General features: G+C 53.9%; 1 protein-coding gene and 1 long non-coding RNA gene across 4 annotated transcripts; one reads left to right on the top strand and one right to left on the bottom strand.

The window, feature by feature from the left end:
* The first annotated feature begins 5,179 nt into the window (after positions 1 to 5,179).
* On the top strand, positions 5,180 to 53,440 carry EPHA8 (EPH receptor A8). 2 transcript variants are annotated; one of them, XM_048067657.2, is made up of 17 exons: positions 5,180 to 5,786; positions 18,834 to 18,898; positions 26,817 to 27,480; positions 38,571 to 38,726; positions 39,794 to 40,129; positions 40,882 to 41,006; positions 41,184 to 41,346; positions 41,677 to 41,773; positions 42,575 to 42,642; positions 43,147 to 43,272; positions 43,982 to 44,167; positions 45,257 to 45,318; positions 45,705 to 45,914; positions 48,291 to 48,392; positions 49,581 to 49,771; positions 50,131 to 50,286; positions 51,896 to 53,440. In XM_048067657.2, exons 1-17 carry the CDS (start codon positions 5,702 to 5,704, stop codon positions 52,008 to 52,010), a joined length of 2,907 nt encoding a protein of 968 aa, XP_047923614.2. In that variant the 5' UTR covers positions 5,180 to 5,701; the 3' UTR covers positions 52,011 to 53,440. The 2 variants fall into 2 exon arrangements, with proteins under 2 accessions (XP_047923614.2, XP_013043317.3); XM_013187863.3 differs by having other exon boundaries at positions 48,291 to 48,440; positions 51,896 to 53,438.
* On the bottom strand, positions 36,131 to 44,941 carry LOC106040168 (uncharacterized). 2 transcript variants are annotated; one of them, XR_010826352.1, is made up of 3 exons: positions 44,856 to 44,941; positions 41,663 to 41,761; positions 36,131 to 36,321 (listed from the first exon to the last, which is right to left on the bottom strand). It is a non-coding gene; the product is annotated as an uncharacterized lncRNA (long non-coding RNA). The 2 variants fall into 2 exon arrangements; XR_001209739.3 differs by lacking the exon at positions 36,131 to 36,321 and adding an exon at positions 41,175 to 41,547.
* Positions 53,441 to 60,467: the final 7,027 nt, after the last annotated feature.

Below are 60,467 nucleotides of genomic sequence, written 5' to 3'. Positions count from 1 at the left end.
AGAGTTGTAACACAGAATGCAACACGCTTCCAAGGGAGGCTGCAGGACCCTGGAGATGGCTGGCTTGGGTTGTTCTGCTTTGTTTTCCATCTTGTCTCCATTGTCCAGAGTCAGGCTTGACTTTTGGTCTGGAAGCCTCGAGGAGAAATAACCATGGAAGTGTCCCCTCTTGATGTTATGGGGGATTTGTGTCCCATAGCACAACTATTTTTGTTTTGTTTTGTTTTGTTTTTTTGGATGCCTTAGACAGCACTTGTGTAGTTGCTACTGGAGAAGCCTGATAGTGCAGACAGAGAAAAGATGAGGCAGATATCAGAGAGCAAAGCAGTGACCTCCTGTGCAAATAGAGGAGGTGGCAATGGGTGGCAGGGGATGGGGACTGAGGTGCCACCACCATCTGGCAGAAATAAGGTGGTTCATCTGTCTGGGACAAAGCCCCAGGGACAAGTGAGAACAAGCCATGCACAAGAAAGGAAAGACCAAGGACAGAGGGGAAAGGAGAAAAAGTTGTGCAACAGCCTAGGAGGAAAGAAGCATGAGCTGACTTCAGGAAATGCAAGGGATGCCCCAGAGCAGGAAGATGCAGGGGTCTGGTGCACTTACCCAAAGTCTACATATTTCAAACCACCTGCTTATCCCACAAAGCCTTTCCCTTTGGCAAAATCAGAGCCACTGCGCTCTGGAGACTGGGATTAAAATACACGCCGTGCTGCTTGGGCTTTTTGCAGCCCTTGTTTTTTTAGCTCCGGTTAATTTTTGTTTGTTTGTAGCAGCGTTTCCCAAGAGAGCACAGGGGCCGTCCCAGTGTCCCTTCATTTTCCAAATGCATGTGCACTGGGTAGCTTTAGCTACCCAGATGCTTTAGCTGCTGCCCCCCTGCTTGGTACAGCTTTCTGCTGTGCTTGCTGACTCTCACAGTGCCACGAACATCCCTGTGATATTTTTGGCTGCTTTCGAGCCCCGGCTCCTGGAGACATGGTTATAACAGCGAAGCCTCTACGACCATGCAGAATGGAGCCACATGCTAAAAACTGCAAAGCAAAAGGGAGATATTAAGAACAATGAGGTATATTTGGGTGCAGAGAGAGGATTTAGGAGGGGGCAGAGATGTTCCCCAGCTGTGCCTTCAGACAGGACACAGATTCGTGCCTTTTCTGCATGCCTGGAAATGACTGGGGCAGACCAGGCCTTACTGACTTAAGGATCAGGCTGCCCCATCAAGGCACGAGCACGTATATCTGTTCGGGCAGCGTGGACATGGCAAGGCTTGGAGATGTTGGTACCAAGAAATGGTCCCTGGGAGGCTGTTGCTTTGCTAATGTATACAGCCCCAGCCTCTAACAGCTTCGTAGCAACTGCGCACCCACCTTAGGGAGCAGGGACTTTGTTCTACTTCAGCAAGAGAGAAAATAGGCAAGAAGGCAAGCAGAACGCCAGTGCTCTGGGATAAAAGAGCATTAATGCCATTAATATCCAGCAATCAGAATTTCTTAGAGAGAGAACAGTAACTGCATCCCCTTCTCTCCTGCTCATCCCTTGCTTGTTTAATGAAAATCAGAGACAGCCATTAAAGAGCTGCTTAGCATTTCAATACGTTTAATATCCTCACTGATAAGAGAACGATGGATATTACCAAAAGGCCGTTCTTAAACTCTCCCCTTCTGCAGCCACTGCTCCTGGCTTGTGTTTGTCTCAATTCCAATTCCAAACCATTCTCCTTCAATGAGTAAAAATTATGATAAGATTTTTTTTTTTTCTCATATAAAGGATATTAATACACAACACGACAAGGAAGAAAGGCAAGCCAGGCCTGCCCAGCCCTGACCTTAATTAATCGGGTGCCGATTGCTCAGCTGGCCAAGGGCCTCCCACAGTCGTGCCCCGTCACAGCTCTGAGCACGGCGGCAGTGGGCAGGCGCCTCGTGAGAAATACCGGCTTCGCTTCACTCGTGGCACCGTGGCTGCTCCACAGCAGCGGCAGGGAGAGGCCCAGAGGTGGCAGGGGTGGCAGCGGTGGCAGAGGTGGCTCGGTGCCACGCTGCCTGCTCCCCAGCACAGGCACCTTGCAGAAGAAGGGACCTGCATGTGAGGATGCCACCAGGGAGGGAAAACCCCAGGGCATTGGGTAGGGAAAAGCGTGGGCTGCCCCAGTAGGGGGTGAGACACGGTCCCTGTGGTGTTCAGCTTCACCACCAGAGAACCTGTCCCAGCCCTGGTAACAGCACATCTCGCTGCCACCGGGATGCTGGCGTTGCGTGGGGATTGCTGCGGATAAAGTATTGTATAAAGGCAGTGTAAATGTAGATAGCGTGTTAAATGCAGATAACTGCCTCTGTTGGAGGGGGCGTTGTGCACAGCCGGGTGTGTGGGACACCCCCGCGGGACTCCTGTCCTGCTGCCGGCAGGGGTGACCAGCCCCAAGGCGCCCCGTCCCGGGGCTATGGGGGCGAGCATCCCGGCCCGAGCATCCCCTGCCGTGGGGCTGGGGGCTGTCCTGGCTCTGCCGGCGGCCCGGCTCCTGAAGGTGGTGCTGTTCCCCCGACGGCTCCGCCACCGGCCCCGAGGGGGCTGCGGGAAGCGGGGGGGGCGAGCAGCAGGGACCCGGCTTCCCCCGGCAGGGGCACGGGGCTGGGACGGGCCGGCATCGGGCGAAAAGCTGGCAGAAACGGGCAACAGCCACCCAGGTGCGAACTGAGGGATTAACGGGGAAACCCCCGAGGGGGGGCTCACCCTAACCCGGGTGGTGGTAAAAGAGGCATCGCTGGGCTCGGCTCCCCCTTTTGCTGATCTTCCGTTGGAGCTGTGCTTTCCTCTCCGCCCGCAGCATCCGTAAATATCCTTCCCTGCCTGTGTGACAGCCAGGTGTGGGGTCTGGGGGATGTGGCGATGAAAAGGGACTCCAGGAGGAGCGGGGTGGCAGCATGCAGGGAGGTGGGGGAGGCAGCTGGGGGTGCAGCCGTGCCCTAACCCTAACCCTAACCCTAAATCCTAACCCTAACCCTAAATCCTAACCCTAACCCTGTCCTGCTCAGAACCAGGGAGCAGTGAGTGGGAGCAAGGGGGAAGGATGTGGGCAGGGATCCTGGCATGATGCCTTCAGCATGCCTGGTTCCTAGGGTGTTTGGTGCTCCTGGGCTGCCTTGTGACGATGCCATGGCTGCACATAGAGCTCCTTTTTTGCCTTGTGTGGAAAGGATCTGCGTTTCCAGATAGGAGCATCACTGGCATTTTGCACACGTTTGCATCCTGCATCAGCTCATACACTCCTGACAGTGCCCAGCCTCCAGGCTCATGCACTGATTAGGTGCAGGTAGCACATCCTGAAGGCAAATCCAAGAGCCCAGTGGAAATGGGATGCCTGCCCCTACCTCCACAGCCCTTCAGTCCCAGTGTGCATGCATCCCCATTCACAAAACGCACGCGTGCCGTGGCTCTCGGGACACACTGAGACGAGTGCAGCCCTCTGCCAGGGCTCAGCACCCTGCTGCACCCAACGCTGCTCACACGCACACCAGGCTCCTGCAAAGCCCCCTCATGCTCTGTGATGGGGCCCAGCCTCAGAAGCTTGTCTGGGATCCTGGGTCACAGAAAGTGAAAAACAATGGGCAGAGGTGGAGGGCAATGCCTAGTAGCCCTGGGCACCCCCACAAGATCTAGATGGCACACGTACCTGGGCTGGGATGACACCAGGGACCGGAGAGCCTGTGCTGTGGGTTGTGCCTGGGCCTGTGTTGTGCTGAAAGTCTACGGCATTAAGTCCCTGCATTAAGACGTCATGCTGGGAGTGGATAGCATGCAGCTCTGCAAGGCCAAAGCTGGCTTCTGCCTCCCCAGAGGTTAATTCCAGAGGTTGGGACTGAGGTGGTGGCGGTGTGGATGGTGTAAGATGTCAATGTCTGCCTGCCACAGGGCCACCGTGTCCTCCCCACGGCCCCGCATCAGGGCCCTGAGCCGTGCTGCGATACCGCTGATGACAGGATCTCTCCAGTGCTGTCTGCAGACGGAGAGCTTCCCAGGCAGCCAGTGCAAAAAAAAACCTGGAGGGACCTCATGCCCCAGGCCGTTCCCAGGTCCTGGTGATGAGTGCTGCAGACATACCCCTGCAGGCACGATCCCGGGCGACTGAATGGGGAATTGTTGCAACCGTGTGCTGTGAGCTGGGCAGGTACAGCCCGGCAGGGAGCCCCTCTCGCTCCAGCACGGAGGAGGCTGCTGGCAGCCCTGGGCTCTGTCATCACGGGATGCCCCACATGCATCTGCAGGGACCACGCTGGGCTCCAGGGTGGGATGAGTTTAGCCCAGGGGGAAGAAGATGGGTAGATGCAGGGCTTATGACCACACCGAATCCTCCCTGAAGCCCTTAAGCAAGTCTGGAGACATGGGGGGAGATTTTGTTCAAGAGATGGGTCAGGCCTGGGCCAACGCTTGAGAGAAAGGGAAGTCCATCCTCCCTCACGTGCCTTTTCCTGAGCTCCTGCAGGCAGGGGATGGCTGCTATCACACAGTGCTCTACCTGGCCACGAGCACGCTGAAGCGTGAATAACACCTCAGGTGGCATAGGTGGGGGTCAGCACCCGTGGGCATCGCGGGCAGGTGTGGGCCATCACCCAGCACTCAGGTGGGGAAGCAGTCATGGCAGCTGTAGGGGATTTGCTGACAGATGCTGAGTGTTAAATGCTGGGCAGGGTACTCACCTGTCTTGGCAGCTCCAAATGGGAAGGATGCAGAGGCTTCTTCTGCAGGGTAGCAGGGAGGATGCTCAGTGCTTGAGGTGGCCCAGACCCCCATGCAGGGCCCCTTTACCCACAGCCTGGCCTGGCCCACCTTGGTGAGAGAGTTGTGGGGGTCTGTGTCCTCCCAGGATCTGCTTTTGAAGAGGACGACCCTGTCTCATGTGGCTAATTGGCTGTAATCAGGCTGGGTGCTGTCAGCCCTGGCTGTGCTGTCCCCTGCTCCCACTGCCCCAGCTCAGGGATGAGCAGGGGTCCCCGGCCCAGGACAATGTGGCCTGAAAGGCACCAAGGCAGGGATTCTGCCCGTCTCTCTGGCCCAAAAATGTGAGAGGAACACTTGCCAGGTGGTTTCATCCTCCAGGTGCACCAGGACTGAAGGGCCACCCCATCTCCCTCTGCATCTGACTATAACCGAGCACACGCACCCCATTTTGCCAGCCGGGGGGGAGAAACCTCAGAGCTTCTCCTCTCTGTCCCCACGGCCTGGGAGAGGAGGCTGGAGCCACCATCCTCCAGGCTGGGCCAGGACAGGGAGCAGCTGCAGCGCTGGGCCACGGTGCAGGCAGACGGTTCGGCCCTCACAGCAGCTGGACAGCAGCAGCACAGAGGGACGGGGAGCAGGAGCAGCGCAGGGGCTGCTCAGCAGCAGCAGGGCATCACGAGGGAGGGAGGAAAAGAGGATGGCCGGCAGCCGGAGCCTGCAGTCGGGATGCTCCGGCTGGGTACAGCGTGTGCGTGTGGAGCGGGAAGGGGGGCTCGCTGCAGAGCCCACCCACCCCATTGGCTTGCGAGCAGTGACAGGCAGGCTGCGCCCTCCCCGCCGAGCCGCTCGCCTGTGTGGATGCGAGCAATGTGCGCAAAGTGCCTTTGCATGAGCCGCCGTGTGCTCTAGCTCCGGGCGCTCGCTCGCAAAAGGTGCCAGGACAACCCCAGCAGCCCCATCCCGCAGCCGGTGGCCCTGCCGGACCATGGCATGGGCACAGGGGGATCTGACGTCCTCGTTCTCCATCATCGTCGCCTTGGCTGCCTGCCTGTCTGCCACCACCAGCGAAGGTAGGGAGCGGGGTGGCCTTGGCGCAACGGGGCAGCGTTGGGAGGGACACCGAGGATCGATCCGGCTGGGGTGCTCGGATGTGTCGTCATGGGCTTTGCTGGCAGGAGAAGCTCACTTTGCTGGTGTTAGTTCTCCCTGCTCTCAGGGGAGCAGAGCTCCGGGCTCCTGCCTGCCTGAGTTTGCTAATCCCAGAGCTTTTGCACAGAGGCTAAACTTCGAAGCCTGGACAAGAGGACTTGATCTCTGCAGCAGCACCTGCCCGCTCTGCCTGTCCTCCCCTGGAAGGGCTCTGCTGCAACGCGCGGGGGTGGCTGTGCAGGGGACCAGGCCACAGGAACCAGCTCAGCCATGGTCACCTCCATGGAGGCAGCTTGGCTGGCGGGGCGGTGCAGCTGCGGCACCGTGAGCGGGTGGGCAAGGCAGGGCCGTACGGAGGGTGCGGGAGCTGGGAGGGCACTCGGGTGGGGAACTGTCCTAAGGGAAAGGGCTGTAAACTTCTCAAGTGGGAAGCAGGGAGGCAAGGATCCTCTCCCAGCATCTGTGTCAGCACTGACAGGCCCGCGCCCAGCTCCCGGCCGTGCTCGGGGCCAGCCCGTGCTGGTTGTTCAGCCCTGCTCCTGGGCCCCCTCAGCTCTGGCAGCGCTGCTCCCGTGGCCTGTCATCCCTTCGCTTGTCTCCTTCCGTGCTGGCAGCGGTATGACTGCTTCCCGGGGCTGCTGATCTTCATCACCCGGAGATCTGCTGTTCCCACTCCCGAGCGTGTCCTTGGCACCGGCAGCAGCATCCTTCCTCCCTTCTGCTACGCCTGAGAGCCAGGGCCAGCATGGCGCAGCCCTCCGCAGCGAGCCCCTACCCGCGATGGTGGCGGCATCCCTCCCTCCTGCCCCCTGCGGCCCTGCCGTCCCCCCGGCACGCCGAGGCCCACGGGCTGCCTCGTGCCCTTTGTGGCACCCGGCAGGGCTGTGCTCCTGCTCCTGCTGCCATCTCCCCACGCGCATTCCTACCTCCCCTCCCACCCATCTTGCCTTCCTTACCTGTACTGCTTGTTTCTAGCTATCTGCTGGTCCCAACCCCGTTTTCTGCCAGCTGCCCGCTTCCCGGCACTCCTGCTCCTTTCCTGCCCTTGTGCGGTCTGCACGGGGCTCTCACGGCTGGGGATAGCTTTGTGGGGGTAGGAGGGGATCCCGGCTCCCCTGAGCCCCTACTCCACACCGCGGCAGCTGCCCCGTGCCCCCGGCCAGGGCTGACGGCGGTGCAGGACGCTCCTGCTGGGCTGGATCCTGTGCTCCCTCAGCCTCCTGGCACTGGCACGAGGAGCTGCGGTGCTCCAAGGGGAGCAGCAGCCAGCCTGAGCTCAGCCAGCCCCAGGCATGGGCAGAATACAGCAGGCCAATGGCTTCTTGTTTTCCTCCGTTCCTTCGGTGGTGAAGGGAGCAGAGAGAGGAGCTGGAAATTCGGCTCTCTGTAGGATGCAGTAGCCAGGAGGCAGGTATGCAGAGGAGAAGAGCAAGTTGCCAGCATCCTTCTGGTGTCATGGTCAACCTCCTGGGCTGTTCTGGCTGGCCCTGCTCTTGCTCCTGTCCCTGTGCCTGCCCCAAAACAGAATAGCAGAATAGCAGAGCGCAGGCCTGTGCTGGGGCTGCATGGCTCAGCTCGGCCCGCGGCTGTGCCCTGAGAGGGGACAGTGCCTCCTCTAACACCCACGGGCTGCCCCTCCTGCCTGTAAGGGAGACCACGGGCTGCTGGCGTGGGTCTTACAGCACCTATGGGGCAGCTGGGCCCCGGGCTGCTGTCTGTGCAGCCCTGGCTGGGAAAGACCTGGGCTTTCCACAAGACATTTGGAAAGGAAAGTTAGTCTCTAGCCTTGAGAAGAGGAAGGGGGATGTGTGGGGCATGGGGTGAGCCCGGCGATGTGGAAGATGCAGCAGGATGGTGTCAGGACGAGGCGTGGGGCCCGGCAGAAAGCCAGTGGTGCTCCCTCCACCGCCCCAAGGATGCCCGAGCCTCTGCAGCCCCGTGGCGGCGTGGTGCAGTTTGGCATCCGCTGGGCTCGGCCATAGGGGCAGAGAAGAGCCGGGGACGTGGCCTCAGGATCCCCAGCACCCTGCGGATGGGTGGACAAAGGCACCAGCACCAGGGCCACCGCCGGGCTGGCACGGGGCTGGCACTGGGGATGCGGGGAGGTCACAGCACGGCGCCGAGGCTGCCCACCGTTTTTTGCTGGACTTCGCTGCCCAGCTCCGCAGCACGTCGTGCTGCCCTGGGCACGGATGTGCTGGCTTCAATGCCTGCCGCGGCCGCGGTGGGCAGGGGCTGCTTCCTCCTGTGCACCCCTGGCCGTGCCACCCCAGCACACCCAGTGCTCGAGTACAAGCTGCAGGGTGCAAAATTTTACAGCTGCAAAGGGAAGGCCGGCATGTGCTGCGCTCTGCGTGCGCGTGTTGGGAGGCAATTGGTACGTCAAGATGTGCGCTAACTTAAAGAAATTGCTTTGATTTTCTTTCCCTTCCAAGAGTTCCTAATGCCCTTCTCTTTCCTGAAAGATTTTTTTTTTTCCAAAAAGTTTTGAGCTTATATTTGTCTTTTTTTTTTTTTTTTTTTGCAGTGGGTACCCTGGAAATGGGAGCTGGCATTAAAAGGGGATCGCCATTCTGTTGGAAATCCCCGCATTTTGGTGCGGCAGCCATTGCAAAATGCATTGAAAGCCAAAACTCAGATATTTCCTAGAGAGGGGAAAATCCGCAGGATATGGAATATTTTCACTGGGAGCATTGAAAAAAAAAAAGGTGTTTAAAATTGTTAAATCGCATCGGAGCACAGAGATTAAAAAAAAAAAGTTCTTTTCAATATTATGGAAATAGTGTGATAGACTAAAATATTGGCAGTATATACAGTGAGTTGCATAGGCACAAATATTCACATGGGTATTTTATATGACATCCTGAACTGAAGTTAAATAATAAAATATGAAATATCTTTGCAGTATTGAAACAAAATCAAATCAGCAGAATTTACCGCATTTTGGGCTCGGCGCGTGTGTGACAAGAGGGTATTTTCTGCTGGAAAATGGCACTTTGCATCCTGCTGCGGGGCTGGGGTCTGCTCCAAGCTGCTGTGCCTGGCTTGGCCTGGCTCGGCTCGGCTCGGCTCTCCCTCCACGATGTGCCGACCCTCCTTCCCCTCACAGCTGGTGCAGGCACTGCAGAGGAGATGCTGCAGCACCCGGCGGGGGGACCTGCAGGCATCACTCCTGGATTTTTGGAGCACTGAGGCAGATGAGAAACAAGGGGAAAGGGGTAGATGGGGAGGAAAGGGAGGGAACAGCATCACCTCTGAAATGGCTGAGGTACCTGAAATGTGGCCTTTGGGCAGGGCAAGAAAAAAAGGGGGACAATTAGAAAAAAAAAAAAAAAAAGTGGGATTTGGGGTTTGTGAAAATAGCCAAAGAGGCCGTGCTTAACTGAGAACCTTACCGGCGGTGGTGGAGCAGGTGAGAGGGGACACCTCGCTGCTGCAAGGTCTGGGGCAGCAGTGGGAGATGTGCAGGGGAAGGTGCCGAGACACCGACACGGGGATGTCCGTCTTTTCACCAGGCCACGGGGCTGGTGCTGGAGTGTTTTTGTTCCTCCCCACAACAGGGATGGGATGCGCGAGAGCACCGGGGTCCTCGGGAAAACCCAGCGCCTTCCCTCGCTGCCGACGCAGGGGCTGGCGCGCAGCACAGAGCGGGGCTGGTGCCAATCTCCCCTGCTAATCTCTCGATTGTAATCTCATTAATTGCCCCTCTGCTCAAACAGAAAAAGAGGTAAAACTCATCCGCGCATTTATTCAACGCTACTTTGCTAGCCCGGCAGCAGCAATGCCGGAGCTGGGGCTGTGGGCTCAGCACCGCTCCCAAAGGCAGAGGAAATGGCTTTTTTCGGTGGTGGAAAGACTTTCTCCGTCGTGAGAGCAAACAAAAGGGTTTTGGTACAGGAACTTTCGGTGGTGGAGGCTATGGAGAAGCACTGGTTTGAATTGGGGAATTGATTTCAGTTATGTTTAGAAATAATAATATCTTTGGGTGTGTGATTTTTTGTTTGCTCACAAAACACTGGTACGAAGCAAATACTTGCACGAGTGTAGGTGGGTTCGTGGGGAATATGTTTCTGGTCTCACCTTCATTTATGTTCTTCTCATAATAATAGCTTATCAAACTTCGGGAAACCAAATCACCAAATTTTCAGGAAAATAATGCAATGCACACAGAACGCATCTACTTTGTGAGCTTTTTTTTCCCCATCCTAGAATTCTTGTTTCCTGAATTTCTAGGGGTTTATTTACAGTGAAAAATAAATGGGAGCCCATTTTGGCAAAGGCGGAAATAGATCTGATGAATCCAAATGTAAGGGCAACAGAAAAGCTGATTGATTACTTGGAGGGACAAAGGAGCTTTCTATTTTGTTTTGTTTTATTTTATTTTATTTTATTTTGTTTTACTTTATTTGATTTTGTTTTATTTTATTTTATGTTTTATTTTATTTTTGATTACTGAAAAAGTATTAGAAAATGAGATTTTACCTAAAAGGAAAAAAAATCAAAACAAACAAACAAAAAAAAGAATGCCCGGAGCCCCTCAGTCAGGGAAGAGGGAGACCTGCTGCGACTGGTGTGTGCTGGGCACACAGGGCTCCTGGTTTTATCCCGACACCTCTGCTCTTTGTTAGGTCAGGTTCTGTGTTTCACATGTCCCTGCTCGCCTCCACTTGCCTCGCTGGCAGCTTTCAGCGCTCCCTTTATCTCCAGAGCAAATCCATTCATATGATAACTCTATTCATACCCTGACAGTTTTTGATAGTCCGTGCTCCTAACCCGGGCTGTGAGCATGACCAGCGCTCAAAACTGCTCTTCTGCCCCCGAGAAAAAATTAACCCCTTCAGCCCTGGTTGTTCGAAAGTGAGCGGCGGGATCGCGCAGGTGTGTTTCCTTCAAAACACAAACAAACAAAAATCCCATGTACTGCTTACGTCGATGTGTGGTACTCGAGGTCATAAATAACCACCTAAAGGACGTAATCCCTTATGGGCCAGGTACAGTCACACCAATAAAGCCTAATGAATTGTGTTTGGCCCAGGAAGGTGTCTGACATTTATCTAAAGACATCAGCGAAGGCAGAACCATTGCTTCCCTTAATAATTTGTTCCAATGGCTTATCAGCCTCCACGTTAAAAAATTGGGCCCCTTTTTTCCCTAATACAAATTTGTCTGGCTTCACCTTCTAGCTATTTATTCTTGTTAGGATTTTCCTGTGAGATTAAAAAGCCCGTTGCAGCCCGTGCTTTCTCCTTGAAAGCACACGGTGTAACCAGGGTGCCTCGCACCCCTCGTTGCAACAAGCCAAGGAGATCGGGCTCTGCAAGTTCCTCTCTCGGAGGTTTTTCCTCCAGTATTAGGGTTTTGCCTGTATTCTCTGCTGCAAATCTAGACTCTCACATTTAAAATGCTGGGAGTCTTAACAGTGTCCACCTTGTGCTGCGCAGGCAGCAATTGCTGGACATAGGCAACCACAAATTTCAAGCCCGGTGATTAATTCACCTCTATAATGAAGCCTGATAGTGATGTCTTTCCTCAGATGTGGTATCTGTTGCGTTCCGAAATTTTCCTCTACGATTTTTAGACTCTCACAATATTTCATGGCGGGTGGCATGAGATATACAGACCGTCCGCTCAAACATTTTTAGTATTCTTATTTTTGTCCTTGAAAATGGTTAAATTTAGAAAGGTATTTTTAAAAGAGCAAAGTAATTGCCATCAAAGAAGTTAACTAGCTTAAATAAACTCATCAGTTTACAAACAGCTAAGCGTGGTTTAGGGTAGCCAAGGGGTGTGAAAGTAAATTTCCTCAGAGAAATTAGAGAAAAGCATCTGACAGCCTGAAATACTGCCATCCGAAAACTGTTCAAATAATTCAGGTAAGTGAGCACGTTTGCAAAAATTCACATTTTCTTAGTGAATCCTCCAGGGAAGATAAACCTCACATCTTTGTCAGAACTGCTGGGATGTAGGAGTCAGCGGGACGAGCAGGGTGTCTGCTTCAGGGTGCTGCGGGATTTGTTCCGCCGATGGACTCAGGCTGAGTGTGCGGGGCCAAGTCCACCTGACTAAGGGCATTCCCATTTACTTCTTATTTTCCCTTTATTTATTTATTTATTTATTTATTTATTTATTATATATTTTTCAAAGTGCTGGAGCAGGGTTCCGGAGAGGCTGTGGCCAAAAAACTCCACCCGGGAGACTTTGAATGCTTGACTGGACAAGACCCCGAGAAACCTGATCTGACTTTCAATGTGGCTCTGTCTGTCAGAGGGGGTGTAACACAGACCCCCACAGGGCTGAAAATCAAAACCCACAGCCCTTCCGCTGTTCTGTGATTTCCAGTTCGAAATCGCCCAGTTTCAAAAGCCCGGCCTTCCTGCCGAAAGGAGAGAGCAGGCAGTGTGTAAGGTCGGCCACTGGGCAGCACGAGAAGCGGCTGCGTGACGCTGCGGGAGCCCCCGTTTGGGGTAAGAAACGGGGACAGCGCAAAATCCCAAACAGGCAGGAGATGGCTTATGGTGTACAGACAGAGTGCTGAGCTGCTCTGGGACAAGGAGCTGTTTTGTCATACCCAGCACGGGTGAGAGAAGAGAAGGGCCAGTCAGGGCTGATGTGGGGACCTCAAAGGATCCAGTGGCACAACCCCCCCTGGAAAAGCTCCTGTTTCCGTGAGCACCGCACAGATTTTGATTACAGGAGGCTGAAAAGGTGTATAATTTTTGAATAATTTTTAAAGGTGCTCACGATACTTTATTACTGGTGGTTCGAGATACACAGCCTGTCCCTGAACTGCTATCTCAGACCGCAGCCAGGTGAAAAGCCAGTGCAGATCCGTCACCCGTTCTTCTAGCTCCTGGATTTCGGGACGCCGGTCAGGCTGGGATGCAAGATGCTCTCTTTGGAGGCCATTGGGTGTTTTTTTGGGGAGGGAGAGCTCCGTGGGTGTGACTATAGGGCAAGGTCTTTTGCTTTACCAGGCGGTGGGGTGCCCAGTGGGGCTGGACGGATTGATTTAGCAGCATGCAGGGTGCGGGCTTCCTTCTGCCGGCCGAGGGCTGCGCTCTCTGCTGTGCACTGAGCTGGGGACACTGCGGTGGAGGTGGCTCGCAGGAATCCCCCATGGCTAAGTCCAGATCTGGGGACATGGGGCTTGCAGAGCTGTCCCCGGCTTGTCTGCAGAGGATGCTGTGGGGACCCTCGAGCCGCAGCCGCTCTCCCAGCGCCTGCCCTCTCCCAGCCTTGCCACGGTCCGGCTCCTTCCCCTTGCTCACGTCGGGTGTTTCCATGGAGTCCTTTGCCTCCCTGACCTTTCTCACCCCCATCCCCAGAGCCTTCCCACTTCCTCCTCAGTCTTCTGCCCTGAATTACAACAAGTCCAGCCGCCCCTCAGGCCTGCAGCAGCTCCTTCCCCACCGGCACAGCTCCTGGGAGCGGGGAGGCACAAGCAGACGTGTGCCCCCCGCCTTGCGCTGAGCCTCGGTGCTGGATCTGCCCCCCTGCAGCCGGTCCTCGGGCCCCACACCAGCCTGCATTTTCTAACATTTTCTAACATTTCTGGGTTATTTCTGCCCGGCTCTGGCTGTGCACCGTGTACGCTGCTGCTGCACGGTGTGTGCCGTGAGGCTGGGACGCACGCTGCTGCCGGAGCGCCGGCGGTGCTTTAATTTGGGTTGCCTAAGCCAGCATGCCCAATTAGCCCCGGTGTCCCACGGCACACAAGCACTAGGAGTCTCAAGCCGAGTAAGAAACGCAATCATTTTATGTCTATATTTTCTCACCTATATTTTTGAGAGAGAACTTTTTTTGTTGTTGTTGTTTTTTGGCATTTGATGTTTCTTTTTTTTTTTTCTGGGAAAAAAAAACTTCCCTTGAATTTCAAGATTTTTAGCCTTGGAAATACTTTATTTTCAGTGTTTTATTTCAATTCTTTTATTTTTTCTTTTTTATATTATTTCACAACATCTCAGTCCTACCACAGGTTATGCTCTTGCACTGTACATTATCTTACGTGATATCACGCAGGGTCTGGAAGGATCAGGTTGATCATTTTATTTTTAAAACCTGAACTGTGGCTTTTTGTTAGCACTGATTGAACAAACAAGCTTTCTTCCTACATGAAAGTATTTCCTGCTCCCGGTATATTGAAAATGGGTGACCCTCTGGGCAGTCCTTACGGGCATTACTGCTCCTGATGCAGTAAAAAAATATATAAAATTAAATACAGGAAGTCCACAGCAATAATCCATAGGTCTGACAAGAAATCCTGAGATGGGAACTAGGGCAAATCCAAACCCAGCACTGCTTTTTTATAACAATAGTTCGAACATTTTTCTTTTTAATATATATATATATTTTTTTCAGCCTGGTGCTGGAATTTCCAGAAATATGGAAATCCTGTGTTCTTGATGGACTTGGTGACATCTTTCATATTTACCTGCAATGTTTTCCTAAATTTCCTCTCTGGGCAGCGGAGCCAGTGGGCTCCTGGTGTGAGCGCCCTCGCTGCTGTGCCCTCCGTGCATGCAGCCTCGTGGACAAGCGGCTGCTTCACAAAACCCACGCGGGTCTGGCACAAAGCACTGCCCGGATGCTACCTCCTGTGCCAGCCAGTGACTGCTGCGTTGGGAAGGGGGAGCCTGAAAGCGAAGCATCCCGTCCCGTCTCCCCCCGATGCACTGAGGAAGTAAGACACGGTTTTGTCGTGCGGTTTTCCACCCCCCCCCCAATTTTGGAAAGGTCACAGCTGGCTATTCAGCAGGCTGGTGGATTAATTGGTGGGATACAAATAACTGACCCATCCCGGCCCCACCTGCCCCTTCAAAGTCCTGCGCGAGATTATGGGAAATGAATGCCGCTGGCCCTTGTTCCCCTCCTGCCAGGGAGCCTCTCCCTGCCCCTTCCCCATAGCCCCATGGCTCTCCCCGCTGAGGTTACTCTCCCTGCTGAGGTTATCCCTTCCTGCCTTGTGCCCCCACTGAGCAGGCTGTGGCTGTGGGGTGGCGTGGGGCAGGCGGACCCGTGTGGGGCTGTGCAGGCTGAGCCCACCGGTCATCGGGTGGCAGAGAGCAGGAGCAACTCACCGTGCTGCTCAGAGTTTAATTATCGATGCAAAAGGCGTTGTTGCGGGGGGTGGGAAGAGCCTTGCTGTGAATCTTGGGAGGCCTTTGAAGTTGTGATGGAGAGGAACTGAAGCCCAAGGGAACAGGGCTGCTCCCACTGACCCTTCCTCCCCATGCCTGCGCTACAAAGCCTGCCGCCTGGGAGGGAAAAGGTGGAGTAATTAGAGTGAGGACTGGAGCGGGTTAACTATTAGCGAGGGAGCTCAGAGCCCTCTTTGGTCCCCCACTGATTTGTGGAGGCTGAGCCCCCAGCGTGCCACCCCCGCCTCGTGCCCCCATCACTCTGCGCACCCCCAGGCAGGCTGCAGGTCTCAGCCTCCGCACATCAGCAGCTCCCCCAGCGCAGCTCTTGCACTGGGACTGCTGGGTGTACTGGGACATAACGCGTCCCTGCAGGAACTGTGGTCACCAGCCCAAACGTTGAGAAGGATTTCTGAGTGCTCCCTCTTTAAGCAGTGCAAGAGATGCAAAATGACTGAGGCAAAATGCATGTTCCCTGGGTGCTGGTCCCTGCCTCAGCTCCCTCGCTCATCTCAAGTGGTGGTTAGAATTTGGGAGATATGAATATGGATACAAATACGGATGCAGATATATATGTAAATGAAGATGATGGTGTAAATAAATATATATACACATATACATACATATACATGTATCTACTCTTTGACTCCTGCATAATTTGCATGTGTGGGGTTGTAACGTGCACTAATCACATAACGTTACATCGCACAACTTTTCAAAGGAGCAAGTAGGTCTCCCCTGCATGAGACTCCAGCTCCGGAGTCCAGTTTGCACTGGGGAAGCAACCTGCTTGCTCCTTAGGTGCTTCCATTTGAACGGGCAATCAGTCTTGACAGCTATTCCATCAGTGCAAGAATTCCCCCTGACACCTCCTGGTGTTTTGGCTCAATACGGCGAGTCAAAGCCAAGGCACAGAATAGTGAAAATCAAAATGGTGCTGAGGAAAAAAAAATGGAGCTTGCAGTTTGAGACTGATAGGTGCAGACAGTCCATAACATCAAACAGAATTACCCAGCTGTAGGAGAGAGGTCTCCCAAACCAGCACATTTTCTGAGAAATATTTAGTCTGAAAGGAGTCCTTTGTGGCGATCTTGCTTGTGCTCCTGCACCAAGGGAGAGCTGCTTCTGCACGCTGGCCCCCAGGGAAGCGACAAGCTGGGACGTCACCTGCTGGGTGCTGGTTGGGGCTCTTGTTGCTTGCAGGGCAGCGGGTTCCCTTTACAGGTCAGCCTCCTGGGGAAACCCGGAGTGCGTGCCGTCCGGGCTCCTATGGGAAGGCAAAAGTGCCACGTTTATTTTGGTCCGGGTCCTTTCCCTGAATGGCCGGTTGGGATTTGGGAAGGAGCCCGCCTGGGGAGCTGCTAAAGGCTTTGCTTCTCTGCCGAGAATGCCTCTGCCAACTGAGCAAGCCATTCCCCTGGCACAAGCTCTGTAGTTAGGGCTGGAGCTCAGCGCCAGGAGGACCATGGCACAGCTCCCTGTGGCGCTCTGGGCAGGGACCACGCTTCAAGTGTCAAAAGCAGTGTGTGGCATTCCTGCTGTCATTATGTGTGAGCTGTGGCATGTGGCAGCGACATGCTTGTCTAAGAGTTCACTTGCTCTTGTACCAGTGGAGTATTGACTTCCCCATATCTGAGCACGGCGTGCGACAGTGATGCTAGGTGGTTCTTCATGTGCACAGATACGTGTTTGCTTTATGGTAACTTAATGCAAGAGCTCCAGGACAGGGAATGCCTTTATATTTGTGCAATGCCCACTGCAGTGGGCTTAATGTGTAGGACTCCTGTGCACTTGGCCGAACCACTTACCAAGGAATAAAAGCAATATTTTATCCCTCTTCCTGCAAAGAGGCACGAGTAATCCACTCCACAGGAGCATGGCGGGGATTGCACGTCTGTGTAGCTGTTTTTGCATTGAAGCACCTGAAAGGAGGCAGCTCCTTCCTGTGCGTGAGGCTGGGTGACAGCCAAACGACCCACGCTATGGGATGGGGTGCTGCTAACCAGCTCCAGAAACAGCAGCAGGCGAGCCGGGTCTGTGTGGCTCCGTCCCAGAGCCCCAGGGCTCGCTAGCACCCACGCAGCACCGCACCGAGGAGCCTGGCGAGCATCCCTCCACGGCGGTGTGCTCTCCTGCTTGTGCAGGCTCCTGGCGCTGCCTGGAGATCCCATTCTGCAGCGAGGCTCAGCCGTGCCCACCTCCGTGTGTCACGGCGTGGGAAAGGGGGTGCGGAGACCCCGGCGGGGAGCGGGGCTGCAAACGCGGCCAGCCTGCTGAGGGTCGCCGGCACCGTGCTCCGGCGCTGCGAGCGGGGAAACTCCGCAGCCCAGGCTCCCGCTGGGCGAATTACCCAGGGAAAATAGGCAGAAAATCTTCAGATTAACAATAACAAATAAAAATGGATTTGAGATCTCCGAGGTAATTACGCCGTGCTGAGGGCAAGGGGCCTCTCCAGCAGTTGGAGCAGCGCCTTGCAGCGAGCGGAGGGGCTCGGCCTGCTGTTGGGCCAATGAAGTCACACAAGAAACCCTGGAAATTCTTTCAAATTGTTCTGCTAACATTAATAAATGCCTCAAAAGCTCCTAATCTGCTCTGTCAGGAGCATGACGTCCGGGTGTTTCACAGCCAGCTCACGTCCCTGCTTCTTTCTCCCCCCTTTCCTTCCCTGCCTGGTAATAGTAAATGAAAGTGGCACCCGTTCCTCCAGCTGCTGGGGCCCGCTTCACACGGAGCTGGGGCTGGAGTTGCTGCCCCGACGTCTCCTGTCCCCCCCACGACAGGCTGCCGAGACCACATTCCTTCCAGAGCCTGGGGTGCAGCTGAACCACGGCCTGCCAGCCCCACAGGAGAGGTGCTCCAGCCCTCTGGTCATCCTTGTGGCCCTCCTCTGGACCGGGTCTGACCAGCTGTATGAAGGAGCTGGAGCAGGCTCAGGGTTTTACAAGGCAGTGATGAAGTTTTCCTTTGCCTGATACTGGAGAACCTGGGTGTGGGGCTCACGGGTGGCAGACAGAGCAGATGGCATTCAGGGGCAGCACACCCCATGCACGCAGCCAAGCCATGATGCCCCACTGTCCTCCCCCTGCTGACACCACATGGGTCTCAGTGGGAAGCTCCTGAACATGCTCAAAGTCATCCCCGAGTGTTCCCCTGCTGAAACCATTTCCCTCGCCTTGTGCCTCCTCGTTACGCTGGGCTCCTGGTGGCAGCACGGCTTTTGAAGGGGTGGCTTTGATGGGCCTCCTCACGCAGTCCTTCCCCCGTGGTCTCCAGTGCAGTGTCAGCCAGGATTGTGGGGGGGGTCCCTTTGTGCCGGAGGCAGGCACTGCGGTGTGCGATTACAGCGGCTGCTGGAGCACAAACTTCAAACCAGTTCTGCCAGGAGGGAAATGAGCCAAAAATGCTCAGCAGAGCCACCAGTGGAGCAGTGTCCCAATGAGAAAGGACGGCCCAGTTGTGTGGGCACTGTCTGAGGGTGGACCTGGTGGACAACCCGACTCTTGTCTTTCGTTACTCCAGTTCCCCACTGTTCTTTAACCTGTTGTTTGCAGCCCCCTCTTCTCCAAAAGGGCACGCCACTTAGTCGTACTGCGGGTACGGATACAGCTCCAGCCCAGCTCTACCCCATCCCAGCAGCTCTGGGGAACAGCATCTGTTGATGAGCTGCAGCCAAGCAGGTCTCTGCCAGTAACGAGAAGGTGTCTCAGCCTCACAGTGTGTGCAAGGGACAACCGGGGTGCGAGGACTGGCACGTTGTGGTGGTTTGGCCCCTTGCTTTAGGGGATGGAGTGCAAGCTGTCTAATGCAGTGTTTTGTTCCTGTGTTTTCCAGTGAACTTGCTAGACACGTCAACGATCGCAGGGGACTGGGGCTGGCTGACTTATCCCTCACATGGGGTAAGTATGAAGCGGCTGTTGGCATGTGGGGGACAACAGGAGGGTGGGTGACCACTGGCAGGGTGGATGGACCAGGTTGCCACCTGACCCTGAGCTCTGAGGTATTTGCTGCCCCCAGGGAACTGCAGAGTTGGGCTGCCCAGGGAGCACTCACACTGAGAAGCCTCCTGTTCCTTGCTGTACTGGGGAAGCAACAGGAGGAACAGCCCAAAATGACTGGGAAGCTCTGAACTGTCTGTAATTGGAAGAGTTCGCTGGGGGAACTGGGCCAACAGGGCAGGAGAGCATCCATGTAGCTGATTTCTTATTGGGAATGGGGATGTAAACTCACAGCCCCACAGCATGGCCAGGAGGAATGCTAAGCCAGTCACCTCATCCTAGGTGAAGCCAGCCTGCCACCTATGCTGGCTGGATCCTCCCCACATGTTCCCTTCACTTGCATTTCCATGGCCAGGTTTTCTACAGCAGCTTTCTTCAAATTGTAAATGTGAGTTTCAGATGGAAGTGACCTGGCTGTAAGGATTTTTTTTTTTTCTCGTTGATTTAGTGAACAGAAGAAATTCCATAAATACACACAGGACCAACTGCAAGGCATAGTGTGGCTTATGCATACACAAAATGTGCGAAGTCGGGGTGCCTTCCTAGCTTTTGCTGTTGCGTTGATTTTTCACATCCACTCTTTTTCATCCGCTCTCTGAACTAAACGGTGCTAATCTTTTCAATTCCGCCTCCTACAGAAATCTTCCCAGGCCTCTAATCATTTTCATTGATCTGTTGCTTGAGACTTTCAGTCCTTGTGCTGTCTGCTTGAGGAGGAGTGATCAGAACTGTGAGTTCATAATAATAACAATGATGAGATTTATATCAGACATTATCATATATGTAAATATATTAAATCATTAGCTCAGCTCTAATTTTAGCAGTTAGCTGTTGCAATTATGACTGTCTTGGAAATATAATAGATTCAGAGATCTAAGGTCAGAGGGGACCACGGAGCTAACGTGATGTAATCTCCTGCATAAATACAGGCCTTCACACGTCAATTAGCTCACATTTGAGAAAAGCCTAGCTTTTAGAAAATTTGTCCTTGATTCCAAATTGCCAGTGGTGGTAAATCCTCCACATCCCATGGTGAGTCCTTCCAACACGTTAAAAGGTCGCTTTTAAAAACCCAACCGCTGTGTGGATTTGCTCAGGTTTGGTTTCCAGCCACCGAATCCTGTTCTGCCTTCGCTTGGGTGGTGGAGCTGTTGTCCTCTGGGCGGTCACGCACAGGCTGGCATTGGCCAGGAATCTGCCTGAGCTGCCTGGCCTAGGCCTCCTGGGGACATGTGGGTACGTTACTCCACTCTTCACTTACCCTGTGCTTTTGCCCAATTCATGACCTTTTTGTGGAGACGATGAGCACACAGCTATCTGAAAACTGACCTGAACACCTTCTCGGAGGGTGCCTGGGTTTTGATGTGACATTCTTGCACAGAGAACTTTGCATATATTTTTCCAACTGGCTGTTTTAATGGCTTCTCTGAACATTTGTCTGGCCCGGTTCTTTCTCCATGGGCCATTGCACTGCATCATCTTGAAAGAGCATCTCATTCTTTTACCCTCCTGCTGGTCCTTCAGCTCCAGATGCTTTTTGGGTAGTAAATTTGCACTTGGAACCAGCTGCCGTCACCACAAAAGGAGGCAGGATGGTTTATTGCTGTGGGGTACCCGCTACCGGTGCCAATGATTTGTCTGCATCCTGAGGTGCCCTTGCAGCAGAGTTTGGATTCAGGGGACAGAGGCTGGGTGATTCAGGCTTGGTAGCTTGGTACCACCTGGGTCCAAGCCTGGCCTGATCTCTGCTCTGGGAAAGGGCCTGAGTTTGCTTGTCAGCACCTCAAGAGCAGTCCAGACAAACCTCTGGTGTCCCTGGGACTGCCCACTGCGGTGTGCTGCAACTCTGGCAGCCCTGGGCCGTGACAGCTGGGTTGAGCCCAGTTGCTGGTCTGGTTATGGAGATGGTGAACTGCGAAGCCACATTTTACTTGGGGTTCCTTCTTCTTGCTGTCATGTCCTTAATTCAGTTACTCCTGCTGCAAAAGAGGTGGCAGTTCTCCCCCAGTGTTACCCTTCCTTCCTGGCTGTCCTGCTTGAGCTGGGTGCTTGGGTTTTGGGATTTCCCTTCAGTGTCTGTGCTCTGTCCAGGGACAGAAAGACACCTGTCACAGCAACCTCCCACCAAGGGGTGGCATTGCTGGCTCTGGCTCCCTGGCTGAAAGCAAACTTGTGTTTGCTTTACCCACTTCTCCTTTCTCCTGCTCTGTGTGAGCCCTGTCACCACAGGGGTGACAGTGGGGAGGTGGGTAACTCTGCCTGGGGCTTTGCTTGGCACTGAACAGCACAGATCCCCATTCCCACTCCTGAGGGGCTTAAGAAGGGGCCCTGTGACAGCTAGCTCTATCCTGAACGTTTTACAGCTTGCTTTCCTGGCACCTGCAGGTCCTGCCATGCCTCTCTGGGCTTCCTGGACATGTCAGGAGAGGTTTCCTCTTCTGGATGCAGAGATCCTGGTGCACAGCCAGGGCATGATCCAAAGTATCAGAAGTGCATAACTGGAAGCACGCTGCAGTTACACTTTACAATGGCAGCTTGTGAAGTCCTGATGTTTTCATCACATGTTTGGACAAGGTGAACCTGCCTTACAGGAAAGATTTTCCTTTCTGGGTTAGCTGTGGCCGGCAGGGGCAGAGGAGCAGGGGGCTGGTAGCACTGGGCACAGCTGAGGGTCAGCAGTGCTGCTGGCCCCGGGGAGCGTCAAGCCATCAGGGAGGCATGCACGGCCTGTTTTGACATTTCCTCTTGCCAGTTAATTGACTGAGGGGTAATTGGCTGTAATAGCTGCTCAGAGGTTTAATTGCATCCCCCCTCACCTCTACGCCAAGACACGTGCAGTGAGCGGAAGGGTCATGGGGAGCATCCCCATCCTGCAGGCTGCGGCTCCTCTCAATTATGACTTCAAAGGGCTCCCAGGAGCTTTGCAGCCCACTCCGTCCCCAGAACAATTCCCTTCGCATTGAAAATCAGACTCTTATCGCTGCTGTCAAAGAGGCTGCCTCTGCCCCTTCTGTGCCTCCGCTTTGCCAGCTCTCTCCAGCAAAATGCCCCAGTGCCCCAGTGCCCTTCTTTCCCCTCTCCTTGCTTGGCACGTGACCCGCTGGATCAGAGGGAGCCTGATCGGCCCCTTTGCAAATTGCTTTTCTACAGACTAATTAAAATGCTGATGAGATAAGTCAACATATTACTAATAATTATTGTATCGTCTACTTTGATTTACAAAGTCAAACAGGAAATGATTTTGCTCAGACACAGGATAACTATGGAGCTTGAATGATGCCTTGCAAAAGCTAATTATAGTGGAAGCACCTTGAGTGCTGGAGAAAGTCCCCCCATACAGCCCTGACTTCCCTGCCGCCCCTTCCAGCACCCCCACAGCCTTTACTTAAATAACCATCTGGGAGCACAGACAGCACATTTCTGCCTGTAGGATGGTCTCTCAGCAGTGTTTGCACATCATGGATGGGGATTTCATGCTGATGTAAGGCACTGCTCTGAACTCCCTGGGACTGAACTGTTTGCAGAGCAAACTGTATGCAGAAGGGGATGTTTCTGAAGGTGAGGCCTTGGTCTGTCTGCTAAAATGTCCAGGAAGAGAGCCTGACTCTGGTCCTGCAGCCAATAGCTAGTGCGTGGCTTGGACAGACAAGGTCTGACTGCCAGCTCTGTCACAGTGCTTGGAGCAGGGCGTCCCTTTGCTCTGAGCTCCCCTTGCTCACCAGGGCTCCAGTCCGAGCTGTGCTGTGTACATGCCATTGAGATCCCCATCCAGTGTCCTGGCTGCCTCCTAGGAGCACCGAAAGGTGTTGGGGCTCTCCCATCTGCCTGGGACTAAGTCTTCTGTCCTCTGACCCTTTGGTGCCCTTGTACCATTTCCATGGGTTTCTTTTCCGATCCAGAGCCTCTTTGCCTGGTGGAATACCATCACGCTATAGCTGCGGCAAACCACGTTTTCTTTAAAAAAGAAATGGGTAAGAATGGAACATAGGAAAATAAAGATTTAAACAAGTAATTGAGATAAAAGCTCATCTCCTGGTGCTTGTTCAGTAAATGTTGTGTTATTGTTAATTCCCCAGACGTTGGTCACTACCAGGAGTTAATCACCTGCAGTGAAGCTCAGGGTAGTTAGCTGCCAAACAAATCCCTCCTTAGCCATAGCAGTGAGTGATTTCATGGGATTATCTCCATTAACACCCCCCATCTAATGATTTATAGCTGCAATAATGTCCTTCTCTTTTTTCTCTCCCTGTGACAGTAGTGCAAGGGACTGGGCAGCTCCTGGGGAGCGCCACAGTTCAGTGCTTGCTCTTGGGACAAAGGGAAGGGCTGGATATCCTGGTAGCAGCTTTGAAATGTCAGGAAGACTCTGCGTCCCTCCTGAAAGCTGTCCCAGGGCCCTGGAGGCTTCGACCCTTGGCTCCTTCTGGCCAGGGCATGGGCACAGCTCGGGTGGCAAGAGGCCGAGCTCCTTCTCCCAGAGGGTTGCAGCCCCTCATTGCATGCTTGTAGCCCTCTGCTTCTCCTCCTCCTCCCCACTCCGCTGCACCATACAGGCCCTGGGAGACTTCTAAGACCCTACTCAGCCACCCAGATATCTGGTGTTTACATCTTTTGCCTTTCATAATTTTTTTTTTTTTTTTTTTTTAGAACATGTGTTGACTTTAATTTAAACTATTAGGCAGGCCCCTGAATACAGATGTAGTTGTGCCCCCCCCCACAGCACATACACACGCATGTGCTCACCACGTTAATTATGATGTCCTCATTTCCGTCTCGCTAGGGGATCTTATCGCAGTGATGGGGGCCGGGCTAAGCTTGTTTTAATAAAAGCTGCTTCAAACTGGCAGCCAAGAGCTGGCGGAGGCCGGCAGGGTGGGAGGCCGGGAGCAGGCACAGGGCCCATGGCGTCACTGTCCCCAGGCCGCTGCAGGCCGATGGAGAAGGAGCTCGCTATAAAAGCTGAAGGTGAAGAGGAAACCTCTTCAAGTAGTGGGACTTCTGAAGCGGGTCTTTCCATCCCGAATCGCTCTGCCTGCCTGGCAGGTCCTGGCAGAGCTTGTGGAACTTGCATTGCCTTGCAGCCACCTCTGGGCCTGTGGCTTCCAGGCCTCCCTCCATGCGTTTCCACTGGGGGCAGAGCCATAGGCCAGGCCACATAGGCCAGGCCCATCTCAGGCTGGGATCCCACAGTCCTGTGTATGACCTAAAGAAAGAGCTGACAGTCCAGAGAATGTGAAAACAAGCACAAAATTTGAAAGAGTGATGCTGCAGATGCAAACTCTCTGAGTTTTCAACCCTGGGGGGGATGCCAGTCATTGCTGGTGCCTGGAGATGGGCGTTTAACTTCCTGCTGTCTGCTGGTGGTGAGGAAGGTTCCAGTTCCAGCAGCACCACATGGGACACCATGGTCTCGAACACCATCTCCTTGGTCAGATTTGGAATAGAAGTGAATGGCTGATGGTGCTGGAGACCCCAAGACAATGCACCAACCGGACACCAAGGCATTTCAGTGCACACAGTAACCTCTTCTTACCCTTGTCAGACGCTGCTGGAGAGCCACGAGCCCCACTGGCTTTGCTGGCGCAATGTGGGGAGCATCCCCGCTGCTGCTCTCAGCAATGCCTGTGCCCCGTGCGCCTCCTCCTATGTGCAGTTCTGCCTCATTTCCCAGAGGACTCGGCAGGGAAAAGACAGGAAACAGATGCTGTGTTAATTTGTGCTCAATTAATTGTGACAACGATCTCCACACCCTCCGCAGTGCCGCAGCTCATGGCAGGGCTGTGGGAGGGTTGTTGTTCACAGGCACAGCTTGCCCCTCCAGCAGGGCCGAGCAGGTATCCTGGCCCCTTTCTGTGTTGTCTGCCTGTGTGCTGGGGTGCAGAACAGGTCCTGGGTGGTCTACCAGCCATGCAGTGCCTGAACGAACTCAGGCATTTCTGGAATTCAGGAGATAAATTTTTTAAAAGAACCAGAAATCTTTTTTTTCTCCCGACGGTGGCTTGACTTTCACATCCTTTGCCAGCATACTCCCCTCTGAACAAGTTTTTGTTGAGGTCTGCACCTGGTACTGCTGCCTTTTTCAGGCTGCTTTGAGCTCGTTAGGAGTGAGAAGTGGAGTTTTCTCCTAGAGGTGAGATGCTGGGGGAGTTTTGAAGATGTACATCACTGAAACAACTGCTCTGATCACCCCAGCACTAGCAGACGTCACCAGAAGGCCTCCTCTACAGGAAGCACAGGTCAAGGGGGTTAAATGAGGAAGGAATTTCCTATCTGAGAAGGGAGAAGGAAGAAGTGTCTTACAGATATTGTTGATAAGTGTTTTCAATGCCTATTGCACTCTGTAGGTGTGAGTCCCCCCTGCCCCCATGTCCCTGCAGTGCTGGTGGCCACGTAGTAAGGCTGTCATGGCAGATCCGCATCCTCACCTGCTCTTGCACACACCAGGGTGAAGTCTTCAGGCTTATTCCCTCTGTGCTGAGGATCAGGCTCCTTAGTTCTTAGCTGCTGTTGATTTTGCATCTGTCCTGAGCCCCAGGTCAACACTTGCATGACAGAACACCATTTTTGCCACAAGCCCAGAGCTTTATTTTAATGTATTTGTGCTGGTGCTTGAAAGATTTGTTTTCCTGATCTGTGCCCTGCTGCTGGAGCTTTGCTTGTTTCCCAAGGTCCAAAAATCTCTGCTCTTTTTTTCTACTTCCTTCTTCTCCCATAAGAAGAATTCAGGGGTCCTGGACTGCTCCATGGGGGATATAATAGGGCTACCTGCTTGGAAGATGGGCATGGGCTGAACAGTTTGTGGGAAGCCCCCAGAGAATGGAAGGGCTGTGGGTCCTGGTGAAGATTTGGTAGGGGCGGAGAGGGAGAACTGTGGGGCAAGAGCAAGCCCCCAGAAGTGTCTGATAGCCCCCAGTACCTAAGTTCAGGCATCTCCCTCAACTACAGAGCTCATCTGTATCCAAAATCTCAGTGCTTCTTTTCACATCTTGTCATTCAAAACTGCTTAACATCCCTCTTTGGGTGACACAAATGTCCCTGTCCTCTCCTCACTTACCCAGTGACTCCCCAGGCCATCCCTCCATCACAGTCCTGCTTGCTGCAATCTGCTGTTCCCCAGCATCCTATCCCCAAACTCTCCCTTCTGCTGCTGAATGTAACTCCAGAGCTGTCAAGTTGTAAGCCCCTGGGTTCCCAGAGCCTGCCCCTGGTCCAGGCTCTCAGCTGGTCTGAGCACTGTAGGCTTACCCTGAAGGCGCCTGCTGACCCTGCCTTGCCTGGGAGAAGTGTTGCTCTGAGCCCCATGGACTGCTGTTTCTTGTTGGAAGTCCTGTGTTTGCTGCATGCTTCTCCTTCACCCTTCAGCAGGCACCCCAAACCTCATTCTCCACCAGGAAACCTGTTCATTCGGCTTATTATGCATGGAGATTGCATATCAGAAGAGACTTAGGTGAGCACCACACAGGTACTTTTCTGCTACTCTTGCAAGCATGGAGGCCTGGAGGACTAGCAGCCCAGATGCCTTCACGAAAAACACATTACTCTCGTTTTCTGCCATCAGATCACCCTTGTGGAAGCATTCCTTTCTGCAAACACAGGTGCAATTCACCCAGCTCTGTGTCAGAGTGGGCTCTACTGCCCAAGTTGGCACATTCATAGTCTGTTCATCCTCATTTTCCTTTGGCTTATGATGGCAACGATCTCATACCCAGATGCAGCAACAAGGGCAGAGGGAGATTGTCAGGGTGGATGATGCAGACTCCTGCATGCCCCATGATCACCAGGATCATGTAGAATGACCTGTTTTCTCTCTGTCTCGCAGTGGGATTCAATCAATGAAATGGATGAGTTTTTCAGCCCTATCCACACCTACCAGGTCTGTAATGTCATGACCCCCAACCAGAACAACTGGCTACGGACCAACTGGGTTCAACGGGACGGTGCACGGCGGGTCTATGCGGAGATCAAATTCACGCTGCGGGACTGTAACAGCATGCCAGGTGTTCTGGGCACCTGCAAGGAGACTTTCAACCTCTACTACCTGGAGTCTGACCGTGACCTGGGTACCAGCACCCGGGAGAGCCAGTTTATGAAGATTGACACCATTGCAGCTGATGAGAGCTTCACCAATGTAGACCTGGGTGTTAGGCGCCTGAAGCTGAACACGGAGGTGCGGGGTGTGGGTCCCTTGAGCAAGAGGGGGTTCTACTTGGCCTTCCAGGACATAGGCGCTTGCATCGCCATCGTTTCAGTGCGGGTGTACTACAAGAAGTGCCCGGCTATGGTGAGGAATTTGGCATCCTTCTCCGAGGCCGTGACTGGGGCAGACTCGTCCTCCTTGGTGGAAGTGCGGGGAGAGTGCGTAGGCCACTCGGAGGAGAGGGACACCCCCAAAATGTACTGCAGTGCAGAAGGAGAATGGTTGGTGCCCATTGGGAAGTGCGTGTGCAGCGCTGGCTACGAGGAGCAGCGGGATGCCTGCATGGGTGAGTCCCAATTCCTGCCAGCGGTGCCTGCAAGGCGAGGGGTGGCTGCGAGGAGCTCTTGGCTTCTTTGGGCGAAGGGCTGAGGGCAGAGGCCTGCTTATAAAAAATGGAAAGACAGCCTCCTTGGGGGCCAAGAGCTGCCCAAGCCTTTGCTGGCTTTCTTGGTGCTTACCTAAAGGGTCGTGGGTACCACTGGGAAGCTGCTGGGGAGCTCCTGTGAGCCTGGCAGTGGCAGTTCTTGGTGCACAGGGCACAGTTTTGGGACAGGGGCTGGCTTTGGGATGGGGGCTGGCTTCAGGACAGGGGCTGCCCTGACTGCAGGGAGGCATCTTCCCTACCAGAGGTCCCAGCCCTGTGCCCCCAGCAGCTGTGTGCCGAGATGAATGCTGGCACGCTCCAACAAAATGCACCTCTGGTCTCTTCAAAGTGCACCATTGCTCACCTCCCTTTGGCAGGCAGTTTGAAAGAGAGGAAAGCAAAAAGAAAGGCACAGAACTGCGCAAAACAAGGTTATCACGTCCATCCATCACCCCTCCCCGGGGCTGCCGCAGAGCCCTCCTGTCTGGGGGTGCAGGGAGCCTCCCCCGGGGTCCTCTGTGCTGCAGGGCAGGCTGCAGGCTGCCAACTGTACAAACTGTGATAAGGACACGGGGTGACCACAGCAGCCGAGCACCGGGAGCCGCTGCTGGCAAGGGGCTGTGTGTGTACAGAACTCGGCGCACGGGGCTCCCAGCGAGGGCCCTCCGCACGGCTTTGTTTGCTCTTGGTTTCTTCATCAGAGGTGTTTAGGGGAGCAGCGTTCTGCCTCTGTAAATAAGAGCGTGGGTCCTTTGTTTGAGTTTCGTGGAAGCGTTAAGTGAAGCGTTTGTCTTAGGGAGACTTGATGCAAGGTTAGGACGTCCGACACTGGGCTGGAATAGATCCAAGCGCTGCTGGGACCAGCGCTGGCTCTGGAGAGTCCCCAGCTATGTAGAACAGTAAAGGTGGGCAGAATAAATGCTTCTGTCCAAAATTCCCCCTCCCTGTGACCACTGATTTGAAAGTCAACCTGAGACAGATCTGATCAGAATACGTCTTCCTCTCCCAGATAAAGAGTGGGTGTGAAGTGTGCGTAGGACCAGGCACGTGCCAGCATGGAAAGGGCATTAGCATGAGCTGCCTGGATGGCAGTGTCCCAGCTCCACGACTGCAAGGAGCTGTGAGTTGGGATTTTGGTCCCAAAGGACCAAATGTCCTCCACATACTCCCCCTCCTGCAGTCCTGTACAGCAGACTGCTTCAGGTGATCACCACCCAAAGCCCGGAGGCTGGGAGCAGAGGAAGCCCCAGGGGCTGCACTGTGCTCAGTCTGCCTCACTTTTCTGTGTTTCCTAGGACACGTTTTTCTGTCTGCTGGAGAGCAGAGCTGTGGGAGAGCTCTATCTCTGCCCTCCTGCCTTTTTCTGATGGCTGCCAGGCTTGTGGGATCGCCCCTGCCCATTTCAGAGGGCCAGGGAGGAAAAGCGGTGCGACCTTCCGTGGTGGTGGATGTGGTGGGCACAAGCAGAGTCTGGTCCTTGTGCAAACAAATGCAATCTGACTCAAACTGCTCAAGCAGCAATGCTCCTGGGTGAAGCGCTCCAGGCCTTGTGGAGTCAGAAACAGGACAGAAGTGTCTCCAGCCTTTCCCTGACCTCACTATCATCTCTTCTCCTGCCTTCCCTGTCCCATTTATCCTCAGCAGCTCCTAGCACAGGGGGTCTGATGGGCCAGCATCAGGTGAGCAGGGGCAGAACCTCCTTCCTACCATCTCCTTTGCTGGGTGGCTCTGGAGCAAGAGTGTATATATATTTACACATGAAAGCAAACAGATGCAAATCTCTGATCTTAGCTTCTCATGCTTGATTGGGGCAGAGTTCATTTTTCATGGTGAAAAGTGCCTTTCTGGTATGATTTATAACCCAAGAGGATCTGTAGGAGTTGGAAATTAGCCGTTTTAATTGTCAGGCGAACAAAAGCAGGATTCCAGTGGCTGTCGTCCCCAGTAATTTTTCATTTTCCGTCACTGGGATGAGATGATATAAATCACTCCTTGTGGCCCTAATAATCTTTCTATAAATATCAAGGAAATTCATTTTTTGCTTGGGGGGGAAAATTAAAGAGCAGATACTTTGCCTTTATGGTAGTGTTTAAAATGTGATTCCAAATTAATTTCCTTTTGCCTTTCACAGCCAGATGCCTTATTTGTCAAAGCTAAAGATGTTTGAACAGTGGAGGTTTCTCCCCCTCCTTTTTAACATTCATTTTTCTAAGGACCTGCCAGAGTGATGGAAGACAGCTCAGGAAACCAGAGCTGTTCGCAGCCCTTTAAAAGAGAAAGAAGGCTGTGCCACAGAGCTGGGAAGGATGGGGTGAAGATGAGCGTGGTGGAGGATGCACAGGAATCAGCAAACTTCCCTGCCTCTCATCTCCTTTCTCTAGGTTGTCACCTTGGATTGCCCCTTTCTTTGCCCTGGTGTGTGGTGGCTGGGATCTCTGACCCTTTGTATTTATCCAGTTTCCAGCCCAGCCTTTCTTGGGCTCTGCCAGCTCCTAAAACACTTGGCTTCTAGTCCCATGGCATCTTCTGCCATGGCCACCCCAAGGATGAAACCCCTCCAGGTCTCCATCCCAGGGCACCACAGCCCTGCCACACACTTGCTTTCCCCCTCCAGTTTCAAGGCTCCAAAAGACTTTGTCCCCCCCACCCCTCGTTGTCCACAGGCAGCCTCAGATGTGCTGCTCTTTCCTCCTTTAAATGTCTTGGTCAACAGCAAGGCACGGTAGTATCTCATACACACAGCAAACAGCAACTACTCTACCTAGATAGCAGAATAAATAATAGCCTAAGTGAAAAGGGTCTGTCCCAGCCATTTACCAGGTAAGAAGACAATTAGAATAATTCACTGTATTTATACACAGCTGCTGTACAGAGCAAACAGAGACACATTTCAATAAGGTCAGTGCAATCAGTGAAATGAGAAAAGGGAGCAAGCACTTTAACACCGGTTCTGCTTCTCCGGGAGGGAAGAAACCCATCTCCTCAAACTGCTGTATGGCTGAGAGCCAGGACACGTGCACCTCGTCCTTTGGATGGATGGGGACGAGGAGAGGAGCCCTCAAGAGTCCGAGAGGCAGGCGTGCATCTCTGTGGTATGACCATGGGTTTTGGAGCTAGATTCACTGTTCAGACACCTTTGTTTAAAATCTGGGTCCAGGCGTCTTAGCCTCAGGGTGTCCTGATTGCTCTGACTCCTTGCCCTCTGTGGTGCTCAGGGCCTTCGTCTGAGTGCTGCCTTTGGCTGGAAAACACTGATGAGGGAGCAACAATCATCATCTGCTGCTCCATCAGCCCATTTGTGCACCAGGACTGCCAGAACTGAGCAAGAGCAGCTACTGAATGGGGCTCTGATGTGTGTGGCTGAATCAGTCTCTGGTCTTGGGGTAGACTTTATCCAGCTCTGCTTGAGCTGAAAAGATGCAGCCCGTGTGCTCCAGACCAGGAGATGTGAGGGAGACTGTCACTGCTAGGACTCTTACACCTCCAGTACCCAAAATGAAGAAGAGACGGGGATGTGAGAGGGGCAGTTGGCCCCTCCTGGACAAACCCCTCTGCTGCTGGGATCTTTTCTGCCTCTTGCAGCACATGTCCAGTGGAAATGGATCTAGAGAGTCTTGTTAACGATCTGGAAGCCACTTAATTGTTTCCAGTTGGTGGAATTCATGCTGACGAACCAATCAGCAAATCTAATGTACCTTAAACCTTTCTCGTGGGCGACTTTAATCGAGCAATTAAAGCACCACAGCATTGCTAATTAAGAGGAGAAAATACCCAGCGTGGTGATTATGTCCTCGCGAATACAGTTGTGCGTCCATGGACTTTTACGAAGGAAGTCAGCAGGGAGGAGGCGTCACCCTGCCCAGCTGGCAGGGCAGAGGGGGAGCAGAGCCGCACTGCAGGAGAGGGGATGCCTCCTGCATGCACCCAGGTCATACAGTGCGCTGCGGCTGGGGATGCTTATTCTTCCCTGGGTGCCTGCCTAAGAAGACCACAGCCTGTGCTCCCTTCCTTCTGGGCAAGGCCACAGGGAGGAGGAAGGCTACACTAGGTTAAGGGAGCCCACCGTGCTCCATTACCTTCTCTCCCCAGACTCCTTCTCCCTTTCTAACTCAGAGGTACGCTGTGTGGCAGAGCCCCAGGCTTCTCTTTGCTTTCTCCAACAGTGATTTTTTCCTGCCCATGTAAGAGCATCACACAGCAACCACGGGCTCCTTATGCCTTGTCTCTATGTGAAACCGCCGATGCAGGCTGCTCTGTTGGAAACAGGACGCTGGTGTTGCTGGGCTGACTCCAAGCAAAACTCTGTTTTCCTGGCTCTGCACTGCATGAGGCCCCCCCCAGGAGTGTGCGTGGGGGTCACGCGTGCCTCTGTCAGTCAGCAGAGATCAAACCTGGGATGTCAGGGTGCCCGTTATCAGCCTGTTTTGCACTGGACCACATACGTACCATATACCATAGCGACAGATGTGTGTCAAAAATACCCTGTAACTGCAGCTCCAGACAAACATACTCAGATACGTTTCATGTTTCTTTGAAAGTCAGTGTGGTTTTCAAGGAGACTTTCCCTGCAAGTCCCAGCACAGGGATGCCAGCTCTGAGCTGCAGGCTCCGTGGCTGTGTTGCACCTCACTGATGCCTGCTCAGCCTCCTGTGCCTGCTGGCAGATTATCAGGCTGTCATACCTGGAGTTAGCTGCACCAATGCCCTGGGTGCCTACCTCAGGGGGCTTCTGCTGTGAGTGATCCAAAATACACTTTTCTTTGCAGGAGCTGTAGCAGTTCTGAAGACATGCTATGAGAGTTATGCAAACATCCTTTCAGTGATGCCAGGCAAGAAAATCAAAGGAACTTAGCGATTCACAGCATTTGTATTGTTGGTTTGTAAACCAGTCAGATGCTTAGTTAAAAATACAGGCAATGGCATATGGTAAGATTATATCACCTTCTGTTTATCCTGTGCAAAGACCCATATATTTAATAAACCAATAATAATTAAAAAAATAAGTAAAGGGTACCTTGTTTTCCAAACCACTTAAGTAAGGTAGGACTGTTTGGATTCCAGCTATCAGTTTTCATATGGGAACAGACTGCAAAGAAGATGTGTCAGAGCTACAAATCGCTTGCAAGATTTGGGCTGGACATTAGGAATCACTGGAGAGGTGGCAGGTCACTGGAGAGGTGGCAGGATCTCCATCCTTGGTAATTTCCAACACTAATATATAGAAAAAGCCAGGGCCACCATGATGTATTTTTGGGGATAATCCCAACACTCTCAAATTGCTGGCTCAGGTGCTCTTGGCCCCTTCCACAAGCGCTGATGGGTCCTTGTGTTCACAATTTTCTTGTACCAGGATTCCAGTTTATATTCTCACACCTGGCTGCTAATGACTTTGTTTGGACCCCAGATCCACTGGGCTGTGTGGCATGGCTAATGCAGCCCAGCAAGCATGTTGAAGAAAGCAGGGTGTAGGACAAGAAACTTACTGGGAAAACAAACCAAAGCAATTGCCCAAACACAGAAACATTTTATTTATTTATTTATTTTTCCTGGAAGGATTGAGAAGGATGGAGATTATTGCAGACTGTCCTTTACCCACAGACAGAATATAGGTTTTGTCCGGGTCTGAGTATTGTACAGTTTGCCACTTTTCCTCTGTTTGCTGTGCTTAGCTGCTGACACGGATGAAGGGTGAGAGTGATGCTAGGCTGGAGTTCAGGGTATTGATGGTAATGGAACAAATTTAATTTGTGCTTGGTTGGTCTCTGTAGTTCTCATAAAAAACCACCAAAGGGCAGCTGGACTGTGACAGATGGGTCTGGCAGCACTGAAAAACCTTCACCAGGTTTGGAATGTGTGGTTTTGGTTTGAATTCTTCTGCAGAACTTGTCCAGACTCAGGTCATCACCAGGCGTTTTTATTCTGGATTACCAACACACAGATGCCTGGAAAGCCACTGGGGAGTTTAGAAACCAACAATTTGCAGGATAATTTTTTTGCAGGAAAATTTCTATTTGCACCAGTACTTAAACTGGAGATGGAGCAATGCAATGGGAGGCTGGGGACCTTAAATTCACTACCAGCTCTTGCTCTGGCAAGATGCTCTTTCTTCCCACAGAGCAGCAGGACCATGCCAAAAAATGTGTTCTGCATTTGACTTGAGATCCAGATCCTACCCATGTCAACACTTCTTGTGTGATGTCTTCTTCCCCTTCCTGAAAACAAGATGCTACTGATACCACATCCCGGTGAAGGAGAAAGGGATCCAAAAAGCTGCTGGTGCTCAGCTGTGCGGGGGTGAGGGCTGTGCTGGCCCCGTGGTGCCACAAGCTGCTTTTCACTTGCATCTGCTGGAGTGCTGGGCCTTTTTTAAACCTCAGCCTCCTGTATATATCTGTAACCGTATATATATATGTATGCTGAGAGGGCTTCCACCCTCCAAAACTGCAGGGTCTGGGATTAAGTTCTTGATGTTTTGTATGCCCTTTCTTCATTTATGCATCTTTACTCCCCAAAGACTTGCAGCAGGGATGCAGGGTTACCTTCAGTACCTTCATCTGCATTCGGCTCCACTCCTCCTGAACAGAGTTCTCCGGGTTTGTTTTTGGTCTGATGAAAACTGCATTTTTTTCAGAAACCTTAAGTAGTTCTGTCTAAAACCCTCCAACAAGACTGAGTTTTGTAAAGAGCTTTTTTTTTTTTTCCTTTTTCTAATTCTAGCATTGGGCCTCTTGCTTCCATCTTACTACTGCGAGCTGTAGCATTTCCCCAGATAAACTTCATAAAAAAGCCTTCAGCTCCAAGATAAGCCAGGCTGTCTCACCTACGCAAGGCTGCACAGTGTCTGCACTAGGCAGCAGAGCAGCACTCTCAGCACGTTGGGATTTGGACATTTCCGGCACTTATTTATTTATTTATTTGTAATGTGGAGAAGGAGAGCAGGGCAGAGGCAGCTGTGCCTTCAGCAGCACTGACTTCAAAGTCTTCAAGGGGGAAGTTTCCCCTCGTTTCTCTCTCCAAAACATTTTGGGGCATAGAGTGTGACGTGGTTTGAATTGTGCGGAGAAGGGGTAGGGGTAATGTGAGGCGGACTCCGGGGTGATGTGAGACAAGCTCAGCTGTGTGGAGTGGCACAGGGAGGGGTGTAGGGTTGCAAGCTGGGGGCAATGAGGCAGATGCCTGTTTTTAAGATGTGGCTGTGAGTAATATGCCTCTGTTTCAACGTCTGTGTCATGCAGGAGCTGAGATTGCAAGCATCGTGCTGAAACCGGATTGAAAGGAGATGGGATTTTCTGTGTTAGCTGCTCCTGCAGCCTGGAGGGCTCTGGGACCGGTGCCTGTCTCTGCCTGTCACAGTGGCAATGACACCTTTATTTCCATCTTTATCTCTTCCCAGCAATGCCAAAGGATAAGATTAAATCGGTGAAACCTGGGCGCAGTGCATCTCAAGTAGTAAGGCAGTTAACAAGACCTGCAGGCACAACCCGAAATGCGTTGTAGGTCCTTATTGCATGCCTGGACGCAGCAGGCTCCTGCTTTCATGCCCTTTTCCAGGCTCCCAGAGCACTTCAGGCTGGGTTTCCTACAACCCTGGGTGCCGGGGTGGTGTGGAGCCCTGATCCTGCCCAGCTCAGTCCCGGCCACTTTGTCTGGCCTCTGGGGATGGAGGGTGCCCTTCAAGGAGCCCTCGGTGGTCCCACCAGGCACACACAGGGGGCTTGTCCCATGCTGCTGCTCGGGCTGCGAAGAGTGGCTCATTCCCCGCTAGTGTCTCCTCGACAGGTCCATCTATCATCTCCCCGGCCCTGCCAGTTTATCAGCAGATGTTGTCCTGTCCCCAGAGGATGGAGAGGGAGGGAAACAAACGGACCGAACCGCAGATGGCTGGCAGAGCCGTGCCCACACTTGCTGTTCCTGAGACAAGCCTGCTGCTCTGGAGCCTGTCAGCGAGCTGGGAATAACGGGGAAGATGTGTTGTGCAGCGGGGGGATCGGTGTAAGCCCCGTGGCACTAACTTCAGCAGGCTGGGATGGTGAGAGGGGACCCACCCCTGGGGCAGAGGGCTGGAGTCGCACACCGCCAAGCCCAGGTTCAGCGTTCTGCAAGGAGAGGACACGGCTGTTTGCCTGTGATCCCCAGGCATGGGGAAAGGATATTAACTTCATAAAATATATATGTAAAAAAAAAGAATTCCTCACCTTCTGCACAGCTCCTGGAAGGACACTTGTGACAGGTGGCAGAACTTGGTGGTGGTAAAGGCAGCGGGACAGCACTTCTGCACCTCCCTGGTGGGTGGCTGCAGATGTCCGTGGGTGCAGCGTGCGCTGTAACCATGGAGCTCTGCAGATTTTAGACCTGATGTCTTTGGCTGACTTTTTCTTCCTGGCCATTTCTCTGTCAGTTTGCTCTTCCCAGAGCAAACCCAGAAGGGCCTGGTCTTCCATGTGTCATTGGCCTAGCAGGGGAGAGCTCAGTCCAGAGTAGGATAGGCTTGCCATTGGGTGCTGTAGGGATTTAACTCTTTGTGCATATTCCTGAGGTGAGCTCGTAGCTTGTTCGAAACTGAGCCCTAGCACATGGGCACCAAGCTGGTGTCCCACCTCCTGTGCTTGTGAAAGGCCTCCCAAGTGTCTTGCTTCCATGCACAGCAAGTGCTCACACACACGGAGGTGTGTGACCCATCTCTCTCCAGCCTTCTTGCATGCTTGTGCTGTCCGGGTGCTGGGAGGTGGCTGCCAACAGCCCTGCACTGGTGCACAAATTCACCTGTAATTTGTCATTTATGTTAATTTTCCTCCTGGGTGCATTTAAAATAATTGTGAATTATTGCTACAGGCAATTAATGTTTCTTTACAGCATTAAATGCTAAGTGATTACAATTGCTTGGTGCAAATCTGTTGTGCTTCACGTTCCCGTTTTTCCTCCTGGCCCATCTCTCCATACCTGATATAGCACTCATTTCTCTGCCTCTAATTAAATATTGTCGGGGGGAACCGCTTCACTGTCTCTTGAATCAAGAGTCCCTGGCTACAGGTTGCCACCTGGGTAGAGATGATGGTGGTTTGCAGGGCAAGCTCGCGCAGGGAGTTGAAGAAGGCAAATCCTGGCGTGCATGCTGCATGGGCTGTCGGGCTATCCCCGTTCCTGTTTGGTAGGCTGTGCTCATGCTGTGTTTTCATCCTTCCCCATGCAGAGGAACTGGAAATTTTTACTTCTTAGAGATTTTTTTTTTTTTTTTTTTTTTGCCAGCTGGCTACCCCATGAATTTGTCTGCAGCTGAGAAGAGGGTGTAACAACCCCCATCTCTGCCTTACACCCCATCTCAGTGCCCAAAACCAAGAGGCTCTTGGGGTGTAAGGGCAGAGAGTCCCCGGCTCTCTCGGTGCATGGCATCACGAGGAGCAGTCAGCACCAGAGCCTGGCAAGCTGCCTGGCCTGTCCTTGGTGTGGCTGGCTGGGACAGCACAGCTCCTCTCCCGGCTCTGCCTCCCTGGTTTTCTGTCCTCTCTGATGCCTTTGAAAGCTATTGGAAGAGAGTGCCTTCCTGGGACATCTTGCCAAAATTGCTCCCTTGCCTTTGAAGCAGTGTTCAATACAAAAGTGCTTCACAAGCTGAGGACAGAGTCTGAAGAGGGACCAGCTAGGCTTGCATATGTCTGGAGCGTTGTCTTCAGCTACCACTGCTGGAAGTAGCTCAGTTATAAAGAGGCTATTGCATTATCATGCAGCATGTGATATGTGAAATATGTTGGCAGCAATCATTCTAGGGAGATCTGTGGCAAGAAAAGGAGGGTTATTAATAAGAAGACAAATCAGCACCTAGGAGCAGAACAAATGGACAGCACGGAGGGACCCAGACCACCAGGGATGCTGGATTGCAGACAAAACACTTCTACATGCTTGGAAGCAAAAATTGAGGGTGTATGCAGAGCTGGCCACTGGGGGTAAGGACGGGAAAATGAATGTATTACTACCTCAGTAGGGGAAAAGAGAAATGATTCAGGGTCCAGAATAATGCTTGAAACACTGGAACTGGTCCTACAAATGCTTGATAAATATGGAGACTCAGAGAAAGCCTGTTTGGAACTGAAATCTTCTGGAGAGGAGGGATCCTTCCACACCAGACAGATACCTGCCGTGATACTTGTCACTGCTGAGCTAATCAGCTTTCCTAACGAGATAGGATACTGATGGCAGCCCTGGTGTGGGATGGGCACACGGTCCCACTGCACAGCCACCAGCACTAGGCAGGGGCAGAGCAGCCAAAGGTGGGCTGTGTGACCAGAAAAAGCTCAGCCTGGCTCAGCTGGCCTTGCTGTCCCTCTGCAGAGAGCAGGCAGTGTGCATGCAAAGTCAGTTTGCTGCAAAGTGAAACGAGAGGTGTGCTTCCTTGTGCTGAGCATGGAAACACGTTGCTTTGTATAGCAGCAAACCAGGGGCATGCAGAGGGCCATGTACCAGGTACGGAGATCTTAAGCCCTGAAACCACCCATGTGGATGTCCTTGGGCACCTAAACACACCCAGCATGTGTATGGAAAGCACTGTGAAGTGAGGAATGTAGTTTGCCCCATAAATGATAGTGCTCAGGAGGGGTAACAGTGTGATTTCCAGTGCTACCAGTTTGAGCTTTGAAGCACTCCCTCCCCAGAGCCAGGCGGTGGCCCAGAAGCTGCAGCTGGGAGAGATCTGGGCAGCAGGCACAGCTACAAGGAGAGCACATCAAGCTTCGCAGGCAGCTCACAAAATCAGAGGCACCCGTGTCTGCCTGTGAAACAGTGGGGAACAGGTACTGGGATGGCAGCACATACAGCCTGGGGGGAGAGACCAAAGCAGATTTCACAGAGCCCAGTTTCCAGCTGGGCAGCTGGAGGGGAACTCACCTGGGCACCAGGGAGAGGGGCTGGGATGGGGCAGAGAGCGGGGTTCAGCTTTGTGCTGCCGAGATTCGCCGAGCCGTGGGCTGCTTCTCATCCAGGCACGTGCCCCTGACCATCGCCCCTTCCCTCCTCTGCAGCCTGCCAGCTGGGATTTTACAAGTCAGCTCCCGGGGACCAGCTGTGTGCGAAGTGCCCCTTGCACAGCCACTCGGAGAGCCGGGCAGCCCGCGTGTGCCGCTGCGACAGCAGCTTCTACCGGGCCGTGCAGGACCCCCCCTCGGCCGCCTGCACCCGTAAGTACCCCCAGCTGTCGTGGCTCCTGAAGACACGTTGTCTTGTCTTCGGACACATCGTCGTGTCTTCACACACGTCTAACGCTCCCTGGCTGGCCCAGCGTGCACATTCAGCTCTGAGCAAGCTGCCCAAGGCGTTGCAGCAGCCTTTCAACCCCTGTGTTGCATGAGTTGAAACCTCCCAGGCAGAGCTCCCTCACCGTCCTCTGGCTCATCCTCGTCCTGCCGGTCCCCAAATATCACTGGCCAGTATCTGCTCCCCTCCTGGGGCTGCATCCTGCACTGGAGCAGGGTGAGATCTGAGCTCTGCCACCAAGGTCACCTGCTAGTGCACCAGCCAGCCTCTTGCTGGCTGCTTCCATTTGCAGAAATGCCCAGGGTGGTCCCAGGGGAGCACGAGCGTTGCTGCGCTTTCCCTTGCTATGGGTGGATGTTGGCACGAGGACTTGGCGCCTAGTTTCAGCCCAGCTCTCTGCATTAGGGGCCCAGTGTTATTAAAAAAGGGACAAAAGCATCCCAGGAAGATTTGCACTCTATGCAGTTCGTCCAGGAGGGCAGAGAGGTTTGGGGCTGCTAGCTGAAGGTGAAAGGCAGGTCAGCAACGTCTGACTTCAGTTTCCCTAGGGTCCCAAGATGTCCACCCAAGACTGCTGACCTCCCGTGGAGTTCACCCTTCCTTCCCTTTAGAAAAGCAGTTCCTGCTCTCCACCCACCAGCCCCCTGACGCCTTTTTTCTTCCCCACAAGGCTTCCCCCATCCCCATTGCTCCCTGCTCACCCCAGAACAAACCCTCAGCTCTCCTCTGCCTGGTACTTGGCATCCTGACCCAGAGCACCTCGCTTCCCAGTCTGGTCCTACACGGCAATTCACCCTGAGATCCGCCTGTGTCTTTGCTGTCTTCTCCTTGGAGCACTTCCCCCTCTTGGCAGCACCGTCAGGAACCACAGAACACGCTGACCAAGAACCGAACCTCCTCTGTCCATCCCATTTCCCCCAGGACCCTGCTCTGCCAGCCCCAACGTGCTTGGGCATCCCCCTCTCTGCCCAAACCTCTGCTTCCTTTCCAGGTCCCCCCTCGGCTCCCGTGAACCTGGTCTCCAGCGTGAACGGCACCTCGGTGACGCTGGAGTGGGGGCCGCCGCTGGACAAGGGTGGGCGCAGCGACATCACGTACAACGTGCTCTGCCGGCGCTGCGGGGGGGACGTGGGGCAGTGCGAGGCCTGCGGCAGCGGCACCCGCTTCGTGCCCCAGCAGATGAGCCTGGTGCAGGGCGCGCTGACCGTCACCAACCTCCTGGCACACACCAACTACTCCTTCTGGGTGGAGGCCGTCAACGGAGTGTCGGACCTCAGCCTGGAGGCCAGGAGGGCTGCGGTCGCCAACATCACAACAAACCAGGCAGGTAGGAGGAGCAGACACCCCCCATCCCAGAGGATTTGCACATGTGGGTGATGCCGATGTTGCTCCGGCGTTGCCCCAAGTGGTACCTCCAGAGACAGCTGTGAGCAGGGGCAGCACCAGCCTGCCCTCGGGCAGGGCTTGGTGGAGAGCATGGGCCCCCTGGGAGATGCAAGGGGTGACTCCTGTTTCCTCTGCTGCTGGAGGTAGCTTTGGGGAGCTACCTCCCCAAAGCTGCTGCCCGAGGCCACCCTTATCTTCTCTGGTTCGTGGTATCCTTTTTCAGACCCCTTTCCCTGCACTTCAGCCTGCAGCCACTGGTGGAGGATCCCTTTCTGCAGGAGACAGGGGGCACGGAGCACACTTGTTCATTGACAGGAACACAAAGTGGAGCATGAATCCCTCAGATTGTCCCTGCAGCCTTCTGTCCTCTCCCAAAAGGCCAAGCAGCAGTTCCTGCTCTGCTCTCGGCTCACACCAGTGCCAGCCCCCGGCAGGTGACAACAGCCTTTGTGGGGAAGAGCCTCTCTCATGCACATTTCATCTTTGCAAATCCCTTACTGAGAAATGCTCTTTCCCCAGGAAATACTGCGCGATGATCCAGCCCAGATGGGCCAGGACCTTGCTTCATGGTCCCCTGGGCATCACTGCAGCGGCTTTAATTAAAGCAGAAATGTGTTTTAAACCATTTCCAGGGGCCTGCACGGGGCTCTGTCTCCCTGCTGCCATGCCCATGCCCTGTCTTTGTGTCCCCAGCCCCGTCCCAGGTGGTGGCGGTCCGCCACGAGAGCGCAGGCCAGAACAGCGTCACCCTGCTGTGGCAAGAGCCGGACCAGCCCAACGGCATCATCCTGGAGTACGAGATCAAGTACTACGAGAAGGTAAAGCCGAGTTCGTGGCTGCACATCAGCCCTGGTGGGGCAGATTTAGGCTGGGTGCAAATTTTCCCTGCTGCTATCAGGCAGCCGTGAGAAAAGAACTATTTTCGAAGAGTTTTTTCCCTTCCTACGGTTATGCTGTGCTGATGCAGCGAGGTTCTCGGTGTCGCTTTTCCACAGGACAAGGAAATGCAGAGCTATTCGACCCTAAAATCCAAGGACACCACTGCCACCATCTTGGGGCTCAAGCCCGCGACCCGCTACGTTTTCCAGGTCCGGGCCCGCACCTCTGCTGGCTGTGGAAGGTTCAGCCAGACCGTGGAGGTGGAGACGGGGAAACCAGGTGAGTGCGTGCAGCTGTCTTGCTGGAGGTAGCCCTCCAGAGATGTGCTTATACGTTAGAAAGAGGAGGAAGAACATACAGGGCAGAGGTGATCTGGGGAGGTCCTGAGGGCCCAGACTCTTCTCCGTGCTGGCTTGCTGCATCACCATGGCTGCCCCAGACCTGTGCTCGGTTTCCCTGTCTGTAAATGGGCCCTGTAGACTGGGAGAGACCCAAAGCTGGTGTTGGATAGGTGACGGTGCTTTGTTATTGAACATAGTGACCCTGGTGGGGTAGGGGAGTCTCTGAGCTCAGCGGAGCTTTCCCCACTTCCTACCCTATTTCTTCCAGTCTCTCTCCGGTACGACACGATGACAATTGTCTGGATCTGCCTGACACTCATCACTGGCCTGGTTGCATTGCTGGTGGTCCTGATCTGCAAGAAGAGGTAAGTGTTGTTTGTACGTCTGTGCAACCTGTCACCGAGTGGGACAGGAGGGACCGGAGAGCTTGGGCACAGCCTTTCTCTTCTAATTTTTGGCCAGAGCAGCCATAGGTCAGGGCTCAGCCAAGAGACTTCATTCAGAGTCATCCTGCCTGTTGTTCCATGCTTGTCAGTGTTCAAGAGGCATTTAATGCTAATATGCTTTAACTTTTGATTAGCCCTGAAGTAGTCAGGCAGGTGGACTCAATGACCTTTGTAGATCCTTTCCAACCGAACTATCCCCATTCTAATTCTAATAAAACCAGCAGGTCGAACAGCAACAGCCATAGCCATACCAATAGCAATAGCAATAATAATAGCCATAGCATTAGCAGTAGTGTATATATATATATATGTACATATATATATGTATACCATTACCACTACCAGTACTAGTACCAGGGCTGACTGGGTGGGCTAGGGGGTAGGTCAGGAACAGACAGATATCTTCTTGATCAGAAAAACTGAAGAGTGACTTTGTCCTGCTACATCTCAGCAAGACAGAGCCAGGCATGTGCAGCACGCACGCCACTGCCTAGAGGAGACAAAAGGGCTGAAGCTCTTGGCCCTGCTGAGCCTTGGGGAGCACCCAGAACGTCCCCTGCTCCAGGCCAAAGTGTCAGCCCAGCAAGATGCAGTGATGCAGCTGGTGGAGGGAAAAGCCTTAGCTCCAGGCCTGGCATGCATTGCCTTTACCCTGCCTTTGGGCTGCTGGTGGGAGGAAGAGACAGGAGCATCCTTCTGACCCCTGTGTCTCTGTGACAGGCACTGCGGGTACAGCAAGGCTTTCCAGGACTCTGATGAGGAGAAGATGCACTATCAGAATGGGCAAGGTAGGACCAAGCCTGCTCCTCCTCCTGCCCCTGGGGTGCAAAGGACCTCAGCCCCCTGAATGGGCAAGGACCTGGACCATTTTCCCCAGCACTGCTGTGGTTTCCAGGGAGAAGGATTTTGTCCACTCCGGCTTCTGGGGATGTGTCTAAGAGAGCTGAACTGGGGCTCTGATCCCAGGGGTGTACTGGTAATGGGGTTGTAGCAGGTTCATCTAAGTCATCAGCAGGCCAGGAGAGTGGGAAATTCACCACAAACCCACATGAGGGGTCACGAAGGCGTTGATGGGGGTGTGAATCATATGGAGGAGATCTGGATGGCCAATCCTGGAGTGCTCTAAGGATATTGCCATGCCAAGAAGTGCCTCGGGTTCCCTTGGGGATCCCTAGCGTGTCACCCCAAGGAGTCCTGCCCCTGCCTGTCCAACGCCCAGCTCCTGGGCACCCACCTCACAGCAGAGCTGTGTGGAAGAGCTTGTCTCCTCTCTCCCCTTTGAAACCTGACAGTGAAATTCCCCGAGTCAAAGTTCTACGTGGACCCCCACACGTATGAGGACCCCTGCCAAGCCGTGCATGAGTTCACCCGTGAAATCGAGGCTTCCCGGATCAAGATTGAGAAAGTCATTGGGTCTGGTGAGTCCCCAGCCCAGGCTGCCTCTCTGCATCCCATCTGCTTGGGCAATTTTCTGGGAGGCAGGGACATCTCCACAGCCCGCTGGGACCACAGCAGGCTGCAGGGTTCTGTAACAATGCTCAATCAGGGCTTCATCTGCTCCTTATTTCCCTGAGATGAGAACCGTGAGTAGGATGGGTTTTTTTAGTGCATGAAATAAACTCTCCTGCGTCAGCTTGGCGCAGGCGGGAGCTGCTCAGCCAGCGTGGCACCGACGGCTCAGCCTGACACCAGCAGATGGCTCGCCCTGTCCCGCGTGGGTGCTCAAACGCGGCCACCCTGCTCTCAAACCTCGGAGCAAGCATCTGGGGTGACAAGACACGAGCAAAATAGCAAGCAGAGTGGTAAATTTTCAGAACAAAATGGGTTTTTGCCTAGGAACAGGGGCTTGCAAGGAAGAACAGGACAGATCCAGAGCTACAGCTTCACCAGCAGTGCCCCAGGGGCTGGTGGAGGCTCACCCCGTGTGCTGAGGGACGGCGCAGGGCCAGCCAAGCAGACGAGCAATAGGAAGCCTGACTGCTTGTAGCAGTAGGCATCCCTGCTGCTATACGTCTTCAATGGCTGGAGCACGCTGCAGGCATACGGGGGCAGACCGGGTGATCTGTGGTGCTGGAGGGTCCGTGCAAGGAGCTGAGCACCATGCCCTCACCTTCGCTTGCCTTGCAGGGGAGTCTGGAGAGGTGTGCTACGGCCGCCTGAAACTGCCGGGGAAGAGGGAGATTTCCGTGGCCATCAAGGCTCTGAAGGCAGGCTACACGGAGAAGCAGAGACAGGACTTCCTGAGCGAGGCCAGCATCATGGCGCAGTTTGACCACCCCAACGTCATCCACCTGGAAGGGGTGGTCACCAGGAGTAGGTGGCTGGTGGGGACGGGGTCCCTTGGTGGGGCACAACTGGGGGCTTATCTCCCTGGGGGCACCGTGGGGATGGGGGTCAGGGGCCTCTTTGGGCACACACACCATCCTTCAGCTGCCCTGTGTAATCTCTTGTCATTTATCCCGGGGTCCCCTGCAGCCCACCCCCTCCTGCTGACAGCACCAGAGCCCCCAGGGCAGTGAGGAGATTTCCTGTTCCCGGGGTCTGCAGGGGGGATTGAGGAAAACGTGGCTCCTTCAGCACAGTGCACAGGGCTGGCAGGGAGCAGCTTAGGGGTCTGCAGGGGCTGGGAGCCCTGTGCAACCCTGTCTCTTTGCCAACTCCTTCCCAGGAGTTATATCTAAATTGCAGGTAGCTTGTTCCTGATCTGACGTGAGGCTGAAGGTTTCAGGCTTGGGCCATGCTTTGTGCCGGGAAGCTTTCTCTCCTGATTGGCATTCCCCATTAACATCTTCAGAGGGAGACAGGCTGTCCCCGGCAGCCCTGCTGCTTTTCCTCCTTCCCCTTTGAACCCCATTAGAGAAATGAACCGCTTGTTCCTGGCTGCAGCCCAAACCTCTGGCAGCATCTCGGCGGTCCTAGGGAGGGGGCTTAATGAGATGAATCAAGACCACTCCTGTCATCTCCTGTTACAGGACAAGCTTCCCATGCAGCCCTTACCCACCTTGCTGCGCAGCGCTCCCCGGTGCCCCAGGACAGGGTTATTGGATTAGGAGAAGTCCTACCTATTAGCGTTTGTTTTAAAGGCTGCCTGTATTGAATAATAATTTGGATCCTTCCTTCAAAAAGGCACATTGTGATGCAGAGCTTTATGTTAATGGCATGCAAATTTCAGTGGGATAAGAAAGCTGACCTAGCCACATTAATAGTGCCTGGAGGGAGGGGTAAGAGTTGGGGTTTTGACCACGTCTCCACCACCATGCCCTTCCTGCATGGTGAGACCACCCTACAGGGCTGCAGGTGACCCACCGGCCTGAATTAATGTCGCTCCCAGTAAAGCCTGGCACCGGGCTTCTCAGAGGAAGGTGACTTGTCTATTAACTTGACCTCCCTTGTCTTCTGCAGGCAAATTGGTCATGATTGTTACTGAATACATGGAGAACGGCTCGCTAGACGCCTTTCTCAGGGTAAAGTGCTCTCTTGTATTTGTATTCATTGCACATCCCTCTGGGCTGCAAGAATGAAGATGAGGTTAGTTCACACTCCTCAGCCCTGTGACCACCGTGGCCTCTGTGTGAGAGCAGCGGGCGCTGGGCTTTCCCCTCTCCAGCAGCCACTGGCCCCAGGGCACTGCGGCTGGCTCCCTGAAAAGGCAGGGACACCTGCCCAAGCAGCACGCAGAGGTGCTGGGAGCACGGACTTTGGGCCAAGACAGAGGCTCTGGAGTTAGAGGAGGTGCTACGCCAAAGATAAGAGCTACTCAGGAGTTAGTTTAATGATAGCAGTGTCAACGGGACTGCTGGAAAAAAAAAAAAAGAAAAAAAGAATAACCTCTGTGTTATTTCCTCTCCAGAAACACGACGGGCAGTTCACCATCATCCAGCTGGTGGGCATGTTGCGTGGCATCGGAGCAGGCATGAGGTACCTGTCTGACCTGGGCTACGTGCACCGGGACCTGGCTGCCCGCAACATCCTGGTGAACAGCAACCTGGTCTGCAAGGTGTCTGACTTCGGCCTCTCACGCATCCTCGAGGATGACCCTGACGCTGCATATACCACCACGGTGCGTGGCTCTTAGTGTTAAAACTCCTTTTTTTTTTTTTTTTTTTTGCTGAGCTTTACAGGTGGTGATTGCCCCAGCCCAGTGAGGGTGCAAAGGTTAGACACCCAAGTCAAGGTAGGCAGTGCAGGAATGGAGACGGTCACCTCACCACTGCTACCTGGTCATGAACCCAAAGTGTTTCTGACCTTCAAAGCATTATATGAGAACACTCCCCTTCATAAAGAGACATCCCACAACCGAAGTGTGCAGTGAACAAAGAGAAGCAGGGTAGGAGAACAGGGAGGTTATCAAAACTCCCCAGCCAGCAGCTCCCATTGGCATGCAAGGACCATTCCATGGGATGCTCCCATGTCCCTGCTGGAGTCCATCCCTAGACTGTAGCTCCATCCACTCCTTCAACCACAGGTCAATCACTTTGATAGTCTTCAGTAGCATGGTCACACTCTCCATGTGACAGCTCCTCCAAGTGACACTGCCTCATTCAGGGGTGTGGAAAGGACGGGAGTGAAAATTCTTGAGCTTTTTGACTTGCAAGTACTTGGCTTTGCAGCCTAGATGATTTTGTTTTAATGTAGGACACGTTTGTCTGTGAACCTATTTTAAGACTCTCTGGCCAGCCTGACAGCACTGGAGCTTGATGTGCTCCTCTAGTGGAGGTCATAAGAGGGAAAATGAAATTCATTGAGGGAACATGTTCTTCTTGCTTTTCTCTGGACATGAAATAAATTAGCGTTCTCCCAAGGCAGTCCTTTGGCAGATAGACTTCCCTGATTTGGGTCAGTTTGGAGAGGCAGCTGTGGAGTCTGAGCATCACTTTTCAGAAAGACCAGGACTAGACAGGCAGAAAGAGCTTCAGGTTGGTTTGGGCTGGCTCGTGGCACTGCAAAGCATGGCCTAACGTGGTTGCAGGTCTGAGAGGTGGGTGCACAGTGACTCAGCCTGGAGACCACTCCTTCAGGAGAACCTTCATTTCAGGATTCAGCCTGGCGGAAAGGCAAGAAGGGGCCCAAGATCGGCTAGGGCTTCCTGACCTCAGAGCAGGCCATCTTCACGCAGATAGCCTGGCCTGCCACCCACCAAGGCAGTCTCTGAGCTTTCCCACATTAAAAAGGAATTTCTGGAAATGGTGTGGCAGGGACTGTAGAGGACCAGGAGGGTGACCTGAGTGACCAGAGCACATGTATTGACCTACATGCTGATCCTTTCCAATCCTGCCCAGTTTCTAGAGATGCTGTCTTAATGTATCCAGCATGAATGCAAGCAGAGAGGTCAGTAGAGTATGGAGGTACCACTGTGCATGTCACAAGCAGAGGCTTTGAGGCATCCAGGCGTGGTGAAACCCACCAGAGCTGGTAGCTCTTACCTGTTGCATAGCCCAGATAAAAATGAACCACTAACATGAAGTGACAGGATCGGGAATACAAGCACTCTGGCAAGGCGCCATTTGGGATATCCTTAAAATAAGGATGTTTTTGCATCTTTTCTGTTCAGATTGCCAGCAACCACGATTTCAATTTAGATGTATTCTTAGCCCATTTATTACTTTTTTTTTTTAGTTTTTGTTGTTGTTGTTGTTGTTGTTATCATAGTCAGCCTTTAATTCAACAAGTTCTCTTCAGCACTCGTCTGCCAAATCAGTAACAGACACATGCCATGACTCTCCCTCCTTTCTGCACTAAATGAGTCAGGCTCTCTGCCTGTGCCTAGGGTCAGCTCCGTGTCCTTTGTGCTCTGGTAGCCCTTTGCTTCACCTCACCACTGATTTCTCCTCTCTGGGGCACCGAGGGCCAGCATCACGCATGACATTTCAAAGGAGACCTTGTAAAATAGTACAGCTTTCTCCTTGCTCCACTGGAAATACCTTGAAGTCATCCTTCCAGTACGGCTTTAGGGTTACCTTGTGCTGATGGCCTCCTCAGTGCTTTCCAGAAGATGCCCACTGCCCATCCAGTGTAGCTGTTCTGGATCCCAGTTCTGCTGGGGCAGCCTGAGATCAGGAGAGGACCCAGCAGTGCAGGGCCAAGGGAGCTGCCCGTGTTTTCCAGGCAGAGGTGCATCCCAGCGAAATGAAAGCTTCGTGCTAGTGCTCCAAAAGGTGGAAACAACCCAATAGGTTGGGGGCAAAAAGGGAACAGTGCACAGTGAAGCGTGCAGGATGCAGCCAGCCCTGGAGCATCACGATGTGCGATCCTCTGCCTGTAATGAGAGCTGGCCATCACAGGTTGGATCGCCAGGAGCCATCTGACACAGAAACGCAGTGTGGTGTCTGCCCTGGCCCTGATGCTGATCCCTGCCCCAAAGCAGCAAGGCCCAGCACTCCCCTCCTCCCTCCCACGGGAGCTATGGAAATGACGCGTTCCTTGCTTGCTGTTGCAGGGGGGCAAGATCCCCATCCGCTGGACGGCTCCGGAGGCCATCGCCTACCGCAAGTTCTCCTCGGCCAGCGACGTGTGGAGCTACGGCATCGTCATGTGGGAGGTGCTGGCCTACGGCGAACGCCCCTACTGGAACATGACCAACCGGGACGTGAGTGGACGTGAGGCCTGCCTCGCCTCCTGCCCCGTCCCGAGCCAGCCTAGCGGGGGTGCCAGGGAAAAGGGACCCACAGAGCAGCCCCTGCCTCTCCTCACATCCCCGCTGGGCTGTGCACAACGTGCCTGTCCCCTTAGTGGGGGCATCGGTGTGTTGCCTGTTGTTGCCTCTCGTCTTGCCGCGCGGTGGCTCCTGGCTGTGTCTGGTTGCGCACGGCGGGTCTCCCACCCCAGCCTGCTGCTCTGTGCAAGCCTTTCTGCTAGCTGGTGAGCTTCAGCGTACGTTGTGCCATCTTACCCATTGCCTGCTAGGGGTCAGGGCTTCCTTAGGGTCGCTGCCACCCCACCGCATTGACCCGCCGGTTCCTCCCACACCTGCTGCCCACACGTGGCTTCCAAGAGCCCCAGACTTGTGGCACCCAGCAGTAGGCTATGGGCTCGGCAGTGCCGTTGGGGGCCACTCTTATATCAAGGATAGCATAAAAACTAAAGTAAAATGTAGGTTATTGCCTGACTAAAAACTGGGTGCAAAATTTCCAAAAGGAGGCAGAGAATGGATGCTTTTGACTCTGCAGAACCATAGGACTCCTTATTTTGCCTATGGGTGCCATAAACCTGCCTGCTTTCTCCCTGCTCTTGAGTCCTGGGAATCCCCCCTCTCTGTGGTGTTTTTCCTATAATAGAAAGTGGCTTTGGTGACAGATGGTGGCTGCAGTGACTTGCACAACGTCGTCTGCACAGGCCCTTTGAGTGGGGTTTCTCCCAGCTTTGCTGAGCAGTGGCAAGCCCTGGCTGTAGAATAACTGAATGTGAATGAAGCCCTCATGACTTATCTGCTGGAGGCAAGCTGCAATACTTTAGGCCTGTTGGACCACTTAATAAATCTGCTCTCAGAGCAGTGATTTCTTGTATGTGTGTGGTGTCCAGCCTGCTTTCAGCTTTCCGCAGAGTCCGCACGCAGCTCACCGGCAATAAAAATTGTCATTTAGCATGAATCTTGTGTACACCTCCCTGCTTCCCCTTCTGATGGCCTTAACAGCTCATGCACCGGGGATCTCCCCTGTGCATAGCAGTCTAGGGTGCTCAGAGCTGGGCAGGAGAGCAGCTCCGCTCCAGCGCCGTGGCTTCCTTCCAGGTCATTAATTCGGTGGAGGAAGGCTACCGCCTGCCCGCCCCCATGGGCTGTCCCACGGCCCTGCACCAGCTCATGCTGGACTGCTGGCAGAAGGAGCGCAGCGAGCGGCCCCGCTTCTCCCAGATCGTCGGCGTCCTGGACAAGCTCATCCGCAACCCCGACAGCCTCAAGTGTACAGCCACGGTGAACCGGTAAGGGCTCGCCGTGACGAGCAGGGGTAGACCCCATCAAGCCACAGCTGACAGCAAGCAGAGCGTGTGGGTTGCCACAAAAAAGGGATATTTCGGTCCAGTTCTAGCAACAGTGGCTTGCCCTGTGACCACTGGTTGCAGTGGGTGGTGGTAAACGTCCTGCATTTTGCTGCCTTGCACCCACCGAAGCGTCCCAACAACAGGGCTGAGCCAAGCACATGCAGCACTGCCCATGTAGCAGCGTGCCTACCTTCACAGCGAGGGCTCTCCAAGTCCTCCCCTCTCTGAGGTGGAACACCTAGGACCACCATCTCCATCTGAGCTCCTGGGATAATTAATCACTTCTGTCCCGCTCTCAGGTTCACCCAAACACCCTTCGACAGGGGTCTCCTCGACTTCTCCGGCTGCCTGACTGTCGAGGACTGGCTGGACTCCATCCGGCTGGGGCACTACCGGGACAACTTCGCCATGGCAGGGTACTCCTCCCTGGGCATGGTGATGCGAATGAACATCGAGTGAGTACCAACATTAACATACGTAACCTGGTACATAACCTGTACCAGGTTAATGCTGAGTCCTGGGATGATGTCCACGGCAGCAGTGACCTTTGAGCAGAGATGTGGGAGTTGTTCCGAGAGGGTGTGTGAGAACCTGGCCACCTCTGGCGCTCCATGGCAGCTCTGTCATGGAGCTCCACGGTTGTCATAGAGTGGTTCCAAAGAGCGTTTATCAATATGGTGATAGGCACTTTATATATATAAATATAAATTATTATTATTATTAATAATAATAATAATTAGAAGGAAGTAATTCAGATTGTAAGGCACTTCAGGAGTTCATCTAGTCCAACTGCTTGCTCAAAGTAGGGTCAGATACACGATTTTGGTCTCCCTGCTCTTCTCAGCTTTGTCTCCTCCACCAAAGGCATGTCTGGGTCGGAACGGCAGGGCCGTACTCTCAGCTTCTCTACTCATAGGGTGTGGGATTCCAGGGCAATGATGGGAGCTCAGACCTCTGTGCACTGGCTGCCTGCTCGTTGCAGCTGGGCAGGGAGGCCCCAGGGCCTCAGTGTGACTGGAAGGCCATAGCCTCAGCCTGGATGCTTTGGAAATCCTCTTCCTAGTAAACACAGTCCTCCCCCTGCCTCTTTTTTGCCACCTTTCTCACTCACAGCAGGGAGAAATGAAAAAGCAGGGAGCTACAGGAGAGCTTCCAGCATCACCATGTGCTGGGTCGCTGGGCCCAGGGCTCCTGTCTGCATGGAACAGGAGTGCAAGAGAGGCAGAAATTGCTCCCTAGAGATCAAGGCTGGGTTAAGGGGTGTTGAGAAAGGCTTGTCCCACCGTCCATCCTCCTCCTCTTGTTGTAAAGAGCTTGCTCCGGCACCTCTCTAGGGGTTCTTTGAGGTAGCTGATGCCACAAGTGGTACCAGAAGAGATGGCAAATACATCCTGGGCTTACGTTCACCATCCTCTGGTGTTAGCTCTCACACCAGGGCTGGAAAAAATCTCTTCTACCTCTGAGGAGAGTTGCTCCTTGCCAAAAGCAGTAGCTGCCATGACTCAGAAAGGATGTGACAGTGAAAGCGTTGGTTGAGCTGGGATGGGTAAAGCAGGAGGAGGTGAAAGGGAAGATGGAGAGATGCAGGCAGAGGGCTGTCATGTGCATTGATCGGGGGCTGTACCTGGGGCCTTCGCCGTGGCACTGAACGGACACAGATCCTTGTTTCTCCCACACACCAGGGGAGCTTTTGCCTGCAGAAGGCTCATCATCTGCCTGTCTTTCTGACTGGATTATCTAAGGGCATCTCACTAAAACTGAATCCAATTTCAGAGCATCGATCTTGTCACCTACTAGCCTGTCACGAGCGGTGCCCCTTGCTCCTGCTCCCCCCCCGGCTGTCACAGCGGCCCTGTCAGGAGACTGTGCCAGGGGGAATGACAGCCTCTCCTTCCCTGTGGAGCACGTCACGGGCCCCAGGCAGCCTTGTGCTGAGGGGCAAATGGAGGAGAGCCAGGAGAGGGGTCCTGGGCTGGTCCGTGGGGTGTGCATGCAGGGAGGAGCTGTGTCTCTGTGGGCATGAGGCCATCCCATGGATTGTCTGACTGTGTCCTTACTCTCCAGGGACATTCGGAGTCTGGGCATCACCATGATGGGCCACCAGAAGAAGATCCTGAGCAGTATCCAGGCCATGCGGTCCCAGCTGCTGAACACAAATGGCCCCAGGAGGCATCTCTGATCACCGGCTTCGCAGACCCACATCGGACATTCCTTAACACTTACCCTGACCTGGGGGCAGCAGGGTGGTGAGCAGGAAAAAGGGGGGCACCAGACCAGGATCTGGAACTCCTCCAGCATCTCTGATTTGAGCTTCAGTGGAAATAACGGCTTTCCAGTTACCTCGACAATCCTGCTGCCTCCTTCCCCCATCTGAAGCGGGGAGCAGACTTCCAAGCAGGCTAGAGACAGGTCCTTCCTCTCTCCATCCTCTGCTGTGTCCCTGTGGGGCTGGGGGTCCCCGCACAGCTGTGCTAGACAGGTGGCAACCCCTTCACACGGCGGGATGGCCCCAGCAGCACCTGCAGAGGGAGGGGCAGCACTCACAGCAGCAATACCAGGACCAGCAGGACTGGGCTTGTCACGGGCTCCAGCTCCCGTGGATCGGACACGTGGGGAGTTTGGCGGAGCTCTGAGCTGAGGAGGGCCCTGCAGGCTGCCACGTGGCAGAGAGAGCCCTGATCCTTGTCCCTGCGTGCTCCTCCTGAACTGCACCAGCCTGCAGGTGGCTTCGTGGTCCACCTCCACTAAGCCCAGGAGGGCAGGGGACGGGGTACAGGCTGACAGCGCTAGGAACTGCCGGCGGGCTCTGTGCGGAGGATACTTTGGCCCTTTCCTCACACGGGGAAAGAGGTGGCCAGGGTCTGCTCTCTGGAGCCTCAGGAAATCTCAGGTCCCACAGGAGACTCTCCACCTCATGAGCACACCAGCACTGCTCTTCTCTGGATAACAGCACAAGCATCCCGGGGCAGCCCAGACATGCTTTCTAGGGCCACAAGCTCAGGTTTCTCCCCGGCAGAACTGCCAGCTCCTCTGGCCTCCCCCAGAGCTGCACCCAGCAGGGTGGGAGAGTTTGTTCCCATCTCATGTGGTTGGGGGCCAGAGGGATTTCTGCCAAACTTTGTTCTTATATTACCCTAGAGAAACCCATGCTACCCGCCTATACCTGGGGCTGCCAAGTCATCTGCAGAGTGGGGGTCCCGAGCAATATTTCCAGCTGCAGCCACACAGCCCTGTGGCTGGAGAAAGAGGCTCTGCTCAGCCGTGTCAGGCAGGGCTGGCAGGATCTCCAGCACTGCCCGGCTGGTAAGCCAGGTGCCAGGGAGGTTGGCCTTTCCTCCTCGTCTCTCCTCTGTCCCCCACAGGAGCATCTTTTCTGGTAAGCTTCCCTGGTATGGAGCAACAGCTTCCAAAGACACATGGAGCTGGTCTGAGAGGCTGAGGTGGGTGCAGTGATGCAGATGTGCGAGGGAGGGTGAGCAGACTTGGGGGCTCTGAAGGCTTTCCCGGCTGTAAATACATTTTTCTATGGGTTGGGAGCTGTTTTACTGAAATTTGATGTTATGTACACAGACGTTTCTCAAAGCACAGAAGCCCCAGCTGCGGGGCTGAACTCACTGCAAAAAAAAAAAAAAACAAAAAAAAAAACTCTGCTGGGAGCACGGCTCGGGTGGGGGGGTGGGGGTGCTGGAGAAGGAGAAGTGCTGGTGGGGGCCCTCGCTGCCTGCTGGGGACCCGCCACAGCATCCTGTCCTGAGCACTTGCACAGAAAATCCAGCACCACCCCAGTGCAGGTACGGGCAGGATCTGGCCCAGGGTCTGCTTCTCCCAGCACTGTTTGGGCACCAGGAGGGTGGGGGGGCGGGTTAAAGCCATTTCCCAGTTGCAATAATCCTGGCTAAACTGGCCTTTCCGGGGCTGGCTTAGCTTTCTATCCTGGGCACTTATGTCCTGATGGATTCTCTGGCTGTGGCGGGCACTTTACTTCTTCCTATGGAAGCTCTTTGTAACGGGGGACAGATGCAATGTGTTGTTGAATTCGTATTGCACTCCGCATCCTGCACTCAGACCCGCCACGCACCGCCCCCGCAGTCAGAGTGACCACAGCGTTCCTTCCAAGCCCTGCAGCACGGGGCAGTGTGCACCTCCTCCTGGACAATAAAATTCCTTCTTCCCACGGGCCATCGCCTCGCCTGTTATTGCCCCTGTGCTGCAGAAAACTGCCTTACCGCTCACAGAGAAAACAGGGGCCTCAAAGGGTGCGTCACAGGCACGGAAGGGCCAGCACTCCAACGCCCAGCTAGCCACCTCCTTCCCTGCAACAGAAATTATCCCACATGTGAAGGATACACCCCTAGGGAACAGGAATGTCTAGGCTTACCTGCCTGGTAATTTAGGAATTGTTAAAAAAAAAAGCAAAAAAATAAAAAAATAAAAAAACCAGCAAACTTCAATCCTTCTCTCCTGTAGTCTGAGCTGAAGTATTTTGTAGGTGGGCTTGCAAAGCCCGTCTTGTAGGCGTTTAGCTGGAAGGTTAGCTGCTCTCCAGCAAAGGATTTGCCAGCATATGAGACACAGGGACCGGGGTGATGCCAGCATTTACAGGAAAGGCTCACATTTTACTTGCCATATAAATCCAAAAGGGCACCGCAGCGTCGGGTCCCTCTGTCTCACTGACAGCACGTGTGCCCCCAGCCCCCACAGCCCTTCAGGGATGGAGGTGACCGTCCCCAGGCAGTGCAGCCCCTGCCATGGGGTTAGGCCAGTCTGGTGCCAGCTGCCCACATGCCGTCCTGCTGTCCTCTCACCTGCAGCCCCTGCCGGCCCCATTCAGCACCTCCGTCCTCCCAGGCCCTCCTCTCTGGCCTCCCATCGCCCTCCCCCGTGTCCCCTGTCCTGATGCATTGGCTCCAGGCTGGAGAAGCTGCTGCTGTGCAGCATCCCCAGCTGAGGGCTGAGCTTGCAAGCCCTGCCATCTGCTCTCGGGTTTTGGTGTCTGCCTGTCTTGTTATTGTGTCGGGATCTTCTACCACCCACATCATGACTGCAGGATGCCTGATGCTTCTCGTGTGCTCACGTCCCTTAACTTCTGCCCTGGACCCTCCTCCTTTCCCCATCACCTCCTAAACCCACCCGTCAGCGTGATATCCCACCTTTCTGGTTTGCTGGAGCCTTTATCTGTCCCTCAAGGGAATATGGTCGGAAGGGACCTCCGCAGGTCACCTCACACAGCTCCTCCACACGCATGCCAACGCGCACACCTACGTGGATTCCTCTTCCCACCACGCAGAGATGGGGACATCCACGGCGCTGCACCTTGCTCCTGGTTCATTGCTGGCACCGGGCACGTGGCATAGCCTGGGGGTGCTGGGTTATGGCATCGCTCGCTGAGAACCCACATCCTGCTGATTTATCTCACTTACGAATAAAGTTTGGCATGCACATCGTGCAAAACCACATTCACATCGTGCAAAACCCCTTGTGGAGAGGGCTTGGGGAACCTGCCCTGGGGAAGGAGCTGATGCAGAGGCCAACCCTTCCCTCCGAGGACAGGAGATGGAATCTCTGGCTTGGGCTTGGCAGCAAATAACCCTCCTCACGTCCCACAGCAGCCATCAAGACTTTCACACCTTCTTAGATGTCCCCAGAGGGACTTTTATTCTAACTTGCACACTCAAGAACTGCTCTTGGTTCCTTTGGGAACCCGCGTGCACCCTTGGGAACCTGGTAAAACAGTTTCCTTTTCTAGTCACACCCGATATTACCCCAAGCTACCGACAAGTCACCTCTGGAGCTTTTAATTCACAGCTGACCGTGCCGGATTTGGCTGTGTCAGTAACAAGTGAGGCTCCGCGAGCTTCGTGTGCCTGGAGGTGGCAGCCTGGGCTCGCGGAGCACTCGTGGAGCCCTGCACGAAGCCGCCCGTCTCAGCGCCGCACCCACGCGCGCTTTGTGCCAGCTTTATGCAGGTTTGCAGGGGTCAGATCCACTCCGTGGATGGCGTTAACAGATGGCGAGCTCGGCTTTGTGTTTACTAATACGATTCTTGTCTGATCACATACCAGCTCAGTCTGCCAAGGAAGGCTGTATTCCCAAACCACTTTCTCTCTCTGCTTTTAGCACAGCCATTTAGCATCGTGTCCAAGCAAATTACTCAGGATAACATGAAGCAAGATAGAAATACCCTCCATGGATGCCATTTTAACCCCCAAAAGGGTGACTGGTTAAGTTCTGCATTGACTTTGAAGTGTCCCTTCGGTCACATTTGGGTTGGAAAGCACTGTGGAGGAGTGGGACAGCAGCACAGGGATCTGGGACTGGCCCCAGTACTATGTACCTGGCCTAGGATGTTTGGTGTTGTGTTTTTTTTTTTTTATTTTTATTTTTTTTTTCTGTGCAGAATGTGAACAGTTTCCTCAGCTCTCTGCACCCTTGGAAGCTTAAGGGTCTCCTAGCCAACAAGCCAGGCACTATTACGCCTGCTTTTCTGAGCAGGCATATCAACCACGTTCAGGAAAACAAGAGTCTTTCAAGTTTCCTGGTTGACATCCCCTGGCAGTCGTGTCTTGGGAAATCCCAGTACAGAGTTACTGCGTCTCTGGCTTATGCAGTCCTTCCAGAAGGGAATTGCAGACCACTTGCAGGTGCCAGAAAGATTTCTGCCTACAAAGCTGGCGACACTTCCTTTACACAAGTCACTGTTTATTCCTGAAATTAAAAAAATAAAATAAGTCACTGAGTTTGAAAAGTTGCACACCACACAGGAAATTTGCGAAGAGTGTAAAGGCATCGAAACTTGTTGATTTTGACTCTCAGCCACGGCACATTGGAGATTTTCATTTTACTGACACTGAAAATGAATTATTCCCCAGCGTTCACTGATGTCTTCCTCAACCAAGAGCCTTTCACTCCTATAGATTTCTTGTTACTCCTTGCTTTTCCACCCAAATTGTCCAGAAAAGTGGCCCTTGAAGGGGCAGACAGTGGGACAGAGGGCATGGGTGGGGTGGCACCCAGTGACTAAACGGGAAGCAATCCTGTAAATTCACTCCTTGCAGCACCAGGGAGAGGGTCTGCAGCTGAGTGGCGGTGGTCGTGCACGGAGTGGCGGAGGGGTTTGTGTGGCTGTGCTCTGATGCAGTGCCATGGCGCGATGCACTGGCACGGTGTGTGCTGCGACGCGTGCGGGACACGCTCCAAGGAGTGAGGGCGCTTGCACCTCTGGCTGCAGGCCTGGGAGCAGTCGGCAGCTAGCAGGTGTGTCCTAGTGCTGGGCTCCTCCAAATCTGTTATCAAAAGGTGAGGTTCCTCATTGCAATTCCTTTAGTTCTCTCACATTCAGAGCTGCCAGTGAAGGGTCAGCAGCACTTATGAAATTTTCAATTCTCGCAGGTTTTGAATTTACATGTGTGTTTTTTTTTATTTTTTTTTTTCTGTGTCTGAGATGGAAGAAGGTTATGAATAAAAGACTAAAATTCGAGGTTTCCCAGTCATTTAAGAGCAATGCAATGAGTGTTTATTATGGGAACAAGCATGAGCCAAAGAAGTGCTGCATGCATACCAAAAATGAGCAGCCAACTTCAAACAGGGCCCAAACAAAAGGCTGTGCTCTTTGATGTGACTCTGCCGGGGTGTGGTGAGAAGCAGGCAGGTCAGGTTGGAGGCTGGACGTGATGATCCTGAAGGGGTTTTCCAACCTAAATGATTCTGTGATTCTACGATTGGCATCATGCAAGAGACACAGATCTTTGAGAGGGGATGGAGGGATGGGTGATGGGAAAAAAGAAGGGACACCAGGAGTGGTTTTGGTGAACTAAGAAGTGGCTGGGAGACGTGGGAAGAGCTGAGACAGAGAGAGGAAGGGGTGAGGGAACAGGAGAGCCAAGGTAGGCCCAAGGGGGAGGGGAGCTGAAATAAAAGGCCTGGTCAAGTTGTGCCTGGTTTGAAAAGAGCTTTCATATCTAAAGGCAATGGCTTCTTGAGAAAAAGCTTTGCAGCTGCAAAGATGCAAAAGCTGCATCCTCGGCCTTCCAGGCACTCTGCTTTCCAGCTCACTTCCGTGCCAACCCTGTAACAGCTATGGGAACAGGCCCGGCCTTGGCTGGAGGTTGCCAGCACAGCCTGACGGTGTGCACCCAGCTCTGAGTGAAACGTTTGTCTCCCGTTCCCTGCCTCAGTTTCCCTTGTCCTCTCAGAGGCCTGGTCCCACGCCTGAACCATGAGCTCAGACCTCACCCTTCGGCCCCTGGGCCCCCACCTCGCTGTGCCCATGCAGGTGCCACCAGACACCCGTGGCTTGTCACCTGGGGCTCAGAGGGCCCCAAAGGAGCCAGCAGGATCCCCAGCTGCGAACAGCAAGGACGTGCCACGTCCCTGGAGAGGGCTGAAGGGAGCATGATGCTATGGGACGACCTGACCTGTGGTAGGTGCCAGCCGGTCCATCTGTGATGGAGGCAGCCCCACCACGAGTGTGGTGCTGGGCAGGACAACCCAGAGGTCTCTTCTGCCAGCCCGTGAAACATCTAGACAGTGAAATATCTCGTCAATAAAAGTTCTGCATCAAGTGCTGAAGTGTTACGGCTCAGCTTAACGAGACATTTCCAGGCCTTCCCCTTCTTTTGCTTGGTCAGGAGCTTTTCAGGACCAGCCAGGGCCCCGCAGTGCGTGTGCCTGGCCCCATCCTGCGGCTCCTTCCCCTTCCTGGAGCCGCTGTGGGTTTCAGGCAGACCCGACAGAGGACAGCAAGCACGGAGCAGTGCCTGTTTCTGCAGGCTTGATGGAAATAAATGGCAGCTGGAGAAAGAGCCTGTGATGTAGCAGTGCCCCCACAGACAAGACGGTGGCAGCCCCAGCTTGCACATACACATGTCCAGAAGAAGGCACGGAGGAGGGATCTGTGACAGCTCCCTGTAGAAAAAGCTTTCCTCCGGGCTCACAACGAGCCCTGAGACACTGTCCTGAATGAACGTGCTGGGTTTCACCTCCCTGCCCACGTGCTGGGGCAGTGCCAGGGAGGACAGCCGTGGTGGGACGATGCTCTGAACGAGGACGGTGGCACAGGGAGCTCCTCCGTGGGAAAAGCAGAGCCGCAGCCTCTTTGAATTTCCCTGCACACACATCCCGGGGAGCCAGGAGGGTGCCGATTTGGGAAGCCTGCGTTTTGTTTTCTCTCTGCAGAGTGCCTGTCAGAGATGCCCAGCTCCAGGCAGACGGGACGGACGGACGGATGGACGTGGCTGGGCTGAGCGATGCTCACGGCAGGCTGGGGAGGGCTCCCTGTGCTTTGACAAGTCCTCTGGCGTCGGTGCTGACAGCCACGGCCGCTGACTCTGCCCTCGCAAAGCAGCGCCTTCACCTCGACCCTCTCCCAGGGCTGCTCCCATCACTGACAAAATCTCTTCCTCAGCTTTTATGCTCTCTTGTGTCCTCACTTCAGCAGGAAAGCCCCTGATACTGCTCCTCTGGCAAGGAGACTTTGTCCTGCCCTTGGGGAGAGCCCTCCTGCTGCCCGCCCTGCTCTCCTTAAGCATCCCAGGCTGCTGATCCTGCTCTATCCCAGGGCTTTGGTGCAGCCTAGTAAAAACTTTGTTCTCTCAGAGTACATTTCTGGGACAAGGGTCCTGTGTCACAGGACGACAGGCAGCTGGGGGTGATGAGCAAGGTGTTAGTAACAAAATGATAAAGCTGGAGGATGAGCCACGGCTGGTCCAGCCCGTGTCCCCACCAGCCTGGCTCCAGGGAAGACGAGTGGGCCTATGCTGGGTGCACCTCTGCAGTGTCCTGCAGCTTCTTGTTCTCACACGATTTGCCAAGCCTACCACCATATCTATATTCAGGTTTACTTTTCAAACCTCCCTAAAATCCAAGTGCCTTGCACAAACCGAAGTGTGAAATTTAAGCGTACTTGGTGAAAGCTGGACTTTCAGAGGTTGGACTAGGTGACCTTGGAGGTCTCTTCCAACCTAGACGATTCTGTGGTTCTGTGAAAACCACAGCACCGCAGGCTGCTTGAGGCACATGGGGCTGGCACCTGGGACTGGCTTGCAAGGATCAGGATTACAGCTGGGGTGGTATTTCCTAGATTTTTAAAGATGTTTAGCATCCATGGGAGGCATTTATGACAACTGCCCAAAGCTCTTACTTCTTCCAGGTGGCTGGCCTCTTGCTAAGACCACATTTTTGTGGGGGTGCTGGCATCTGAAGCATACGGCAAGAGAACAGATCCAGGCAGAAGTGCCATGAGTCTGTACATGCTGCGCAGGGAATTGCTAGCGTTTTGGCTTGTTTGTCCCAAGTCCTTTTCCCTGTTGTGGTTTCAGCATCTTCCCATGCAGCACGAACCTGCAGACCCAGGGGGCAGGACAGGTCCAACCCTGCTTCGTTCCCAGGAGGTGGGGTCTGCCCTCAGGGAGCCCCTTGCTGCAGTAGGTTACACGTGGGGGGGCTGCTCCGTGGCTGCAGGTCCCTCCTCATGCACAGGTCCCATCCTGTGCCCAGCTGCCCACTCAGATGTCCTGGCCCTGGCAGGAGGGTGAGGAGTGCCGCAGCCTCGTGGCAATCCCTGATCACCCCAGCCTTGTCAGCTGCTGTTCCCAGTTCCTCATTTACTCTTTCTCCACTGGGACATTGCTTCTGCACG

The sequence above is a fragment of the Anser cygnoides genome, chromosome 23 (genome assembly GCF_040182565.1).
Source record: "Anser cygnoides isolate HZ-2024a breed goose chromosome 23, Taihu_goose_T2T_genome, whole genome shotgun sequence".
Classification (NCBI taxonomy): Eukaryota; Metazoa; Chordata; class Aves; order Anseriformes; family Anatidae; genus Anser; species Anser cygnoides.
This window is presented reverse-complemented; position numbering and strand designations above follow the sequence as displayed.

Bases quoted from the DNA above. Each gene is read 5' to 3' on its own strand.
- EPHA8 (XM_013187863.3), top strand. From the start codon at position 5,702: ATGGCATGGGCACAGGGGGATCTGACGTCCTCGTTCTCCATCATCGTC. The intron at 40,130-40,881 runs GTAGGAGGAGCA...TTGTGTCCCCAG, and splicing joins CATCACAACAAACCAGGCAG to CCCCGTCCCAGGTGGTGGCG. The intron at 48,441-49,580 runs GTGAGTGGACGT...GCTTCCTTCCAG, and splicing joins GGAACATGACCAACCGGGAC to GTCATTAATTCGGTGGAGGA.